Here is a 72,089-nt window from a genome sequence, read left to right as displayed (position 1 = left end):
CACATTTATTTTTCAACATAGTCCCATCCTACATTTACACACTTAGTCCAGCGGTCGTGGAGCACACGAATCCCTTCTTTGTTGAAGTCGGCATCTTGGACCTCCAGTAGTGGTCCACAACGGGAGTGATTGATACGTTCGTGGTGAAAGGTGGAAGGAGATGAGTTATACAGCTCTCGTTACATGCACGTGCAGTGCAACTCTTCCGATTATCCAGAAAGTTTGAAGTTTTTTTAAATTGACTGCTTCTACCCTAGGCCACGAACATATCAATCACCCCTCGTAGGTTTTGTATGTTTTTATTTTTCCCAGGGCAAAAGTGGCCGTACATAAGGTGACTCTGACAGGAAATGATAAAGTAGTGCTGGTGGTAGATTGCAGGGGTGGGTTAGTGAGTGGAGGTGTTGTTCGGCCTTTCTGCTTGGGGAAAGTCACTATTTCTGAGTCTGGTTGTCCTGACGTGGATGCTACATAGCCTCCTCCCTGAGGGGAGTGGGACAAACAGTTCGTGAGCAAGGTGTGTGTGTTCCTTCATGATGTTCCTGGCCCTTTCCCAGCACCTTTCTGAATATATGTCGTTGATGACCGTGACGCATTGGGCAGTTTTGACTGTTGTGAAATCTATCTCGCTCAACCTTTCCTCATTAAACATGCTCCCTAATCGAGGCAGCGTCCTGTAAATCTCTGCACCCTCTGCACATCTTCAGCTGTACAGTGCAATACATAATAATGATAATCAACTATTAAGTTACAAGAAGAAATGTATATAAAATAAAAATTAATACCTCGTGCAAAAGGAGAAAAGAGTTGAGGAACTGTTCTGGGGTTCACTGTCCATACAGAAATCTGATAGTGGAAGGGGAGATATTGTTCCAAAAACACTGAGTGTGTGTCTTTAGGCTCCAGTACCTCCCCCGTGATGACAGCAATCAGAAGGGGTCTGTCCTGGGTGACTGGGCGTCCTGAATGATGGGTGCCACCTTTCTGAGGCATCACCTGCTGAAGATATACTCAATGCTGGGGACACCAATGTCCATGATGGAGCTTGGTGAGTTTCCAACTTTCTGCAGCTTTTCCCAGTCCTGTGCAGTGACCCCTCCGTACTAGATGGTGAGGCAACCCATTAAAATGTTTCCATTTGTGATAGTCTTTGGCATCTGTGTCACTCACAATTTTATACACCTCTGTAAGGTCACCCTGCAGTCTCATTGCAAACTATCAAATGGTGAAAGGCCGTTATGATAGAGTGCATGTGTAGAGGATGTTTCCTAAGGTTGGAGAGTCTAAAACCAGAAGACACAGCTTCAGAATGTAGGGGCGTCCTTTAAGAATGGAGATGAGGAGACATTTCTTCAGCCAGAGGGTGGTGAATCTGTGGAATGTTTTTGCCACAGGCAGCTGTGGAGGTCAAGTCTTCATGTATATTTAAGACAGAGGTTGATAGATTTTTGATTGGTCTGGACATGAATGGATACGGGGAGAAGGCAGGAGATTGGGGCAAAGAGGAAAATTGGATCAGCCAGGTTGAAATAGCAGAGCGGACTCAGTGGGCCATTGAGCTTCTATATGTTATGGTCATATGGTATGTTCAATTGATAATTAAACACCTTCACTGTCCACCATCTGCAAGTTTACTGATCAGCTCACCCACATTCTCATCCAAGTCATTAATGTATTAATCTATATATCAGAACATAAAAGAAATGCGATTGATTGATAATGAGGTGAATATGATTTTAGCAAGATTTCTGTTCAAATTCACATCCACTTGCAGCTTTTTCCATCTTCCCTGTGGAAAATGTTTCTCTTCAGCTCTTCTTAAATGTTTTCCACTCTCACCTCACATCCATAAAAATTACTGACCATGGCACCACTCTCTTCCTCCTATCACAAACAAATGTTTTATCCCCACAAGGATCTCTCTACGTGCTGAGGTGATGTTCTCCCTCATCAACATCACAACTCCCCTCCTCTCTCACCTCCACTTCTGTCACGTCCTTTGCATCTGTAGCACAGTGAGGTGGTTTTGATCTTATTCAATGGGATAGCAGGTGTGAGGGGCTGAACAGCCTCCTCTTGCTGCTATTTCTGATGTTCAGAGCTGTGAACAGACTGAACTGAGGGAGGATAGAAGGGGTCGGGGAATGAATAGAGGTGTAGAACAGGAGGGTGGTCCCAAGTAAACAGACACCTGGCAAGTGAGAGGTTTTAAAACTGAGTTTGGAAGGGTTCCGGATCAGCCTGTCCTTGTTAGAGTGAATGGCGAGACTGGAGGGATGAGGGAACCCTGGCTGACGAGGGCCATTGAGGCTCTGGTCAGGATGGAGTAATGTGTCAGGGGAACGAGGCCGGGGTCCTCAAGGAGGAGAAGGGGTGTAGTAGAACACTAAAAGAGGAAAATCAGATGGTCATAAAGGGGACACGAGATAGCTTTAGCAGGTCAGATAAAGGTGATTCCAAAAATATTCTTTGAGTCTGTGGAAAACAAAAGGGTAACTGGTGATGGAATATGTCCCTTGAAGGATCAGTGTGGTCATCTATGTGTGGAGACACAGCAGATGGGTGAGGTCTGAAACAAGTACTTCTCATCTGTATTTACTATGGAGAAGGTGATGGAAGCTGGGGAATTCAGGGAGGAGAATACGAATGTCCTGAAACATAACAACACTACACAGGAGGCTGGCCAGCTTAAACACACAAAGCTGGATAAATCCCAGGGTCTGACCCAGTGTATCCACTGTCATGGTGGGAATCCAGGGAAGAAATTGCTGGCTCCCTGGCTGTGATATTTCAAACATTGAACACAGAGCAGTACAGCACAGGAACATGCCATTTTGCCCACGCTGTCTATGCTGACCATGATGTCAGCACGTTTGCCTGCAAATGATCCATATCCTCCATTTCCTGTCTATTCAATTCCCTGTTTAAATGTCTGTTAAACATCACGATCGTATCTGCTTCCACCACTCCCCATCCCGGCTGCGCATTCCAGGAAGATATCACTCATTGTGTCGAAACACATGCCTTGAACATCCTGGTTCATCTTTGACCCTCTTACTTTAAAGCTTTACCCTTCACGTAGTGTCCTCAGGGAGATGACACTCACCGAGACTATCTCATAATTAGAAGAATAAGAGGTGGTCTCACTGGCACAGACACAGTCTCACTGGGTATTGACAGGGTAGAGGCAGGAATGATGTTTCCCCTGGATGGGGTGTGGAACCAGGGGCACAGACTGACAATCAGAGCTCGCCTCAGCAGGAGTGAGACGAGGAAAAATTCCTCACCAAGTGTGCGGTGGAATTCTGTATAAAAGATTTCTGGATTTAAAGGGCACAGCGATGATGGGTGCAGGAAATTGGCACCGAGGTCAATGATCAGCCAAGTTCTGAGTGAAGAGTAGAACAGGTGAAAGGGGACGAATGGCCACTTCTTGTCCTGTTTCTTACTTTCATCAAACACAAATCGATCTTTCTGTCTTTTCATTTTTTGTTCTTCTGTCTGTGGGATTACACGGGGAGCGGTAACCAATGCACTCTGTGTAGAGCATCCTCTGTACCCCGTGTTGACTGTATTCACTCCACTGTCTCCAATGCATGTAACAGTATGCAGAGTTTGTTGTATTCATTGTTTTTGTATCCAGTGAGAAACACGTCTGTGTAAGCGCACGGGACACTTTACAGTATTTACACAGCGACTGTACCTAAATACCAGCTGTTGTTGACTACTGTGGCCACAACTGCTGAACGTAGAACATTGAACAATAAAACACAGGAACAGGCCATTTGGCCCACAAATCTGTACTGAACATTGTGCCAATTCAATCTCATCCCATCTGCTTGTACATGGTCCACAACCCTCCATTCCCTGTCTGTTCATGTGTTTGTCTGAATGTGACTGAAATGTTGTTGTTGTATCTGTTTCCACCACCTCCCCTGACAGCACGTTCCAGTCACCGACCATTCTCATCAATCTCCTCTAAACCTCTCCTCTCACCTTATATTTACTCCCGGTATTGACATTCCTACACTGAGAACAAGGAGAGTAATTCTCCACAACTCCTGCTGGACAGTGGGGAGCAGCGAGTGTGTACCTGGTATCTGTTGACGCACTCCGTCCCGACAGGGTGAAGGCAGAATAACTGGAGCAATTCCCCCACCTGCTGGCCGCACAGGGAAATGCACCTTCTCCGGCAGCCTCTCAGATCTGTAAAGGTGAGTCATGGAGGAATTTAAACAAAACTATAACTGGGGATAGAAAGGTCCGCTTCAGGATCAGTGTCTGTGTGTGGAGTCAAGGGTGACTGGCGAGGTCAGATTACGTGCCTGTCCTTAAAGTGAAGATGGGTGTGGAAGGTGGGAAGTTTATTGATTTTTCCAACATCCGCTTTTTCTCCCGTCTGATGTTCTACGCTTTGTAAACCAGTGGTTCATCTTTGTGAATGTCCTGAATTCAGGACTCCGCCAATCCAGCTGATTAATGTGAGAAAGTTCAGTTCATTGCAGTGCCGCCATCACTGTGAGGATGAGGATGATGAACAGCCGGAAGATCCAGGGAGCGGGAAGCGCAGAATCAAATATCGCTATGATGATTGTACGTTCTAGTATCAATTGTTTGGCGACAAACGGGAGGTTTGTTAGTGCTATTGGGGAGGCTTTAATCTAGATTTGCAGGGGGATGGGAACCAGAGTGCCAGAGCTGACAGTGGGACTGGGGTGTAAATAAATGATGTTAAAAGTTCAAGCAAATCCGCTGATAGAAAGGTTGTGAGTGGTGGTAAAATCTTCTGAGGTGTATATATTTCAATGCTAGGAGTATTGCGGGGAAGGCGGATGAGTTGAGGGCGTGGATTGACACGTGGAATTATGACGTTGTAGCAATTAGTGAAACTTGGCTACAGGAGGGGCAGGACTGGCAGCTTAATATTCCAGGGTTCCGATGTTTCAGATGTGATGGAGGCAGAGGAATGAAAGCTGTTGTGTGTGTGTGGGGGGGGGGAGGGGCAGTATTGCTTGTCAGGGAAAATATTACAGCAGTGCTCAGGCAGGACAGATTAGAGGGTTTGTCTACTGAGTCCTTATGGGTGGAGCTGAGAAACAGGAAAGGTATGGCCACATTAGTGGGCTTGTATTATAGATCACCCAGTAGTCAGCGAGAATTGGAGGAGCAAATCTGTTGAGAGATAGCAGGCAACTGCAGGAAACATAAAGTTGTGGTGGTAGAGGATTTTAATTTTCCATACATTGATTGGGACTCCCATACTGTTAGGGGTCCAGATGGTTTAGAGTTTGTAAAATGTGTTCAGGAAAGTTTTCTAAATCAATATATAGAGGGACCAACTAGAGAGGATGCAATATTAGATCTCCTGTTAGGAAACGAGTTAGGACAAGTGACAGAAGTCTGTGTAGGGGAGCACTTTGGTTCCAGTGATCATAACACCATTAGTTTCAACTTGATCATGAACAAGGATAGATCTGGTCCTAGGGTTGAGGTTCTAAACTGGAAGAATATTCAAATTTGAAGAAACGAGAAAGGATCGAAAAAGCGTGGATTGGGACAGGTTGTTCTCTGGCAAAGATGTGATCGATAAGTGGGAAGCTTTCAAAGGAGAAATTTTGAGGGTACAAAGTTTGTATGTTCCTGTCAGGATTAATGGCAAATTGAAAAGGAATAGGGAACCTTGGTCCTCAAGGGATATTGCAACTCTGATTAAGTAGAAGAGAGAGCGGTATGACATGTATAGGAAACAGGAAGTAAATAAGGTGCTTGAGGAGTGTAAAAAGCGCAAGTAAATACTTCAGACGGAAATCATGAGCGCTTAAAGAAGACATGAGATTGCCTTGGCAGTCAAAGTGAAGGATAATCCAAAGAGCTTTTACAGGTATATTAAGAGTAAAATGACTGTAAGGGATAAAATTGGTCCTCTTGAAGATCAGAGTGGTCGCCTATGTGCGGAACGAAAAGAAATGGGGGAGATCTTAAATGGTTTTTTTGCGTCTGTCTTTACTAAGGAAACTAGCATGAAGTCTATGGAATTAAGTGAAACAAGTAATGAAATCATGGAAACTGTACAGATTGAAAAGGAGGAGGTGCTTGCTGTCCTGAGGAAAATTAAAGTGGATGAATCCCCAGGAGCTGACAGGGTATTCCCTCAGACCTTGAAGGAGACTAGTGTTGAAATTGCAGGGGCCCTGGCAGATGTATTTAAAATGTCGGTGTCTACGGGTGAGGTGCCGGAGGATTGGAGAATGGCTCATGTTGTTCCGTTGTTTAAAAAAGGATCGAAAAGTAATCGGGGAAATTATAGGCCGGTAAGTTTGACGTTGGTAGTGGGTAAGTTATTGGAGGGAGTACTAAGAGACTGAATCTGCAAGTATTTGGATAGACAGGGACTTATTAGGGAGAGTCAACATGGCTTTGTGCGTGGTAGGTCATGTTGACCAATCTATTGGAGTTTTTCGAGGAGTTTACCAGGAAAGTGGATGAAGGGAAGGCAGTGGATATTGTCTACAAGGACTTCAGTAAGGCCTTTGACAAGGTCCCGCATGGGAGGTTAGTTAGGAAAATTCAGTCGCTTGGTATACATGGAGAGGTGGTAAATTGGATTAGACATTGACTCGATGGAACAAGCCAGAGAGTGGTGGTAGAGAATTGCTTCTCTGAGTGGAGGCCTGTGACTAGTGGTGTGCCACAGGGATCAGTGCTGGGTCCATTGTTATTTGTCATCTATATCAATGATCTGGATGATAATGTGGTAAATTGGATCAGCTAATTTCCTAATAATACAAAATGGAGGTGTAGTGGACAGTGAGGAAGGTTTTCAAAGCTTGCAGAGGGATTTGGACCAGCTGGAAAAATGGGCTGAAAAATGGCAGATGGAGTTTAATACAGACAAGTGTGAGGTATTGCACTTTGGAAGGATAAACCTGGGTAAATGGTAAGGCTCTGAGGAGTGCAGTAGAACAGAGGGATCTGGGAATACAGATACAAAATTCCCTAAAAGTGGCGTCACAGGTAGATCGGGTCGTAAACAGAGCTTTTGGTACATTGGCCTTTATTAATCAAAGTATTGAGTATAAGAGCTGGAATGTTATGGTGAGGTTACATAAGGCATTGGTGAGGCCGAATCTGGAGTATTGTGTTCAGTTTTGGTCACCAAATTACAGGAAGGATATAAATAAGGTTGAAAGAGTGCAGAGAAGGTTTACAAGGATGTTGCCGGGACTTGAGAAACTCAGTTACAGAGAAAGATTGAATAGGTTAGGACTTTATTCCCTGGAGAGTAGAAGAATGAGGGGAGATTTGATAGAGGTATATAAAATTATGATGGGTATAGATAGAGTGAATGCAAGCAGGCTTTTTCCACTGCAAAAAGGCCTGGTTCTGTACTGTAGTTTTTCTACGGTTTCTATAATTATAAAGTATCGGTGCAGTTTCACGGCGCAAGATCGCCACCTGCTGCTGTGAACCGGTACTGCAGGAACGGCAGGCTCGAAATGCCGCGACTCTGCTGGAGCGAAGTCAATTTATTATCAAAGTGCGCAGACGTCACGATGTATCACCTTGAAATTCATTTCCTTGTCAGCGTTTACAGCGAAATAAGTAAATGCAATAGAATTTTGGGTAATTTGTTTATTATAGATCGACAAATACAATGTGTAAAAGAACAGTTTCTGTAAATAGTCATCGAATCACAGAGCACTACAGCAGAGAAACTGACCCTTCGGCCCATCTAATCTGTGCGCGCTGTTATTCTGCCGAGTCTCACTGACCTGCACCTGGATAATAGTCCACCATACCCTTCCGTTGCATGAACTTACCCAAACTTAGATTTTGAAATCGAACCACTTCCACAGGCAGCTCGTTCCGCACTCGCACCACTCTCTCAGTAAACACTCCAGCTTCCCCTGACATGTTTCACCCTTCACCCTTAACCTGTGAACTGTAGTTGTAGTCCCATCCAAACAGAGTAGAGAACTCTAAATGTATTTACCCGATATATACTGTTCCACTCATAATTGTGTAGATCTCTATCAAATCGGTCCTCGTTCACCTGAGCTCCAGGGAATTGTCCTCACCTATTCAACCTTTCCCAGTGGCTTAGGTCCTCACGTCCTGGCACATCCCTGTAAATTTTCTCTGTAGTCTTTGGATCTTATTGATATGTTTCCTGCAGGTAGGTGACCAAGAGGTCAGAAAATACTCCAAATTAGGCCTCACTAACATCTTATGCAACTTCAACATAACATCCCAACTCCAGAACTCAAAGGGTACTTTGATATATAAAAGGACACTGTGCCAAACATTTCCTTTACAACCCCTGTACCCGAGACGCCACTTTCAGGGAATTCTGCATCCGTATTCCCAGATCCCTCTGTTATACAACTCTCCTCAGTGCACTAACATTCACCCTGTAGGTCCTAGTAACACACACAAAATGCTGGAGGAACTCAGCAGGCCAGGCAGCATCTATGGAAAAGAGTACAGTCGACGTGTCGGGCCTGCTGAGTTCCTGCAGCATTTTGTGTGAGGTGTCTGTGCAACACCTCACTTGTTTCCATTAAATTCCATCTGCCGTTTTCAGTCTATTATTCCAGCTGGACCAGATCTCGCTGTGAGCTTTGATAGTCTTCCTCGCTGTCCACTGTGCCCCGATCTGATGACTCTGCTTACCACACTATCATGCAGATCGTTGATATTGAAGACAGACAACAATGGAACCAGTACCGATCCCTGAGACACATCACTAGTCACAGGTGTCCAGTCAGAGATACAAATAATAAATAAATGCTGGAGTGCTGGAAAGCTGGTGGAATCAGTTCAAAGCTGAGGAGAGTGACGTCATCCACACCGGTTCAGGGGGCATCATTGTAGGGTAAATTTATTGTCAAAGTATAAAAACAGGGGCAAGAATTCATCGTTTACGAAATGTGGGCTTCAACAGCAGGACCAACATTTACTGCCCACCGACTGTCCTTGAAAAGCGCGAAATGAGCGACTCCAGCTGCTACAGTCCGTGTGGAGTCATCCATTTAAATCCATTTCTGAACAACAATGTTAGTTACTGTTTATTAAGGTTAGTATTCTATCAACAGATGAAGTTATTGGACAATTAACGTGAGTATGGATGCAATTGTATCTCCTAACCTCTACACCAAGAAAATTCTCACCGACCAACCATTTTCCTCTCTCTCCCCTCGGAATCCTGGTTTGTGCTTCTCTCCTCTGATCGGTGAAGGTCCTAAATATCAGAATCTGCCCATTCTTCCTCTTCAACTCAATTCAAGTTTAATTGTCATTTAACCACATATGAATACTCATGAACAGCCAAACGAGACGGCGTTACTGCTGGGACAAGGTGTAAAGACACATAGCAACAGTCACACACAGTAAACACACACAAGATCACAATCACGCAAAAAGAGTCCCGAAGCCCACCTACCCCCACCCCTCCCCCCACCCGCCCCCACCCACCGCCATCTGGACGCCGCGGCTTGATGCATACAAGTCAACAAATCCACATCGAATATCGGTAAACTACAACGGCACATAATATGTATGTTTATTTAGTCTAGACACCTCAGCCCAGCGATATGGCAACCAAAAAAAGCTGGAAGAAGGGAAAAGATGCAATACAAGGGCAGACTAAGAAATAATATTAAGCGGAAAAACAAAAGTTTTTGTTTAATTCTATGAAGAGTAAAAGGGAGCTGAGAGTTGATATTGGACCACTGGAAAATGATGCTGGTGAGGTAGTAATGGGGGCAAAGAAATGGCCGATGAACTTAGTGGGTATTGTGCATCAGTCCTCACTGTGGAATCACTAGCAGTGTGCCAGACGTCCGTGAGTGTCAGGGAGCAGGAGTGAGTGCCATTGCTACTACAAAGAAAAAAGAGCTAAACAAACCGAAAGATCTTCAGATGATAAGTCCCCTTGGGCAGATGGACTACATGCCAGAGTTCTGAAAGAGGTTGCTGAAGTGAGAGCAGATGCGTTGGTTATGATCTTTCAAGAATGACTTGATTCTGGCATGCCACACATGAGGCTGCTAACAAGATAAAATCCGACGGCGTTACTGGAAATATACTGACATGGATAGCAGAATGGCTGACAGGCAGGAGGCAGAGAGTGGGAATAAGAGGGGCTTTTTCAGGTTGGCCGTCAGTGAATTGTGGTGTTCCTCGGGGGTGTTACGAACTGTAACGTTTTGAAACAAACCAGCAGCAAGGGATTTTACACTGAGTCCGGTTTTGATGTGAAAACCACTATCTTTATTAGTAACTATTTATAATATAGTAACTTAACTAAGATAAACAAAAGTTAGCAGTGTTATGTGTATATATGTGTGTAAATATAACTCACGAACCATTGAGCTTAGTGGAACAAGGTTTAGAGTCTTGAGATGGTTCAGTAGGAAAGTTCAGTAATCCCCGTGATAAATGATGGGAGAGAGATATTTGTAATCCAAGGTGAAACGCAGAGACAAGGTAAGTACGAAGTATTCCACAGATTCCACGTTGGTAAAACGAGATAACAGTCCCCGCAGATCCTGTCCGTCCTGCCGTTCCAAATCCACATCCGAATGATCACCGAAAGTGACCCGTCACGGGAATATCGTTTTCCAGTGGTTACCACACAACAGACCCAGGCAAGGGCTACGAAAGTGGTCCCACAAGATACCCCCAAACAGTGACAGTCACACATTTGGTATGCACTCCGTGCCGATGTTTAACCCACCCTTGTGGGCACAAGAGAGTTCCAAGCCCCAGCTGTGACAAGCTGAAGCTACCGGCTTCCCCAGTCTCTCTCTCTCTCTCTCTCTCTCTCTCTCTCTCTCTCTGTCTCTGTCTCTCTCTCTCTGTCTCTCTGTCTCTCTCTCTCTGTCTCTCTCTCTCTCTCTCTCTGTCTCTCTCTCTCTCTGTCTCTGTCTCTCTCTCTCCCTCTCTCTCTCTCTATCTCTCTCTCTCTCTCTCTGTTTGTGATTTAAGTTCGCAGCAGCCTGTGACTGACGTCATAGTCCCGCCTCACTCAGGCGCTCTTAAAGTGACAGTCCACAGTAAACGAAACCTGTGGGTTCGTAACAGGGGTCAGTATTGGGACCGCTACTTGTCGCATTGTCAGCGATTTAGATGATAGAATTAATGGCCTTGTGGCAAAATTTACAGACGATACAAAGATAGGTGGAGGGGTAGGTAGTGCTGAGAAAGCAATTCGTTTGCAGCAGGATTTAAGACAAATGGCAGAAAAATGGCAGATGGAATACACTCACAACACGCTGGAGGAACTCAGCAGGTCAGGCAGTAACCGTGGAAAAGATCGGTCGACGTTTCGGGCCGGAACCCTTCGTCAGGACTACAGAGGGAAGGGGTAGAGGCCCTATAAAGGAGGTGGCGGGAGGGTGGGAAGGAGAAGGTGTTGCTTTGATCCCAGCATCTGCAGGTGGAATACAGTGTTGGAAAATGTACGATACTACATTTTGGTAAAAGGAAAAAAAGGTGCAGACTATTATTTAAATGGGGAGAAAATTTAAACATCAGGGGTGCTAACAGACCTAGGAGTCCACGTGCAAGACTACCAGAAGGTTAATTTTACAGGCTGAATCTGTGGTAAAGAATGAAAATGCAATGTGGACATTAATTTCAAGGAGAATAGAATATAAAAACAATGAGTAATGTTGAGCCTTTATAAGACTCTAGTCAGGCTGCACTTGACGTATTGGGCCCCTTATCTCAGAAAGGATGTGTTGTCATTGGAGAGAGTGCAGAGGAGGTTCACCAGGATGATTCCGGGAATGAAGCTGTTAACATATGAGGAGCGTTTTGCAGCTTTAGGCCTGTACTCACTGGGATTTAGAAGAATGCAAGGTGGGGAGGATGGCGGGGTTGGGGGGAATCTCATTGAAACCAACGGAATGTTGAAAGAACGAGATAGAGTGGATGTTGCGAGGATGCTTCCTATGGTGGGGGTATCCAGAACCTGGGGGCACAGCCTCACAATTGGGGGTAACCCTTTAGAATAAATGTAAAGAGGATGTTTTTTTTTTATTTAGCCAGAGTAGTGAATCTATGGAATACTCTGCCAGAGACTGTGTGTGAGGCCAAGTCCGTGGGTATATTTAAGGCGGAAATTAATGGTTTCTTGATCGGTCAGGGCATCAAAGGATATGGGGAGAAGACAGGCGTGTGGGGTTGAGTGAGATCCGGGATCAGTCATGATGGACTGGTCTATCAGACTCGATGGGTTAAATGGCCTAATTCTGCTCCTCTGTCTTGTGGTCTTATGGATATCATCTGTCACCTGGCCTCCGACGCCCGCGAGGCGACATCATGGCTTTGAGCCTCAGTCCTCACCCCAATGCCCGTCTCCTCGTAGACGAATCCGTGGCTTTGAGGCCCAGTTCTCGCATATACAAGCACATATAAGATATCAGTAAAAACACAACCTGACAAATATATATTTATATAGTCCGGACCACTCAGTCAATTTTAAATCTTCAGTCGCCACAAATGCACTACGCGGCGTCAGTAGAGAGTGATGGTTCGAACGACTCCACCCCACCCCCCCGCAGCGGCTGACGGCAAGCGAACCCGCGGCTTGAGGCCCCAGTCCCCTGAGTTTTTTCAAGTCAAGTCAAGTCAAGTCACTTTTTATTGTCATTTCGACCATAACTGCTGGTACAGTACACAGTAAAAATGAGACGTTTTTCAGGAACATGGTGCTACATGAACAATACAAAAACTACACTGAACTATGTAAAACAACACAAAACTACACTCGACTACAGATCTACCCAAGACTGCATAAAGTGCACAAAACAGTGCAGGCATTACAATAAATAATAAACAAGACAATATGCACAGTAGCGGGCAGTAGGTTGGTGTCAGTCCAGGCTCTGGGTATTGAGGAGTCTGATGGCTTGGGGGAAGAAACTGTTACATAGTCTGGTCATGACAGCCTGAATGCTTCGGTCCTCTGTAGAATGTGGTGAGGATTGAGGGTGGGAGATGGACTTTTCTCAGCCTTCGCAGAAAGTAGAGACGCTGCTGGGCTTTCTTTGCTATGGAGCTGGTGTTGAGGGACCAGGTGAGATTCTCCGCCAAGTGAACACCAAGAAATTTGGTGCTCTTAACGCTCTCTACGGAGGAGTCGTCGATGTTCAGCAGAGTGTGGTCCCTCCATGTCCTCCCGAAGTCAACAACCACCTCTTTTGTTTTGTTTAGTTCCGCTAAAAAATCTGCAGTCGGCCACAACAGAGCTTGTCTCTCATCCGTGGTTGGAATATGGGAGGAAACCGGTGCACACAGAGGAACCCCCCCACGGTAACGGGAAGAATACCTTGCAGACAATTGGTAAAGCGATTGCACTACCGCCAGGTTGCAGTGCCCAACTACCATAAATGTTCACACAATAGCAGAACATCAGTTTCCTGTAGGGATTTCTCTCTACGCGAATCCCATTTCCACCGTCACACTGCACAATCTCCCACCTGCAACATTGTGTTCCTAGTCTTCCTGCGGTACCGGTTTCCAGCAGCAGGTGGCGATCCTGCACCGTGAATCTGCACAGATCGTTGGGCTGCTCGCTATCGCCACCGTCTGGTTACAAACGGCAATGCAATGAACTCGCCTCGGCGCTGAACCGATTCCACAAGTCTGGACTCATATCAATGACTCCACAACTCATGCTCTCAGGATTATTTATTTATTCATTTATTATTCTCACAATGAATTGGTTGTTTACCAGTCTTTGTGTGGATTTTCATTCTATTGTGTTTCTGTGTACTTACAGTGAATGCCCGCAAGAAAATAAATCTCAGGTCAGGATAGAATCTGGTGACACAGACAGACTTCGATAATTCTTTTACTTTGAATGTTTGAACATCATGGCTGACCCGACCAGAGAGGGTAATTCATCTTAAAGGTTTCCCAAATTTCCTTGTTAACCGAGTTTTGATTGTGCATTATGTGTTAGTTGATATGTAACCTTGGCTTGTTCTCAACGATCTGACTGACGGGAGACTGCAATAAAAAATGTTTGGCCCAAAGAAATCAAAAGTGTTGCAAGGAAGTATTTGAAAGCTGCTTTATGGAGATGTAATATGGTTGAAATTGGACGTCAGTGAGATAATAGAGGCTGAATTCAGATGGAGAAACAAGGGCCAACGGGATAATAGATCCACAGTTTAATTAGAAGTCATTCAGGATGAAGTAGGAAATTGGATCAACACTTGCTTAGCAGGAGAAGCCGGAGACGGTTCCCTCTCTGGCCGGAGGGCAGCACAAGTGAACACCACAGGGTAGGACAGAAATGAGCAAACACAGGAGGGCAGCACCGCCTCAGCGTCTCCTCCCCTGAGCGACTGCCACAGGCCAGCCCGCAGCCTCGGCCTCGGCCTAGACCTTCCCGTAACCAATGCAATGCAGCTCTCCCGCCATTAGTCTCTCCAATGGATCAGTGAACCGGTGAAGCTTCTGCTGGGATTTGGGAATGAGGATTTAACTGGAGGAGGAACGGGACATAATTAGAGATGGGTAGGAATGGTTAAAGCAGAAGTGAGAGGAAGGTGAGCATTCCACCAACTCCTGTGCCTCCGGTTCACCAGATTGATTCGTGGGATGGCAGGACTTTCATATGAAGAAAGACTGGATGAACTGGGCTTGTACTCGTTGGAATTTAGAAGATTGAGAGGGGATCTGATTGAAACGTATAAAATCCTAAAGGGATTGGACAGGCTAGATGCAGGAAGATTGTTCCCGATGTTGGGGAAGTTCAGAACGAGGGGTCACAGTTTGAGGATAAAGGGGAAGCCTTTTAGGACCGAGATTAGGAAAAACTTCTTCACACAGAGAGTGGTGAATCTGTGGAATTCTCTGCCACAGGAAACTGTTGAGGCCAGTTCATTGGCTATATTTAAGAGGGAGTTAGATATGGCCCTTGTGGCTACGGGGATCAGGGGGTATGGAGGGAAGGCTGGTGCAGGGTTCTGAGTTGGATGATCAGCCATGATCATAATAAATGGCGGTGCAGGCTCGAAGGGCCGAATGGCCTACTCCTGCACCTATTTTCTATGTTTCTATGTTTCTCCACTGCCTACGCACATTTTAATTATATTTGTATTACCTTATTTATGGAAATATGTGTCATTTTATGTTCCGTTATAGACCCACGTGTTGACCTGACAGATTAAATACTGAGAGGATATTTGCCCTGGTGGTGTACGGTGCGGCGGGCAGAGCAACACACTCCTTCCAGGTGAGGTGACACTTCACCTGTGAGTCGGCTGGGGTGATATACTGTGTCCGGTGCTCCCGATGCGGCCTTCTATATATTGGCGAGACCCGACGCAGACTGGGAGATCGCTTTGCTGAACACCTACGTTCTGTCCACCAGAGAAAGCAGGATCTCCCAGTGGCCACACATTTTAATTCCACATCCCATTCCCATTCTGACATGTCTATCCACGGCCTCCTCTACTGTAAAATTGAGGCCACACTCAGGTTGGAGGAACAACACCTTATATTCCGTCTGGGTAGCCTCCAACCTGATGGCATGAACATCGACTTCTCTAACTTCCGCTAATGCCCCACCTCCCCCTCGTACCCCATCTGTTACTTATTTTTATACACACATTCTTTCTCTCACTCTACTTTTTCTCCCTCTGTCCTTCTGACTATACCCCTTGCCCATCCTCTGGGTTTTCACCCCCACCCTTGTCTTTCTCCCCGGACCTCCTGTCCCACGATCCTCTCATATCCCCTTTGCCAATCACCTGTCCAGCTCTTGGCTCCATCCCTCCCCCTCCTGTCTTCTCCTAACTTTTTGGATATCCCCCTCCCCCTCCCACTTTCACATCTCTTACTAACTCGTCCATCAGTTAGTCCTGACGAAGGGTCTCGGCCTGAAACGTCGACTGTACCTCTTCCTAGAGATGCTGCCTGGCCTGCTGTGTTCACCAGCAACTTTGATGTGTGTTGCTTGAATTTCCAGCATCTGCAGAATTCCTGTTGTTTGCACACAAAATGCTGGAGGAATTCAGCAGGTCAGGCAGCATCCATGGTGAGGAATAAAGAGTCGCTGTTTCAGACTGAGATCTGAAGATTTTTTTCAGATTCAGATTGAGATTTATTTATCACATTTACAAGACAACATATAGTGAAATCCATTGTTCGTATTAACAACCAACACAACCCCAGGATGTGCTGGGGACAGTCCGCAAGTGTCACCACACATTCCAGCACCAACATAGCATTTGCATGTTCACAATGTTCAGTAAAGCTACACAGACCACAAAGACAACACTACACAACAAACATCAATAGCAAAACAAGCCCCTTGCTGCTCTCCTATTCACCCTCTCACACGCAAAGTGCTACAACTACGGGACAGGCCACTGGGCCTCCTGTCCAGGAGTTGGTCATCCAGTGGCAACTTCCGGACTTCCCAAAGACCTTTTGGGCTTTGAACTTCAGTATCAACTCTCACACTAATTGATGATGTGCAGCTGATTTGGTGTCATCTGCAAACTCACTAACCAGGCGATCTGCATTCTCACTCTCATCATTAATATATAGGACACGAGTAACAACAGTGACCCGGAACTGATCTCTGTGGTACAGGTTTCACAGGTCACAGGCTTCTAGTCTGAAACACAAACCTCCACTATCACCCTCTGAATCCTCCCAACGAGCTGATCTTAGAACATAGAATGATTTTAGTACGGGGGGCATGGGAGCATGGTGGTTAGTGTTAATGCTTTACAGTGTCAGTGACCTGGGTTAAATTCCTGCCGCTGTCTGTAACGAGTTACAACCATCGACACTCTCCTCAGCACTGAACTCACCATGTCTACGGCCTGCAGCCATTGGGTTCCTGGACCAGTTTCCCTCACTGTCCCTGACCAGACGATGTCTGCCTGTTCACCCTCCCACTTAACAACCCTCAGGACTCAAGCTGAGATTTCCGTGCCCTGGGACCTGGGAGGACACGCACCATCCGGGAATGTTGTTCTTGTGCACGGAACGTCCTTTCTGTTCCCCGAACTAATGAATCCCCATCACCACAGCTCACCATTCCTCCCCTCCTTCCCTTCGGAGTCACAGAGCCAGACTCAGTGCCAGAGACCTGACCGCTGTCACCTTCGACTGGACTGCTTGGTCACCCCTCGCCCCGTCCCCTCCCAGTATCCACAGTGATATCCCTGTTCTTCAGGCAGGTGGCTTCTGGAGTTAGTTCTCTCTCTCTCTCTCTCTCTCTCTCTCTCTCTCTCTCTCTCTCTCTCTCTCTCTCTCTCTCCCCTGCATTGTGCTTCTGTTCCCATCGGTGATCCCAAGCTGTTGAACGCACCAAACATCGGAATCTGCCCATAATCCAATGGGAGGAAATCTACACGGTGACGGGAAGAACGTACAAACTCCTGACAGGCAGTGTCGGGAATCGAACTCTGATCAGTGATCGCAGGTGATATAAAGCGATTCCACCAACCACTTTGCTGCCGTGCCGACCAACCACCATAAATGTTTGCGCTACAGCGGAACATCAGATTCCCGTCGAGATATTTTCCACCTCTTTCCGTAGGGATCGCTCTCCATTCGACTCCCTTTTCCACTCCTCACTCTCCAGTGATCTCCCACCCGGCACTTACTCCTGTGAGTGGGACAAGTCTACACCTCCTCCCTCACCACCATTCAGGGCCCAAATGTGAGGGACACTTCACCTGTGAGTCTGTCAGTCTCATCCAGTGTATCCGGGCGGCCTCCGAGACATCGGTAAAGCCCAACGTAGATGGAGGGACTGCTTCGTACAGCACTCTCACTTCACCAGCTCAAAATGCACGATTTCTCAGAGATCACCTATTTCAGTTTAGCTTCTCATTGCAGAATCTCCTGCGAGATGCTCAAGAAACCAACCCAAAAACAGAAAATATCAGAAATCCACAGGTCGGGCAGGGTTTGAATCAAAAACACTAGAAATTCTGCTGATGCTGGAAATCCAGAGCAACACACACAAAATGCTGGAGGAACTCAGCAGGTCAGGCAGCGCCTATGGAGAAGTGTAAACAGTCGATGTTTCAGGCTGAGACTCTTCATCAGGATAGGAAAGGAAGAGGAAACGTCAGGCTAAGAAGGTGAGGGGAGGGGAGGAAGAAGGACAAAGTGACAGGTGATAGGTGGAGATTTCGGGAGAGATAATTGGTGAGAAATACGAACTCCATGGATTGTGACTGACCGGTTGAATGCTTCCAGCATTTTACCCTCCTCACCCACCCTCTCCATCTGCCCATCATCTTTATCACTGCCACCTCTTCTCCCAGCTTCTGACACATTTCCACACTTCACCTGTCCCGGTGCGGGTGGACTTTAGCACCCGGGGGAGCCGGGGAGCTCCGGACCCGCCGCCCGCGGCTGCTGCTGAATCCGCGGTGTTTCTGTCCCGTTGACGGATGCGGTGAACGAGTTAAAATTAATGGATCGATAATTCTCACATCGTGTTTATTTCACTCTCCGTACATTTATATTTACACTGACTACTCCTGACGCCGGTCCCGGGTCCCGACCCGTTTACAGACCCGGAGCGGAACCGGAGCAGATTCTCAGACACTCGTTTTTATTCCCAGTCCAGAAGAAAGGATAACGTTTCCCCATGAATTTATTCCCAGTGAAGGTGTGGAGATGGGACTTGGTCTCCGCGTTGTAAAATGAAACTGTCCCGGACTGGTAACGGAGATAAACTCCCACCCTCCCAGGGATGGGACCGGCAGGGAGACGGGACTCTGGGGAGGTGTGAACCCACATCTCGTCATTAACCCGCCGGATGATCCAGAATCCGGTCTCCGGACTCGGTGTGACCCATCTCTTCCTCTCCACAGACTCTGCGGCGACTCCCGGGCACCAGCACCGACTCCCCGTCACCTCCACCTCCCAGTAATGTCTCCCCGATGTGAATCCCTCCGATCCCAGCACACAAGCCCAGTGTGTGAACCTCTTCCCGGTGTCAGGGAGATCCCTCCGGGTCCCGGTGTATCTCACACTCTTCCGATCCTCAGACACCTCGAGCCACGGACTCGCCGTTTCCACATCCAGGGTGACAGAGACTGGGGGGAGAAGCAGAGAATTAGAGAGTCCCCGGGGATCGCGGGGAGACTCGGGCAGCGCGGCCCCGGGACCGGACCGGGGGAGAGGCCGCTGGGCCTCAGGCTCAGTCGGGTGGCCGACCGGACCCTTTCATCGGGTTTAAACAAAACACAGCGAATGGACAACCAGCATCTTCCCGAGGTTTCTCCTCCGGGATGGAGAGCGGATTTTTCCCCGAACAACACGCACAAAGTGAATACAGCAGGGACTTAAAGAGACGGTCAGAGAAACTCTTCAGCCCAACTTGCTTTAAAGAACTAGTTGCATTTTCCCATTCTACCTTCACACCTTTCTTATCCAGGTACCTGACAAGATGTATTTTAAAACTGCACCCACCTCTACAGTCTCCTCGGCTTCAGGGAGAAAGTCCCAGCCTGTCCTGCCTCTGCTCTTAACCCAAGCTCTCCAGTCCCAGTCACGTCCTTGTAAACCTGTTTTGCACCCTCTCCAGTTGAATGACATCCCTCCTGTAGCAAGGTAACCAGAACAGTACACACTGCTCCAAACGTGGCAGCACCAAGGTCTTGTAACAGGAAGTCCCAGCTCCTGTACTCAGTATTCTGACCGATAAAGAAAACCACTCACCCCGTCTCTCTCTGATTCTCATGGAGAGAAAATACAGAAAACTGAGGTGCAAAGGGACTTAGATGTCCTTGTAAAGTAAGGATGTAATGTGACTGAGGAGGGGTGAAGGATGAGACGAGTCTGAGGTGACTGTGGACTGAGGAGGGGTGAAGGATGATGAGCAGGTTGCCCCAGGTAGGGCGGGGTAAGGATGTGAGCTGGAGCTGGGAGACATTGGGAAGTGAATGATAGACAAAGACAGACACAGAGACAAAACGGTGAGTGGAAGATGGAGTGAAGTTTTGGGGGAGGGTGGGGAGTGTGAGCTGATAATGGGAACCATTGGGGGAGAGATGAATGACAGATAGAACCAGAACCAGGTGGGGGAGGGGTGGAAAGCCTGTGGCTGAACTGTGTGTTTCGGGGCAACTAGAAAGTGTTGGGGGATGAAGATGGGTTGTGAGGGTCTCTTTGCCTCTTTCTGTAACCCCAACCCCCTCAGACACTCATTAGGATAGGGGATGAAATTACAGGGACCCTGGCAGATTTATTTGCTTCACGTTTAGCCACAGCTGATGTCCCAGATGATTGGATAGCGGCTGAGGTTGTCCATTTAATTAATAGGGCTGGAAGATGACACTGGGGAACTCCAGGACACTGAGGCTAACATCAGTGGTTGGAAAGTTTCTGAGAGACGGGATAGAGCAGCATCCGGAAAGGTGAGGATGACATTGTGCTCGCAAAATCACATCTCACAAATTTGACTGAGATTCTTGAAGAGGTGACAGAAAGGATTGACCAGGACAGGGTGATTGACATTGTCCACATGAACTTCACCAAGGCCGTTGACATCGATGGTAGACCACACTCGGAGTACTGTGTGCATTCCTGGTTGCCGGACTGTGGGATGGATGTCATTACACTGGACAGGAAGATTCAGGAGGATGTTACCAGGACTGCAGGGCTTGGTTTAAAATGAGAGACTGGATAAACTGGGGCTATTTCCCTGGAGTTTGGGGGTGACCCCTTGTCAAGGTATATAAAATTATGAGGGGGCAAAGGTAAGGTGCCATTTTTTTCCCAGAATAAGGTGTCCAAAACTGGAGGGTGTAGATTTAAGGTGAGAGGGGAATGATTTATAAGGGATCTTTGTCCCCCTTCCCACAAACCCACTCCCCTCACAGCCCCTCATCACCCACACACTCCACTCTCTGTCCTGATGCAGGGTTTCCATCATTAATGATAAATTTATTGACATACAGAGGGGAATCGGCCCTTCCAGCCCTTCGAACCACACCACCCAGAAATCCCCTGATTTGATCCTAGACGCATCATGGGACAATTTACAATGACCTACCGACCGTTACATCTCTGGACTGTGGGAGGAAACCAGAGCACACGGAGGAAACCCACACGGTGCCAGGGAGAAAGTACAAACTCCGTGCAGGCAGCGGTGGGAATTGAACTCTTGTCACCTGTACTGTGAAGCGTTGTGCTAACCACTACGCTACCGAGCCACTGCACCTGGAGATACAGGAGATGGGAGAGGCCCTCAGTGTGTTCTTAGAGACATGGGTATGGAAGATAATGAGTAATGAATAGACCAATAGGACCATAAGATATAAGAGCAGATTTAGGCCATTCAGCCCATCGAATATTCCATCATGGCTTATCCCAGATTCCACTCAAACCCACTATATCTGCCTTCTGTCCATAAACGGACCAATCAGAAAACTATCAGTTTTCACTTTAAATATACCTACGGTCTTGGTCTTCACAGCTGTCTTTGGCAGAGCATTGAACAGATTCACTACTTTCTGGTTAAATAAATCCCTCCTTACTCTGTTCTAATGGGTCTCCCCTCAATGTTGAGTCTGTGCCTCTAGTTCTGGACACCCACACTATAGGAAACATCCTCTCGACCTCCACTTTATCTGATTCTTTCAATATTCAGTAGGTTTCATGATATCTCCCCGCACTCTTCTAAATTCCAGTGAGTACAGACACAAAGCTGCCAAACATTCTTTATATGTTAACCCCTTCATTCCTGGAATGATCCTCGTGAACCTCTTCTGGACTCTCTCCAACGACAACACATCCTTTCTGAGATATTGGGTCAAAACTGTGGACAGTACTCCAAATGCAGCTTGACGTGTGTCTTATAAAGACTCAGCATTATCTCATTGTTTTTATATTCGAATCCCTTTGAAATGAATGCCAACATTGCATTTGCCATTTTTAGCACAATTGTATTTTCACAATAAAATTACTTTGACCTTTGAATCATCCCTGATCGTGTCTCCTTCCAATCAGCTTTGGCCAGTTACTGTCTCATGCCTCCGTAATTCCCTTTACCCCACTGTCATGCTGACAGATCTGACTGTATCTCCTCCCTGTTCATCTGCAGGGTGAATTCTCCCATGTTATGATCACGATCTACTCAGGGTTCCTTTACCTTAAGCTCCCTCATCAAATTCAGTTCATTATACAACACTCAGTCCAGAACCCCGATCTCCTTGTATGCTCATGCACAAGCTGCTCTAAAAAGCCACCCTACAAATTCCATTTCTCAGGCTTCAGCTCAACCAGATTTTGCCAACCCACCTGCATATTGCAATTCCCCATAGTTATCAGAACAGTGCCTTTATTACATGCGTTTTCTATCTCCCATTGTAACGTATATCCCATGTCCTCGCTACTGTTCGGAAGAATGCATCTAACTCCCAACAGGGTGTTTTCACCTTTGCAGGCTCGTAGCTCTTCCCACAAGAATCTAAACCTTCCAATCCTATGTCACCTCTTTCTGAGGATTTGATTTCAATTTTTACCAACAGAGCCAATGCACCCACTCTGCCTGCCTGCTGGTCCCTTCGATACCCTGTGTATCCTTGGATGTTAAGATCACAAGACAAAGGGGCAGAAGTAGACCATTCGGCCCATCAAGTCTGCTCCGCCACTCCACCATGAGCTAAACTATTCTCCCATCTCGTTCCAATTTCCGATTTTTCCCCATATCTCTTGATAGCCTGACTAATTCGATACCTATCAATCTCCTCCGTAAACACCCTCAATGATCGGGCCTCCACAGCTGGATGTAGCAACGAATTCCATAAATACACAACTATCTGGCTAAAAAAATTTCTTCTCTTCTCTGTTTCAAATGGGTACCCTGTAATTCTAGGACTGTGGCCTCCTGTCCTGGACTCACCCACCAGGGGAAACCACCTTTCCAGATCTACTCTGTGCTCCCAACTATGATCTTCTTTCAGCCACTATTCAGTGATGCCCATGATGTCATACCTACCGGTCTCTAATTGTGCTACAAGATCATCTACCTTATTCTGTGTACCTCGTGCATTCAAATATAGCACCTTCAGTCCTGTATTGGTTACTCTTTTAGACTTTGCCCCCTGTTGACTGCAACTCATCCCACCGACTGCATTTCAGTCCCATCATCTGTCTGTTCTTCCTCACCGTCCCACTACACAATGCATCAACTTGTATATCAACTGCCCCATCCTCAGCCCTATCACTCCGGTCCTCATCCCCTTCCAAATTAGGGATTTTCCCCAGAGAGGGTGTGTGAGGAACAAGACTGCAAAGGTTTAAGATCAGAGCCGGTGGATTTAAAAGGGACATCAGAAATATTTTCTTCACACAAAGGGTGGTGCCTATTTAGAATACCCTGCTAGAAATAGAACATCAAACATAGAACATAGAATAGTACAGCACAGTACAGGCCCTTCGGCCCACAAAGTTGTGCCGACCCTCAAACCCTGCTTCCCATATAAGCCCCTGCCTTAGATTCCTCCATATACCTGTCTAGTAGTCTCTTAAACTTCACTAGTGTATCTGCCTCCACCACTGACTCAGGCAGTGCATTCCACGCACCAACCACTCTCTGAGTAAAACACCTTCCTCTAATAACCCCCTTCAACTTCCCACCCCTTACCTTAAAGCCATGTCCTCTTGTATTGAGCAGTGGTGCCCTGGGGAAGAGGCACTGGCTATTCACTCTATCTATTCCTCTTATTATCTTGTACACCTCTATCATGTCTCCTCTCATCCTCCTTCTCTCCAAAGAGTAAAGCCCTAGCTCCCTTAATCTCTGATCATAATGCATACTTTCTAAACCAGGTATCCTGGTAAATCTCCTCTGTACCCTTTCCAATGCTTCCACATCCTTCCTATAGTGAGGCGACCAGAACTGGACACAATACTCCAAGTGTGGCCTAACCAGAGTTTTATAGAGCTGCATCATTACATCGCGACTCTTAAACTCTATCCCTCGACTTATGAAAGCTAACACCCCAGAAGCTTTCTTAACTACCCTATCCACCTGTGAGGCAACTTTCAGGGATCTGTGGACATGTACCCCGAGATCCCTCTGCTCCTCCACACTACCAAGTATCCTGCCATTTACTTTGTACTCTGCCTTGGAGTTTGTCCTTCCAAAGTGTACCACCTCACACTTCTCCGGGTTGAACTCCATCTGCCACTTCTCAGCCCACTTCTGCATCCTATCAATGTCTCTCTGCAATCTTTGACAATCCTCTACACTACCTACAACACCACCAACCATTGTGTCATCTGCAAACTTGCCAACCCCCACTTCTACCCCCACATCCAGGTCGTTAATAAAAATCACAAAAAGTAGAGGTCCCAGAACAGATCCTTGTGGGACACCACTAGTCACAATCCTCCAATCTGAATGTACTCCCTCCACCACCACCCGCTGCCTTCTGCAGGCAACATTTGAAAGAATCTACAGTAGGTAGTACATGGATTGAAGAGTTTTATGGGGCTATGGATCAAACGTGAGCAGATGGCACCAGCTCACTGGGCAACACAGTCAGCATGGACATTTGGGCCAAATGTATGACAACCTGACTCGAACAGGTCACCCTAAGGATCAATGTAGTCATTGATAAAAGGAGATGGGGGAGGTTTTAAATCAATATTTCGCAGGCAGAGGGCATGGAAACTATGGAATTAAGGAACATGAACAGTGGCGTCTTGGAACATACCACAGTGCAAAAGTGAAGGTGCTGGAAGTATCAGAGGTTAATGAGCCCCAGAACGTGATCTGCTCTGTCTGAGTACCTTGAGACTAGGGAACAAATTCAGGGCCCTGGTGGATATATTTGCTTCACATTTCACCACAGGTGAGCTGCTGGAAGGCAGGAGGGTGGCTCAGGTGTTGTCTTGAGTTAAGAGGGACTGGAAGGTCAAGCCAGGGAACTCCAGGCCACTGAGTCTAATATCAGTGGTGGGGCAATTACTGGAATGGAGACTGAGAGACAGATTTACCAGCATTTGGAAAGGCAGGGACTGACTCAGGATATTCAACTCTGTTTTATGCCTGGGAAATAGTGACTCATAAATTTAACTATTTTTCTTTGGTGAAGTGACAGAAAGGACTGCTGAGAATAGGGTGATAGACATTGTCCACGTGAACTTTAGCAGGGACTTTGACAAGCTTCCATGAGAAAGGATCGAAGAGAAGGTTTGATCACTTGGGATCCAGGGTGAGCTATCTAATTGGATGTAAAATTGACTGGTAGCAGGAGACAGAGGGTGATGGTGGAGAGCTGCTGTCCAGACTGGAGCACTGTGACCAGTCGTGTACCGTGGAGATCGGTTCAGGGTCCACTGTTCATTGGTACTAACGATTTGGAAGATAATATAGATGGCATGGATGTAAGTTTGTAGATGATGGCAAAATTGGTCATATAGTGAACAATGAAGGTGTTTATTTAGATTACTACAGGATCACTGAAACATTTTTGATTATTGATAATGTTATTTATACTTCTCATTATTTATAATTATAGTATAGACAAGATGGGCCGAAGGGCCCGATTCCCTGTTTATATCTCAATGGCTCAAATGAGATATCAACAGAGGATGTGGGGGTGTTGCTGCCTTTGGTATTGCAGCTTTTCACTGAATGTCCTGTTTCTCAACTCGAAAAAAGAGCCACCCGAGGGGAGGGAACGAGGATCTGACAACCGCAGAAACACTGGGAATTCAATGTAGGGAGGTGCCGGCTTCTGAAATGATCAAATCTCAGAGCAGTCAGATTTGTGGAGAGAGGAGAAATAAAGTGAACTAAAGCTGTAACTGCAGCCTCAGTGAACAACCACAGAATATTCACCGTTTACTAGCCACAAATGTGTGTTGAAATCCCTGTGAATAAACATCGGCGAAACCCATTCCCAGATCATCTTCCTGAGGAATCTCTCCCTGGAGCCTGGCTGTGTTGATGAATTCCATGGAAAGTTATAAACTTCTAACAAGGCTCGACAGGCTGGATGCAGGGAGGATGTTTCCCTTGGCCGATGAGTCTGGAACCAGAGCTCACAGACTCTGAATAAGGGAAATGTCAATTCGCATTGAGAAGAGGAGAACTTTCTTCTCGCAGAGGGTTGTGAATCTTTGGAGCTCTCTATCCTGGTGGCTCTGGAATCTCAGTCACTGGGTTCATTCACAACCGGAATCTTGCCGGTCACACACACAAAATGCCAGAGGAACTTGAGTCACGCACGGTTTACGGAGGGAAATGAAAGAGTTGACACTTCAGGCTGAGACCATTCACCCGGACTGGAAAGGAAGGCAACATAATGGAGAATAAGAATAAGATGCAGAATAAGAAATAGGAGAGGGGGATGAGCAAGAGTTGTCGGGTGAGAGGTGAGTCCAGGTGAGGGAGAAGGCAGATGGATGTCGGGACGGGGAATGATCTGCCAGTTGTTCTGTGTATGTATGTGAGGGAACTTTGCCAGGCTGGGAATGATGTGTGAGCTTCTCCCGAGATGAAATCTTGACCGAGGTCAATGCTGGGAGGTGTGTCCGGGCTCAGTCTGACAATGCTTCAATGTGGGGGTTGATAATAGTGAGACTCGCGAGTCCAGCAGGGGGCAGACCTGAGTCAGTCAGAGTCTGCAGTCACGGACAGGTCAGACAGGCTGAGTGAAGCAGATTTCCTTCTCTGAAGGACTCGTACGTATTTTCATGACAATCCCACTCACAGGACAGATACCAGCTTTGATTACCTGGTGACGTCTTGGCATGTTTGTACAGTGTGAATTGGTTCAGGATACAGTGCATAATCTAACAGTCCCGTGTATTGGGTGTAGTGTGCCCCATTGTTGGTGTGTTCAGGGGTCGGACATCTCCAGCTGACCATGTGACAGTGATGTCTTCACCCAGAGTTACAGACAGTCTTTGCGAGTAAGTATTGCTTAAAATTGTTCACAAACATTGAGAAAGGAAACTGTAAATGTTTACCTCGCTTAATTGTATCAGACATTTCTCTCAACGTTGTGTTCAACAAAAAGGGCTGATCGAATTTTTGGACAGGTAGGGCACCCTGTGTCACTGACAGCAGATGTTCATCATCACTAATCCTGTAAATATTACACAGCTGGTTATAAACTGAGCATCAGTGATATTTGAACTATTTTACAAATCCATACAGTATTTCAGTAAAAACTATGTCCTACCTCCTCTTCCGACGAGCTTCCTCCTGAAATAAATAAAAAGTAGATCTCAATTCACTGACTGTGTGCATCCTGACAGCAGGAATTTGAGCCAAGTTATTGAAATTTCCCACTTCTCAGCTCACACAAGGAGAAAGGGGATACTGCAACAAGGGACACAGAACCCACGAGAAAGTACAAGGAATGTTTCTGATAATTATCCCATAACTGTGAGGATGGAACTGATGGGAAAGACTGGACAGGCTGTCCATTTTTATTGGGATATCATGTCAGGGAGGATCAGATGCCGAAATTTAAGATTAGTGGTGGATTGGATTGGGTGTGGGTACAGAACGTATCTCTGCTTGAAATGTAGTGAAGGGAATGTGGAACTCACTGCCACAGGAGTGGTTGAAGTGGAACAGCAGAGATAGAATGTAATGGGGAAGCTGGATAAACATATACAGACTCCAGTCCAACTCTGCATGCTGTTCAGAAGAGTGACAGTGAATTAGTGTGTGTGAGAGAAAGAGCTTTGGTTGGTTTGGCGTGCAGCATTCTTTTGTTACATTTTAAATTATGGACATGACTGCTTCTATAACTTGTGTTTGGTCACCTTACAGTGGCCACAAAGGAATTTTTTTTCTAGCCTATCCCTTGTTTTGAGAGGCCATTTTTTTTCGTCTTTGCATAAGCCGTTTGCTAGCGCCCGCGGTAATAGAGGCACTTCGCGTGTTTTACAAAGAGAGAAAGCAAACCAATAATTAGAATAGTGACGAAGTGTTGTCGGACCAACAAGGTGGGACTTACAGTTCCTTCGCGGTATAGCTTACCGATTTTGGCTCAAGAAGCTTCTGTGAGGAAGCACAGTTGAGTATTGGGTAAAGCTTTTGTAGTGGTTGAATAAAAAGTCACCAGACTACAACTAATTAAATCAAGTAGGGATGATGCAGGATCAGATGGTGTGCTGCAGCTGCATGATGTGGGAGCTGGTGGGCCCCATTGTGGTTCCTGGTGACCACATCTGCAGCAAGCGTTGGTGCTCCAGGAACTCAGGCTCAAAGCTGCTGACCTGGAATCTGAGCTTCAAACACTGAGGCACATCAGGGAGGGGGAGAGTTACCTGGATTCTCTGTTTCGGGAGGTGGGCACACCCATTAGATTAGCTGCCTCAATTTCAGTCTGTGGTCCGGGACAAGAGGGTCTGACTGTGGGTGAGGTGGGTAGTGGGGTCCAAGAGAGTACTGGAGGAGCCTCAGCTCTTGAGTCTCAGGTCTGAGATTCTTGCTCCCTGTGTGGATGAGAGTGGAGGCTGTAGGAAGGATGAGCAACCTAACTGTGACACCGTGATTCAGGGAGCCATTCGAGGGGATGGTGGGAGAGAAGAGAAATGTATTGGTAATTGGGGATGGTATAGTCAGGGGAATAGACAGAGTTCTCTGTCGCAGGGATAGAGTGTCCCGAAGGTTGTGTTGTCTCCCTGGTGGCCGGGTTCCAGACATCTTATCTGACCTGCAGAGGAGTTTGCATTGGGAGGGGAAAGATCCAGTTGTCATGGTCCGTCTGGATACCAACAACATTGGAAGAATGAGGAAGGAGGTTCTACTGAGGGAATTTGAGCAGCAAGGGACTGAATTAAAAAGCAGAAACAAAAAGGCGGTCTTCTCTGGATTACTACCTGAGCCACGTGCAAATTGGCTCAGGGTTAAGAAGGTTGAGAGAGTTCAATGTGTGACACCACGACTGGTGTGGGAGAAGTGTGTTTGAATTCATAGGAAACTGGCACCCGTATTGGGGAAGAGGGAGCTGTTCTAATGGGACGGGCTCCATCTGAACCGTGATGGGACCCGAATCCTGGTGAATGGCATAATGAGGGCTGTGGATAGGACTCTAAACTAAATAGATGGGGAGTGGGTTCAACAGATTGGAGACGTCTGGATAAAGTAAAAGAGAAAAGCATGGATAGAGATATAGGAAAAACAGAAGTGACAAAAGAGAAAGTAAGGGTGGAGTGCGGAAAAGACAAGTGCAAAAGACACAAAGATCACTAGATTGTAAGGGCACTTTACCTGAATGCCCGTAGTATTCATAACAAGGTCAGTCAAGTTGTGGTACCAGTCAGTATAAAGGGGTTTGATTTAGTGGCCATTACAGAAACATGGTTGCATGGTGGAGAGGTTTGGGAATTAAATATCCAAGGATATCAGGTGATACGGAAGGATGGGCAGGAAGCTAAAGGAGGTGCAGTAACACTCTTAATTAAGGATGAGATCCGGGTGATAGTGAAAGACGATATTAGATCTAAGGAGCAGAACGTAGCGATTAGGAATAGTAAAGGGAGAAAAATCACTGGTGGGAGTTGTCTATTAGCCACTGAATAATAACATTACAGTGGCACAGGCAATAAACAGAGAAATATCTGAGGCATGAGCAGTTATCGTGGGTACTTTAACTGGGTGAATCAAGTTGGTGGAGGCATTCTTGAGGAGGGCTTCATAGAATCATATGTGATAACTTTCTTGAATAGCATGCCACTGAACCTGGAAGGGAATGTGGTAACTTCGATCGGGTCTTGTGCAATGAGACAGGAAATATTAGGGATCTTGTAGTTAAGGATTCTCTTGGAAAGAGTGATCATGGTATGACTGGGTTTCTCATACAAATGGAGAGTACAATGATTTGATCTAAAACCAGTGTATTATGCCTAAACAAGGGAGACTACAAAGGGATGAGGGAAGAGCTGGATGTGGTAGACTGGGAACACAGGCTATATGGTGGGACGGTTCAGGAACAGTGGAAGACTTTCAAAGAGATTTTTAATGGTGCTCAACAGAAGTATATTCCAGTTAAAAACAAGGACAGTAAGGGTGGGGAGAGCCATCAATAACTAAGGAACTAAAGGAAGGCATCAAACTGAAAGCTCGTGCCTACAAAGTCGCCAAGAGTAGTGGGAAACTGGAAAATTCTGAAAACTTTAAAAAGTAACAAAGAACCAACAAGTGAACGATAAAGAAAGGTAAGATAGATTATGAAAATAAACAGGCACAAAATATAAAAATGGATAGTAAAAGATTTTATCATTTTATAAAGCGGAAAAGGGTGGCCAAGGGGAACGTAGGTCCCTTGTAGGACGAGAAAGGGGAATTGATATTCCGTAATGAGGAAATGGCCGAGGTTTTGAATGGCTATTTTGTTTCGGTCTTTGGGGTGGAGGACACATCTAACATGCCAAAGAGAAAGTATATGACTGCGATAAGAGGTGAGGACCTCAACACAATAGCGATCACTAAAGGGGTAGCGCTGAGCAAACATGTGAGCCTAAAGATCGGTAGGTCCTGGAATACATCCCAGGATACTGAAAGAAATGGCAAAGGCTTCGGTGATAATTTACTAAATCTCTCAAGATTCTGGGCAGGTCTCGGAGGATTGGAAGACGGTGAAAGTCACGCCACTGTTCAACAAAGGATGTAGGCAAAAGGCAGGCAACTATACGCCAGTTAGTTTCATGTCTGTAGCTGGGAAAATGCTTGAAGCTCTCATTAAAAAAAAATTGTGGGGCATCTGGAAAGAAATGGATCTACCGGACAGAGCAGCATGGATTCAGCAAAGACAGCTCCTGTGTGACAAACTTACTGGAGTTCGTTGAGGATATAATGAGCGCAGTGGATAGAATACAGATAGAAGTTATTTACTGAGACTTCCAAAAGGCATTTGATAAGGTGCCACATAAAAGACTTATCCATAAGATAAGGATGCATAGAGTTGGGGTGATGTATTAACATGGCTAGAGGATTAGTTAACCAACAGAAAGCAGAGAGTTGGGATACATGGGTGTTCCCATGGTTGGCGATCAGTGGTGAGTGATGTGCTGCAGGGGTCAGTACTGGGTCTGCAACTGTTCACCATATACACCCACAAACTGGAAGACAGAATCAGTGTATTTAATTTTGCTGATGACAGTAAATTGAGCAGAGGTTACGAAGAGTCTGCAGAGAGATATAGATAGGTTAAGTGAATGGGCAAGGGCCTGGCAGCTGGAGTACAATGTTGGTAAGTGTGAGGTCATCTCCTTTGGAAGGAAAAGTGGAAGATCAGCTTATTATTAAAATGGTGAAGGTTTTTAGCATGCTGCTGTGCAGAGGGACTTGGGAGTGTTTGTGCATGAGTCGCAAGAAGATTGGTTTGCAGGAGCAGCAGGCTGTCAAGAAGGCAAATGGGATGTTGGCCTTCATTGCCAGAGAAATTGAATTTCAGAGCAGAGAGGTTATGCTGCAACTGTACAGGATAATGGTGAGGCCACATCTGGAGTACTGTCTGCATTTCTGATCTCCTCACTTGAGGAAGGATATACTGGCTTTGGAGGTGGTGATGAGGAGGTTCAGCAGGTTGATTCCAGAGATGAGGGGGTTAGATATGAGGAGAGATTGAGTCACCTGGGACTGTATCGTTGTAATTCAGAAGGATGAGAGGAGATCTTATAGAAACATAAAATCATGAAAGAGATAGAGGCAGGAAAGTTCTTTCCACTGGTAAGTGAGACTAGAACTAGGGGGCACTACCTCAAGATTCAGGGGAGTAAATTTAGGACAGAGATGAGGAGGAACTGTTTTTCCCAGAGGGAGGTGAGATTGTGGAATTCTCTGCCCAATGAAACAGTGGAGGCCACCTCAGTAAATATAATTAAGACAAGGTTGGATAATTTTTTGCATAGTTGTGGAATTAAGGGTTATGGGGAAAAGGCAGGTAGGTGGAGATAAGTCCATGGTCAGATTAGCCATGATCCTATTGAATGGAGGAGCAGGCTCGATGGTCCAGATGGCCGACTCCTGCTCCTAATTCTTATGTTCTTATGGAGTTCTGGGCACTGTTGCTGGGTGTGGTGATAGGTGGAAGGTTGCTTCTGAAGTGGGAAATTGATATGAGGAGAAGGGTTGAAAGACCTGTCTATGATGTAAAATGGGATATAATCTGATGAAGAATATATCTGGAAAAGAAAGGTCTCTAAAACAATGCACCTGTTACAAGCTGATATACAGTGCCTGTAAAAAGTGTTCACCCTCCTTGGAAGTTTTCATTTTTCATTGTTTTAGAAATTGAATCACAGTGGAATTAATTTGGCTTGTTTGACACTGATCAAAAGAATAAGATTCTTTCTTGTCAAAGTGAAATCAGATCTCTACAAAGTGATCTAAATTAATTGCAAATATAAAACACAAAATAATTGATTGCATTAGAATTCACCTCCTTAAATATGACACACCAAATTATCACTAGGGCAGCCAATTGGTTTTAGAAGTCACCTGATTAGTTAAATGGAGATCTGTTTCCGGAGACCTGTGTGCAGTCAAAATGTTTCAATTGATTGTAGTAAAAATACACCTGTATCTGGAAGGTCCAACTGCTGGAGAGTCAGTATCCTGGCAAAAACTACACCAAGAAGTCTAAAGAACACTCCAAGCAACTCCGCCAAAAGGTTATTGAAAAGCACAAGTCAGGAGATGGACACAAGAAAATTTCTAAGTCACTGAATTATGTCGATCATGAAGAAATGGAAACAATATGGCACAGCTGTAAATATGCCTGGAACAGGACGTCAACTGAATTACTCTGCAAGAAGGGGACTAGTCAGAGAGGCCACCAAGAAACCTATGACAACTCTGGAGGAGTTACAAGCCTCAATGGCTGAGAGAGGAGAGACTACGAAAACAACAACTGCTCACCAATCACAGTTTTATGGGACAGTGGCAAAAAGATAGCCATTGTTAAAAAAAGTGAACATGAAATCTTGGCAAGAGTTTCCAGAAGGCATGTGGGAGACTCTGAAGTCAGCTGGAAGAAGGTTCTATGGTCTGATGAAACCAAAATGGAGCTTTTTGACCATCAGACTAAACGCTATTTTAGGCGCAAGGGAAGCACCGCACATAATCAAAAACACACCCTACCGTGAAGCATGGTGGCGGCTCCATAATGCTGTGGGGATGCTTCACCGCAACAGGCCCTGGAAGGCTTGTACGGCAGAGGAAAAGTGAATGTAGCAAAATACAGGGAAATCCTGGAGGAAAACCTGATGCAATCTGCAAGAGAAATGCGACTTGGGAAAAGATTTATTTTCCAGACAATGACCCCAAGCATAAAGCCAAATCTACACAGGAATGGCTTAAAAACAACAAGGTTAATGTCCTGGAATGGCCAAGTCAGAGTCCAGACCGCAATCCCTTTGAGAATTTGTGGCTGGACTTGAAAAGTGCTGTTCACTCACGATCCCCATACATTCTAACTGATCTTGTGCATCTTTGTGAAGAAGAATGGGGAAAAGTTATAGTGTCCAGATGTTTAAAGCTGAAAGGGAGCTATCCACACAGAATCAAGGCTGTAATTACCGACAAAGATGCATCTACTAAATACTGACTTCATTGGGCGGGTGGCGGGGGGGTGAATTCTTATGCAATCAGTTACTTTCTGTTTTATATTTCTAATTAAATTAGACTAATGCAGAGATCTGCTTTTACTTTGAGACAATAAAACATGAAAAACATGAAAACTTTCAAGCTGGGGGAGGGGGTGGTGGTGAATACTTTTCATAGGCGCTGTCGATATTTAATCCTCGGGGTCAATATCACAAATGACCTGACTTGGTCCAACCAAGCATAGACCACTGTCAAGAAGGCCCTCCAGCGCCTTTACCTCATGAGAAAACTGAAGAAATTTGGCCTATTCCCTAAAACGCACACAAATTTTTATAGATGCATCGGAGAAAGCATTCTTCTAGGGTGCATCACAACCTGGTATGGAAGTTGTCCTGTCCAAGACCGGAAGGAGCTGCAGAAGATCATGAACACAGCGAAGCACATCACACAAACCAATCTTCCGTCCTTGGACTCACTTTACACCGCACGCTGTCAGAGCAGTGCTGCTAGGATAATCAAGGACACGACCCACCCAGCCAACAGACTTTTTGTCCCTCTTCCCTCCGGGAGAAGGCTCAGGAGCTTGAAGACTTGTATGGCCAGATTTGGGAACAGCTTCTTTCTAACTGTGATAAGACTGCTGAACGGATCCTGACCTGGATCTGGGCCGTCCCCTCCAAATATCCGGACCTGCATCTTGTTTTTTTTTTTTGCACTACCTTACTTTCCATTTTTCTATTTTCGATCTATAATTTATAAATTAAATTTTTAATATTACCTATTGATTTGTAATCCAGGGAGCAGGAAGCCCAGAATCAAATATTGCTATGATGATTGTACATTCTAGTAGCAATTGTTTAGCGACCATAGAGTATAAAGTATGTGCAATTCAATCTCAATTCCCACTGGGAGACAGAGAGACCACGGAACCACCACACCAGACACACTCACAGCCTATGACTGTAACTGGATGTTACTCTGATCTCAGGGAATATTATACGTGGAAATGACAGAAACGATCACCAGCTCAGTGCTCTGATCAGAGTAACTCATTCCCGAGAAGGTTGCAGACTGTCCTGTGACGTACAGATGTTGTGGGAGGCCGGTTTGGGGAACACAACAGTCCTGAACAGTCAAAACACCTGTCCGGTTTAAATCTGTTTACAATGATAGTATCTGTAAATACCACATTGAGTTAAAATACATCATTTTGAGACTCTGCACTTTTACAGAACCAAACTGAAATCTCTCACCATGAGAAATGTGATATGTTCTTGTTGGGCCATCTGTTCCTGTAACTTGGAGATTTCCTCCTGGATAGAATTTAAATTCTCTTGAATCTCTCGAAGATTTATCTCCATTGGATTTAGAATCCTCGCCTCTTCTTTCCTGAGATCTCGGAGTAAGCGCTGCTCTTTCTCGGTGATAATCTGGTGCAGTTCAGCAAACTGGGAAGTGATGTGGGACTGAACGCTGTTTGACTGTTTCTGTTAATGAAAGGAGAAGCTAGCTTATTATTTGGCTGTAAAGTATTTCCCTATCACCTGGAAGGAGGCCATTCAGCCTGTTGACTCTATGCTGATTCTCAGAAATTCAATCCCTGAAACCGATTCTTCCTCACTGACCCATTACCTCTCACCTGATTCACAGTCCACCCGCCTTCACAGGTTTAATTACAGAAGCGAATGATACATTCAACCTAGATTTCTTGATAATGCCGGCCCACTGTGATCTCAAGGAGAACATGCAAACTCCACGCAAACAGCACCAGAGGTCAGAATCGAACCCAGGTTACTGGAGCTGCTGTACTCTGTTCGGCATTAAAAAGGTCAAAACTACACAACAAAATTGGAAATTCTGCTCAAGAAATCCTCACCCGAACTCCGGAAATCTTCTCTTTCTGTTGCCGCTCCATTTCCTTGAGCTCGGATTTCTTTTCTGTGAGAGAGTCTAAGGCAGATTTTACCCGGTCCTGGAAGGCAGAGAGTGAAGGAATTAGACAATAAAGGTGCATTGCCGATTCGGGCCAGTTTATTCCCATAAACACCAGGGGTGAGAAAATAAATATGTCATGAAAAATACATCAGGTGATCAAAATCGATTTGTTTTTACCTTATAGACTTCAACAGCTTCTTCAATCGGCAGGAAGCGGTGCTCTCTGTGTTCCCGCGCGTCTCTACAGACCAGACAGAGCAGTTTCTTGTCCGTCTCACAAAACAGCTTCAATTCTTCCTCATGTTTCTCGCAGTGAAGTTTACTTTCCTTCTCTTTCGGATCCAGGTTTAGTTTTCGAGCTTTCTCAGACAGATTTGCTAAGGCCCGATTGACCCTGAGGGTGCGGTCTGCAAACTCCTCTCTGCATTCTGGGCAGGAGTTTCTCTCCGCCTTTTCCCAGCACCGTGTGATGCAGGAGCGACAGAAGTTGTGCCCACACTCCAGTGACACCGGATCGGTGAAGAAATCCAGGCAGATGGGACAAATTACCTCCTCGGTTAAACTCTCGACCTGTCGTTTCGAAGCCATGTTAACTCCGGCACTTCCTGGTTCAGGATCCTTTCACTTTCGGGGAGCTGCTGAACGCCTGCAGTACCGCGATTGTCCACTAGGCGCGCTGCAGTCTCACGGAATGAACATTATGTTGTTGTGTGCGAAACCCCTTTTACTGGCCGTGGCTGGAGCCCCTCTCTAACAGCCACCGGAACAAGCGGTGAGAAAATCACCTTTGCCACACTCTGTATGTCTAGAGTAGATATGACTTAGTCCCGCTAAATCCGTGAGGCTGGGAGTATAGGTCCTTTCTCCTTGAAGTCATTCAACTCCATAAACAACATTGTGCAACTGGACGGCATCCTCAGCCAGCTTCTCTCCTGTCTTCTCCCAGGCCTCACTAAAAAGACGTCGACCCACACCAGTGTCCACACATAAACCTCTTCGTCCGATCTTCTCTAGAACCTTCTCCCAATTCCACCATCCTTATTGGCGACGCAACATTCCTAAGTTGAACATCAAAGCCCCTTAACTTAGCTCAAACCCAAACAAGCCAGAAAGCAGAACAGACTGCTCATATAGAACTGCTGAAATGAAATGCCTACAGACAGCAGTAAAGATTGGAACCAGGGTGTTATACGTAAGCTCAGTGGGAAGGAAACACTGCCGTTTCCACCTCGGGGTGGGATCAGAATCACATTGAACAGGTCGGAAAGTTGGCCATGGACTGCCCAAGCCTGGCTGTAAGATGAGGTCATGGGGCTAACCACCCCATCCTGTAAAAACACAGTGTGACAGGAACGCCAACTGAATCTCCAGAGGCCTCATCCCTGAGATAGGAAGGACCTTCCCCTGGAAGACGATTGAAGTTGTGTGGTGAAGGGAAAAGCCACAGGGCTGATCAACCTTCGGCCCAGGACTGAGGCCTCTGGGGAGCTGCTGTCGGCGGCTGGTGCCCCAGTAGGTGTGATGGGATTAAGATGAACATGAAGGGCCGTTCTACGGCTGGACCAAAATCGGCAAGCTCTGAGAAAAGAGGCACAAGAAATGGAGATCTTTCATCTGGACAGTCTCAACCCAAAATGTCGATTGTCCATTCCCCCAACAGATGCTGTCTGACCCGTTCATTTCCTCCAGCAGCTGGTTTTTTTAAAAAAAAATTCTCGTGGTCTAAAGAGAGTCAGACTGTGGTATAAAACGGTGGTTAAGTAAACATTTAAATTAGTGTTAAATTAGTTCATGCTACGAAACTGGGATGAGAGGAGTTTATTGTGTTGTGGGGTGACGGGTGATGGCCTGTGGCTGCAGAAAAAAAGCGCTGGACTGGATATTATATGTCACAGGGTGGAAAACATTCAATGTTTCAGTGAAGTTCTGCTTTCCTCTGCCCTTCAAGTGAAGAATCTTCCTGACTTCAGCCATGTCTGTCCTGGTTCCAATGGGAGGCCTGGTCTCCCTCATTCTGGACACAGACCACAAGTTGCATTCTTTTTATCGAAATAAACTTCATTCACAATTTAAAAATATTATCAAGAATAATCCGTGCAATGCCTTTACCCAATGAATTTACATTCACAGTAAATCCAATACTTAGAGTTCTTTTACATTCATTAAAACTGATCAGACTGTTGTCGCTCATGTGGCCCCTGGGGTGGTTCAGTACTACAATAATAGAGAGACTTCCTCACCCAACCCGGCCTCTCCCTGTCGAGTAGCAGAGGAACCCTATCCCTTCAATGTGTCCCTCAGCATGTACACCTGCAGCCTGGAACGTGCCAGTCAGCTACACTCCTCCACAGCAGGGGTTCCCATCCCTTTTTATACCATGGACCAATACCATTAATGCGGGGTCAGTGGACCCCAGGTTAGGAACCCCTGTCTGTGGACACTCCGTTTTCCTGTGTGTCCTGGGAACAACCTGAAGATCAGTGTCACTCAGCTGCCGTGGTATGGTCTCTTGCATCATTCTCCACATCTTCTTCACAGGCCCACAGTCCGCAGAGAGCTGAGAGACCATCTCATCTCTGCTGCATCAACCCCGGGGCAGCGCGCTGAGGGAGTGATGCTCCGGGTGTGCAGCAAGGATCAGACTGGCAGGGCTCCTCTCCCTGCCAGCCAGGCCAGGTCTTGGTGACTGATGGTGAGATCTGCTGATGGTTTGGACTGTCTGCTCAGGGAACCACCACACTAGGTACATCCAATCGTTGTCCTGCAGTAACTGCAGGACATTTCACGCAGACCACTGCCTGACAGACCCGTGGTCAAAGGTGCTGGTCTGAATGAATTTGACCCATTTCATTAACACAAGGTTCACATCGAGAGTGTGATGAACCTACAAAAGGAAGTGGAATCGGCCCAGTACATCACAGGGAGAGCCCTCTCAACCACTGAGCATGTCCACATGAAACGCTGTCAGAGGAAAGCAGCATCGAGCATCAGAGATCCTCACCACCCAGGCCATGCTCTCTTCTTGCTGCTGCGATCAGGCAGAAGGTACAAGAGCCTCAGGACTCACAGCATCAGGTTCAAGAACAGTTACTGGCCCTCAAAGATCAGGATCTTCAACAATAGGGGATAACTACACACACTTGCCCATCCATTGAGATGGTCCCCCAACCAGTGTCACGCACTTTAAAGACACTTTACCTTGTCATTTCACCTTCTCTGTCTTTATTTATTTATTTGTATTTACATTTGTACAGTTTGTTGTTTTCTGCACACTGGTTGATCTTTCATTGATCCTGTTACAGTTACTATTGTATTGATTTTCTCGGTATGGCCGCAGGAAAATAAATCCCAGGATTGTATCTGGTGACATTTTGGTTATAGTCTCATGCGACCATGGATTTGCGCATTGAAAGGTTTCCAGGGCGCAGGCCGAGGGAAGGTTGTGTGGATGACCGGCAGTTGCCCATGCTGCAAGTCTCCATGAGACCGATGTTGTCCAAGGGAAAGGCATTAGGACCCATACAGCTTGGCACCAGTCGTTTCGCAGAGCAATGTGTGGATTAGTGCCTTGCTCAAGGACACAACACGCTGCCTCAGCCAAGGCTTGAACTGGCGACCTTCAGATCGCTAGGCAAACGCCTTAACCACTTGGCCACGTGCCAACACTTGGCATGAAATGGCGTTTAAGGTGAAAGGATAATGTAAGGGGTAAGTTTTTGTTTACACAGAGAGTGGTGGGCTCCTGGGGCAGTGGTAGAGGCAGACACATTAGAGACTTTTCAGAGTTTAGATAAGCACTTGAATGTGAGGAGAATGGAAGGATATGGACATTGTGTAGGCAGAAGGGATTAGTTTAGTTGGTCATTTGATGACTAATTTAATTGGTTTGGCACAGATTTGTGGTCCGAAGGGGCTGTTCCTGTGCTGTTCCACGCTGACGAAGGGACGGATGTAGGTTTGCTATTGCTTCTTGGACCGAGTTACAGAGAGCGACACTCAGCAAGTCAGGTAGCATCCGCAGAGAGGAATAAACAGTCGACGTTTCGGGCCAGAACTGGGAAGGAAGCGGGCAGAAGGCCAGAATCAGAGGGTGGGTGAGGGGGAGAGAAGTACCAGCTGGCAGGTAACAGGTGAGGCCAGGTGACAGGTGAGACCAGGTGAGGGGGAGTGTGAGTAGGAAGGGGAGGGGTGGAATGAAGAAAGATGATTGATGGAAGAGGTAGAGGGCTGGAGAAGATAGGAAAGAGTGGACTAGAGGAGAAAGGGAAGGAGGCAAGGAACCAGAGGGAGGGGATGAGAAGGGGTGCGAGGGAAACTAGAAGGGAGAATGGCAAGAAGGAGAGGAGGGATAAATTACTGGACGTAGGAGAAAGCAGTGTTCACGTTATCGGTTTGGAGGCCACCCAGATGTCGGTATGTTAGCCACCAGAGGTGTTTCTCCTCCCACTGGAGCCTGGCTTCGTTGCCGTAGCAGAGTAGGCCGTGCACCAGCAGGTCGGAATGAGGGAAGTCTGATTGAAATGGGTTAAGCTTCGAGGTCACAGAATGACAGAGAAAACAGAGTGTGGTGTTACGGCCACAGGGCAGTCAAAGTGCAAAGGTCACAATGAGGTAGATCACACAGAGGCAGCACAACCCGCGGCGTTTGGGGGCTGTTGAGGGCCATCACTGGGTCAGAGAGTCCTACACCACAGAAATAGGCCTTTTGGTCTGTAGTGAACTGTCAGTCCGCCTCGTCCCACCGACCAGCACCTGGACCATCGCCCTCCATACCCCGACCATCCATGTGCTCATCCAGACTTTCCTAAAATGTCCAAACCAAACCTGCATCCACTGGCAGCTCGTTCCACACTCTCACCACCCTCTGTCCCCTCCGCTTCACCTTTCGCCCTTTAACCCATGACCTCCAGTTCGAGTCTCACCCAACCTCAGTGGAAAAAGCTTGCTTGTACTTACCCCATCAAGAACCCTCGTGATTTTCTATACCACTATCAATTTCCTACGCTCAAAGGAATAAATTCCGAGTCTATTTACCTCCCACTATAACTCAGGTCCTCAAGTCCCAGCAACATCCCTGCAAGTTTCCCTGTACTCTTTCAATCTTACTGAAAATTTTCTGTCGGTTCACCTTCTCCTGAAGGGCCTTGGTACAGTCCCCCAGTGTGTGAAGGGCTGAATGGTGTTGTCAGTGCTGATGGAGTTGGTTGGTCACTGATAATTGAAGTCACCACCACACCCCCCAATCTACCAGCACCAGCAGAACCTCTGTGAAGCCAGGTAGAGCAAGATCACAAATTGATAGAAACATAGAAAACCTACAGCACAATACAGGCACACAAAGTTGTGCCGAACATGTCCCTGCCTTAGAAATTACTCGGCTTACCCATAGCCCTCTATTTTTCGAAGCTCCATGTACCTATCCAAAAGTCTTTTAAAAGACCCTACTGTATCCGCCTCCACCACCATTGCCGGCAGCCCATTCCACGTACTCAGCACTCTCTGAGTAAAAAACTTACCCCTGACATCTCCGCTGTACCTTCTTCCAAGCACCTTAAAACTATGCCCTCTCGTGTTAGCCATTTCAGCCCTGGGAAAAAGCCTCTGACTATCCACACAATCAATGCTTCTCATCATCTTATACACCTCTACAAGGTCACCTCTCATCCTCCGTCGCTCCAAGGGGAAAAGGCCGAGTTTACTCAATCAATTCTCATAAGGCATGCTCCCCAATCCTGGCAACATCCTTGTAAATCTCCTCTGCACCCTTTCTATGGTTTCCACATCCTTCCTGTAGTGAGGCGACCAGAACTGAGCACAGTACTCCAACACACGTCAAAGTTGCTGGTGAACGCAGCAGGCCAGGCAGCATCTCTGGGAAGAGGTCTGTGCAATCAAGTCAATCAAGATTTGAATAGATCAGCAGAAAGCCGTTAATTAGACAATCAAGATTTGAATAGCTCAGACTCAACAGAAAGCAGCTGATTGGGCAATCGAGGTCAGGTGACCAAACATTTTGAAAAGCTCAAACAGATAAATAGAGGGGTAGCTCAAGCGAAGCGGCCAGTGCGTGAGTGGGCCAGTGAAGGAGTGGAGTGTTGAGACTTTGAGTCGAGAGGCTTTGACGAGAAGAGGCGGAGGACAAGCTAGCTCGCAGTTAGCTTTTACAATGTCCCCTGAGACGGTGATGCGCCTCTCATGTGAGATGTGGCAGTCTTGGGGGAACGCCCCTCCCCAGCAGAGTCACATCTGCCAGAAGTGCATACGGCTGGGCGATCTGGAAAACCGTGTAAGGAATCTGGAGCAGCAGCTGGATGACCTTCGGCTCATAAGGGAGAATGAGGCAGTTATGGATGAGAGCTACAAGGAGGTAGTCACATCTAGGCTGTCGGAAGCAGGTCGTTGGGTGACAGTCAGAGGGGGGAGAGCAAAGGTGAGCAGACAGGTAGTGCAGAGCACCCCTGTAGCCATTCCCCTGAATAATAAGTTTACCGTTCTGGATACTGTTGTCGGGGACGACCGACCAGGTGTGAGCCACGGTGGCAGGGCCTCAGGCACTGAGTCTGACCCTGTGGTGCAGAGGGGTGAGACGGAGAAGAGGAGAGCTATCGTCATTGGAGACTCTATAGTCAAGGGAGCAGACAGGAGATTTTGTGGACGTCAAAAGGACACCCGCATGGTTTGTTGCCTCCCGGGTGCCAGGGTCCGGGATGTCTCTGACCGGGTGCACGACATCCTGGTACGAGAGGAAAAGCAACCGGAAGTCGTGATACATGTTGGTACCAACGACATAGGCAGGAAGAGGGATGTGGTCCTGAAGTGTGAGTTTCGGGAACTGGGCAGAAGGCTGAAGAACAGGACCTCAAGGGTGGCGTTCTCAGGATTGCTGCCAGTGCTACGTGACAGTGATGGTAAGAATTGGAGGAGATGGCAGTTGAATGCGTGGCTGAGGAGTTGGTGCAGGGAGCAGGGTTTTAGATTTTTAGATCATTGGGTTCTCTTCTGGGGAAGGTGGGACCTGTACAGATTGGATGGGTTGCACCTGAACTTGAGGGGGAGCAATATCCTTGCAGGTAGGTTTGCTAGCATGGTTCGGGAGGTTTTAAACTAATTTGCGAGGGGGATGGGACCCAGAGCGATAGAGCAGTGAAAGAAGTGCATGGAGTAAAGTCAGATCTAACATTCAGAGAGGCTTTGAGGAAAGAGAAGCAGAATAAACGGTGTAAAGACAGTAAGGTAGAAGGGCTGAAATGTGTGTACCTCAATGCAAGAAGCATCAGGAAGGTGATGAACTGAGAGCTTGGATACATACATGGAATTATGATGTAGTGGCCATTACAGAGACTTGGCTGGCACCAGGACAGGAATGGATTCTCAATATTCCTGGATTTCAGTGCTTTAAAAGGGATAGAGAGGGCGGAAAAAGGGGAGGAGAGTTGGCATTACTGGTCAGGGATACTATTACAGCTACAGAAAGGGTGGGTAATATAGCAGGATCCTCTTTTGAGTCAATATGGGTGGAAGTCAGGAACAGGAAGGGAACAGTTACTCTACTGGGGGTATTCTATAGGCCCCCTGGTAGCAGCAGAGATACAGAGGAGCAGATTGGGAGGCAGATTTTGGAAAGGTGCAAAAATAACAGGGTTGTTATCATGGGTGACTTTAACTTCCCTAATATTGATTGGCACCTGATTAATTCCAAGGGTTTAGATGGGGCAGAATTTGTTAAGTGTGTCCAGGATGCATTCCTGTCACAGTATGTAGACAGGCCGACCGGGGGAATGCCACACTAGATCTAGTATTACGTAATGAACCGGGTTAGGTCACAGACCTCTCAGTGGGTGAGCATCTGGGGGACAGTGACCACCGCTCCCTGGCCTTTATAATTATCATGGAAAAGGATAGAATCAAAGAGGACAGGAAAATTTTTGATTGGGGAAAGGCGAATTATGAGGCTATAAGGCTAGAACTTGCGGGTGTGAATTGGGATGATGTTTTTGCAGGGAAATGTACTATGGACATGTGGTCGATGTTTTGAGATCTCTTGCCGGATGTTAGGGATAAATTTGTCCCGGTGAGGAAGATAAAGAATGGTAGGGTGAAGGAACCATGGGTGACAAGTGAGGTGGAAAATCTGGTCAGCAGAAAGAAGGCAGCATACATGAGGTTTAGGAAGCAAGAATCAGCTGGGTCTATTGAGGAATATAGGGAAGCAAGAAAGGAGCTTAAGAAGGGGCTGAGAAGAGCAAGAAGGGGACATGAGAAGGCCTTGGCGAGTAGGGTAAAGGAAAACCCCAAGACATTCTTCAATTATGTGAAGAAAAAAAGGATCACAGGAGTGAAGGTAGGACTGATTAGAGATAAAGGTGGGAAGATGTGCCTGGAGGTTGTGGAAGTGAGCGAGGTCCTCAATGAATACTTCTCTTCAGTATTCACCAATGAGAGGGAACTTGATGATGGTGAGGACAATATGAGTGAGGTTGATGTTCTGGAGCATGCTGATAATAAGGGAGAGGAGGTGTTGGAGTTGTTAAAATACATTAGGACAGATAAGTCCCCGGGCCCTGACAGAATATTCCCCAGGCTGCTCCACGAGGCGAGAGAAGAGATTGCTGAGCCTCTGGCTAGGATCTTTATGTCCTCGTTGTCCACGGGAATGGTACCGGAGGATTGGAGGGAGGCGAATGTTGTTCCACTGTTCAAAAAAGGAAGTAGGGATAGTCCAGGTAATTATAGACCAGTGAGCCTTACGTCTGTGGTGGGAAAGCTGTTGGAAAAGATTCTTAGAGATAGGATCTATAGGCATTTAGAGAATCATAGTCTGATCAGGGACAGTCAGCATGGCTTTGTGAAGGGCAGAGGATTGGAGGATTGTGACTGGTGGTGTCCCACAAGGATCTGTTCTGGGACCTCTACTTTTTGTGATTTTTATTAACGACCTGGATGTTGGGGTAGAAGGGTGGGTTGGCAAGTTTGCAGACGACACAAAGATTGGGGTGTTGTATATAGTGTGGAGGATTTTCAAAGATTGCAGAGAGACATTGATAGGATGCAGAAGTGGGCTGAGAAGTGGCAGATGGAGTTCAACCCGGAGAAGTGTGAGGTGGTACACTTTGGAAGGACAAACTCCAAGGCAGAGTACAAAATAAATGGCAGGATACTTGGTAGTGTGGAGGAGCAGAGGGATCTCGGGGTACATGTCCACAGATCCCTGAAAGTTGGCTCACAGGTGGATAGGGTAGTTAAGAAAGCTTATGGGGTGTTAGCTTTCACAAGTCGAGGGATAGAGTTTAAGAGTCGCGATGTAATGATGCAGCTCTATAAAACTCTGGTTAGGCCACACTTGGAGTATTGTGTCCAGTTCTGGTCAGCTCACTATAGGAAGGATGTGGAAGCATTGGAGAGGGTACAGAGGAGATTTACCAGGATGCTGCCTGGTTTAGAAAGTATGCATTATGATCGGAGATGAAGGGAGCTAGGGCTTTACTCTTTGGAGAGAAGGGGGATGAGAGGAGACATGATGGAGGTGTACAAGATAATAAGAGGAATAGATAGGGTGGATAGCCAGCACCTCTTCCCCAGGGCACCACTGCTCAATGCAAGAGGACATGGCTTTAAGGTAAGGGGTGGGAAGTTCAAGGGAGATATTAGAGGAAGGTTTTTTACTCAGAGAGTGGTTGGTGCGTGGAATGCACTGCCTGAGTCAGTGGTGGAGGCAGATACACTAGTGAAGTTTAAGAGACTACTAGACAGGTATATGGAGGAATCTAAGGTGGGGGCGTATATGGGAGGCAGGGTTTGAGGGTCGGCACAACATTGTGGGCCGAAGGGCCTGTACTGTGCTGTACTATTCTATGTTAGATGTTCTATGTTCTATGTACAGTCGACGTTTCAGGCCGAGACCCTTCGTCAGGACTAACTCAAGGAAGAGCTAGTAAGAGATTTGAAAGTGGGATGGGGAGGGGGAGATCCAAAATGATGGGAGAAGGTAGGAGGGGGAGGGAATGGAGCCGAGAGCTGGACAGGTGATTGGCAAGAGGGATACGAGAGGAACATGGGACAGGAGGCCCGGGGAGAAGGAAGAGGGAAATGTCACTGTAGTTGAGGCTCGAACTAGCGACCATTCAGATCACTGGACCCGACGCCTTAACACTTGGCCGTGCGCAACACTCTGAAGATAAAATGTACTTTGAGCTTCTGAGTTTCGGAGAACATCGTTCTCAGCCACACTCACAGCCAATCAGCGAGCACTGCTGGGAGAAGCCGGCTCTCATTGGCTGCGGTCAGCCCTGCCGAGTGTCAGTGGGCGGGGCGCAGAACGCTCGGGCCGGAAGGCGGTCCGGTGTTTGGAACCGGGAGCGACTGGACCGGTGGCGAGGCCGGAGATCGGGAGTCGCTCCTCGGGCAAAGGTGCGACACCGGCCGGGGTTTTCAATCCTACCGACTGCGGAGATGAAGAAACTGCGGGGATTGCATGAGATGGTTCAGCTACACGGAGGGTGCCCGGCCTTTCTCCCCGGGGGATCGGGGACTGTTGTCTGCAGCTGCCCCCGAAACCCGCTTCCTGCTGCTGGGAGACCGGAGCTGCGCCGCAGCGGCTACTGATGGGTCTCCGGTGCTCTGGCCTCTCTCCTGTGCAATCCGACAGACTGAGGGCAAGGGTGAACGAGACACAAAGCTAAATTCGTGTTTTAGAAAATAAAAAATAGGAGCAGGCATGGCCATTCGGCCCCTTGCGATAGCTCAGCCCTTCACTCGGAGCATGGCTGATCTTTGACCTCAGTGCCTCTTTTCTCCAAACTTCCCATCCTCGCTGAGCCCCTGAATTTACCTTTTGAATTTAGAAACCTCGTGGAAAAACTTCTAAGGATTCACCGCACTCAAGGTGAGAAAATTTCTCTTCATCTCAGTCCTGCTGAGGTGATCTCTTGTTTTGAGTCTCTGACCCCTAGTTCCACACCCACAGGGGGAACATCACTCCTGCCTCTAACCTGTCAATATTCTGTGAGACTGTGTCTGTGCCAGTGAGACCACTTCTTATTTCTCTAATTCTGAGACAGTCTCAGTCAGTATAATCTCTTTGAGGACACGAACTCACCCCCAAATCAATCTGGGAAACTTTTTCATTCCCTTCATCCTACAGGCTGACTCTGGGAGGGAGACCAGACCTGTGCACAGTGTTCCATGTCCGGTCTCACCTGGACCCCAAATAACTTCAGAGGAGAACTGTATTCTTGTATTCAAACTTTCCTTCCCAGTTAATGCTGTCTGTTTAATGTAGAACTCAAACAGTGAACAGATACAACCCCCTCAGACATGAATTGGAAGGGCAGGTGTTGCAACAGTGAGAGCTTCAGGCCGACAGCCACAGAGTACGCAGAGAGACACAAAGCGGGGTATGTGGGAGCCTGAGCCCAGCTGTGTGGTTTGTGTATCAGAATCAGGATTAATATTTCCAGCATATGTGGTGAAATTTGTTGTTTGGTGGCAGCAGTACATTGCAATACATAGTAATAAAAATATAAATTACAATAGCATTAAAATAAATTTTAAAGGTCGTGCAGAAAGTGAGGGAAAATACTGAGGAAGTGTTCATGGGTTCATTCTCCATTCAGAAATCTGATGGCGGAGTGGACGAAGCTGTTTCTGAAATGCTGAGTGTGTCTCAAAACCATAAGACAGAGGAGCAGTCGGCCATTCGGCCCATCGAGTCTGCTCCACCCTCAATTATAGGCTGATCCAATTCTTCCTGTCGTCCCCACTCCCCTGCCTTCTCCCCATACCCTTTGATGTCCTGGCTAATCAAGAACCTATCTATCTCTGCCTTAAATACACCCAATGACTTGGCCTCCACAGCCACTCATGGCAACAAACTCCACAGATTTACCACCCTCTGACTAAAGTAATTTCTCCGCATCTCTGTTCAAAATTGACGTCCTTCAATCCTGAAGTCGTGTCCTCTTGTCCGAGACGCCCCTATCACGGGAAGTAACTTTGTTATATCTAATCTGTTCGGGTCTTTTAAAATTTGGAATGGATCTATGAGATACCCCCGCCCCCCCCCCCCGCCCCCATTCTCCTGAACGACAGAGAACACCGGCCAGGAGCTGCCAGATGTTCCTCATACGATAACCCTTTCATTCCTACAAACATTCTCATGAATCTTCTCTGAACCCTCTCCGATGTTAGTAATACACACAAAATGCTGGTGGAACGGAGCAGGCCAGACAGCATCCATAGGAAGAGGTACAGGCGACGTTACAGGCCGAGACCCTTCGTCAGCACGTACTGAAAGAAGAGATAGTGAGAGATTTGAAAGGGGGAAGGGGAGATCCAAAATGATAGGAGAAGACAGGAGGGAGAGGAATAGAGCTAAGAGCTGGAAGGTTGATTGGCAAAAGGGATAGAAGGCTGGAGAAGGGTGTGGATCATGGGACGGGAGGCCAAGGGAGAAAGAAAGGGGGAGGGGAGTGCCAGAGGAAGATGGAGAGCAGGCAAGGAGTAATTGTAAGGTTGTCAGAGGGAGAAAAGGGAGAAAGAAAGGGGAAAAAATAAATAATAAATAAATTAATGAGGAATGGGGGTAAGAACGGGAGGAGGGGCATTAACAGAAGTTAGAGAAGTCAATGTTCATGCCATGAGGTTGGAAGCTATCCAGACGGAATATAAGGTGTTGTTCCTCCAGCCTGAGTGTAGTTTCATCTTGACAGTAGAGGAGGCCATGGACAGACATATCAGAATGGGAATGGGACGTGGAATTAAACTGTGTGGCCAACGCTCTGTCCGCCGGAGAAAGCAGGATCTCCCAGTGGCCACACATTTTAATTCCATGTCCCATTCCCATTCTGATATGTCTATCCACGGCCTCCTCTACTGTCAAGATGAAACTACACTCAGGCTGGAGGAACAACATCTTATATTCCGTCTGGGTAGCCTCCAACCTGATGGAATGAACACTGATGTCTCTAACTTACGTTAATGCACCTCCTCACGTTCTTACCCCGACAGTTATTTGTTTATTTTTTATTTATTTCTATTTATATTATTTTCCTTTTTTTCTCTGTCTGCCCCTCTCACAATCACTCCTTTACTGCTCTTCATCTTCCTCTGGCGCTCCCGTCCCCCTTTCTTTCTCCCTGGGCCTCCCGTCCCATGATCCTCTCTTTTCTCCAGCCTGGTATCCCTTTTGCCAATGAACTTTCCAGCTCTTAGCTCCATCCCTCCCCTTCCTGTCTTCTCCTATCATTTCGGATTTCATCCCCCCCTGCCACTTTCAAATCTCTTACTAGCTCTTCTTTCAGTTAGTCCTGGCGAAGGGTCTCGGCCCGAAACGTCGACTGTACCTCTTCCGAGAGATGCTACCTGGCCTGCTGCGTTCACCAGCAACTTTGACGTGTGTTGCTTGAATTTCCAGCATCTGTGATTTCCTTGTGCCAATGTTATTGTATCCTTTCTAAATTAAGGAGCTCAAAACTGCACACATAATCTAAATGTAGTCTCACGAGTGTCTTAGAAACACTGTAACATAGAAAACCTACAACGTAATACAGACCCTTCGGCTCACAAAGCTGTGCCGAACATGTCCTTACCTTAGAACTTCCGAGGCTTACCCACAGCTCTCTATTTTCTGAAGATCCATATACCCAACCAGGAGTCTCTTAAAGGACCCGATCGTTTTCGCCTCTACCACCGCCGCCGGCAGCCATTCCACTCACTCACCACTCTCTGCGTGACATCTCCTCTGTACCTATTTCCAAGCACCTTAAAAGTATGCCCTATCGTGCTAGCCATTTCAACCCTGGGAAAAAGTCTCTGACTATCCACATGATCAATGCCTCTCCTTATCTTGTACTCCTCTATCAGGTCACGTCTCATCCTCCGTCGCTCCGAGTTCACTCAACCTATTGTGATAAAGCATGCTCCCCAATCCGGGAAACATCCTTGTAAATCTCCTCTGCATCCTTTCTACAGTTTCCACATCCTTCCTGCAGCGAGGCGACCAAAATTATGGACAGTACACCAAGTGGGGTCTGACCAGGGTCCTATATAGCTGCAACAATGCACCGTATGCCTTCTTAACCACAGAGTCAACCTGCGTAGCAGCCTTGAGTGTCCTATGGACTCGGACCCCAAGATCCCTCTGATTCTCCACACTGCCAAGAGTCTTACTATTATGCCTATATTCTGCCATCATATTTGACCTACCAAAATGAACCGCCTCATACTTACCTGGGTTGAACTCCATCTGCCACTTCTCAACCCAGTTTTGCATCCTATCGATCTCCCGATGTAAACTCTGATAGCTGTCCTCACTATCCACTACACCTCAAATCTTTGCGTCATCAGCAAATTTACGAACCGATCCCTCCACTTCTTCATCCAGGTCATTTAAGGCTGGAATGATATTTTGTAATTTTCCGGTCCTCAGGAACCATTCCAGAATATAGTGAATTCTGAATCATCATTACTAATGCCTCCACATTCTCTTCAGCTATCTCTATCAGAATCCTGGGATTTAGTCCATCTGGTGCAGGTGACTTATCCACCTTCAGACCTTTCAGTTTCACCCTCCTTCTCCTTAGAAATAGCAATGATACTTATTTCTGCCCCCTGATATCCTTAAGCTTCCAGTATACCACAGGGTCTTCCACAGTGAAGAGAAATGAAAAATACAGATTCAGTTCATCCACTATTTCCGTGTCTCCCATTACCACCTCTCCAGTGTCATTTTCCAATGATGCAAATGTACTCTTGCCTCTTTTTACTCCTGATATTTCCAAAAAAATTTTAGTATCCACTTTCATATTGTTGGCTAGCATACCTTCATATTTCATCTTTTCGCTCCTTATTGCTTTACAGTTGCTTTTTCAGTTGTTTTAAAATTTTCCCAATTCTCTAACTTACCACCAATGTTCGCTCTGTTTTACACTCTCTCTTTTACTTTTAGTTGGCTTTAACTTCCCTTGTCAGCCATGGTTGAGTCATCCTGCCTTTAGAATAGTTCTTTTCTTTGGAATGTATCTATCCTGTGCCTTCCAAATTGCTCCCAGAAACTCCATCTGCTGTTATCCCTGCTCGTGTACCTTTCCAATCAAATTTGGCCAGCTCCTCTCTCAGGCCTCTGTAATTGTCTTTACACCACTGTAATACTGATATATCAGACTTTCACCTCTCCCCGTTAAATTGCAGGGTGAATTATATCAGATTATGATCACAGTCTCCAAAGAATTCCTTTACCTCAAGCTCCCGAATCAAATCAAGCTCATTATAGAACACCCAATCTAAGAATAGCAGATTCCCCGGTGGTCTCAACCACAAGCTGTTCTTCAAAAAATATATCTGGTGTCATTCTACAAATACTCTCAGAATTCCGAAACCATTCCTCTGACATCTTCCCTGAACTTTCCTTCAGTCACCTTAAATGGATGTCCACTGGTATTGGCCACTTTTACCCTGGGAAAAATAAAATCATCGAAAACCTACGAGGGGTGATTGATATGGCCTAAGGTAGAAGGAGCCAATTTTAGAAAACCTAGCACATTTATTTTTCAACATAGTCCCATCCTACATTTACACACTTAGTCCAGCGGTCGTGGAGCACACGAATCCCTTCTTTGTTGAAGTCGGCATCTTGGACCTCCAGTAGTGGTCCACAGCAGGGGTGATTGATACGTTCGTGGTGAAAGGTGGAAGGAGATGAGTTATACAGCTCTCGTTACATGCACGTGCAGTTCAACTCTTCTGATTATCCAGAAAGTTTGAAGTTTTTTAAAATTGACTGCTTCTACCTTAGGCCACGAACATATCAATCACCCCTCGTAGGTTTTCTATGTTTTTATTTTTCCCAGGGCAAAAGTGGCCGTACATAAGGTGACTCTGACAGGAAATGATAAAGTAGTGCTGGTGGTAGATTGCAGGGGAGGGTTAGTGAGTGGAGGTGTTGTTCGGTCTTTCTGCTTGGGGAAAGTCACTGTTTCTGAGTCTGGTTGTCCTGACGTGGATGCTACATAGCCTCCTCCCTGAGGGGAGTGGGACAAACAGTTCGTGAGCAAGGTGTGTGTGTTCCTTCATGATGTTCCTGGCCCTTTTCCAGCACCTTTCTGAATATACGTCGTTGATGGCCGTTACGCATTGGGAAGTTTTAACTGTTGTGAAATCTATCTCGCTCAACCTTTCCTCATTAAACATGCTCCCCAATCGAGGCAGCGTCCTGTAAATCTCTGCACCCTCTGCACGTCTTCAGCTGTACAGTGCAATACATAATAATGATAATAAACTATTAAGTTACAAGAAGAAATGTATATAAAATAAAAATTAGTACCTAGTGCCAAAGGAGAAAAGAGCTGAGGAAGTGTTCTGGGGTTCACTGTCCGTACAGAAATCTGATGGTGGAAGGGGAGATATTATTCCAAAACCACTGAGTGTGTGTCTTTAGGCTGCAGTACCTCCCCCGTGATGACTGCAATCAGAAGGGGTCTGTCCTGGGTGACTGGGGGTCCTGAATGATGGGTGCCACCTTTCTGATGCATCACCTGCTGAAGATATACTCGATGCTGGGGACACCAATGTCCATGATGGAGCTTGGTGAGTTTCCAACTTTCTGCAGCTTTTCCCAGTCCTGCGCAGTGACCCCTCCGTACTAGATGGTGAGGCAACCCATTAAAATGTTTCCATTTGTGATAGTCTTTGGCATCTGTGTCACTCACAATTTTATACACCTCTGTAAGGTCACCCTGCAGTCTCATTGCAAACTATCGAATGGTGAAAGGCCGTTATGATAGAGTGCAAGTGCAGAGGATGTTTCCTATGGTTGGAGAGTCTAAAACCAGAAGACGCAGCCTCAGAATGTAGGGGCGTCCTTTAAGAATGGAGATGAGGAGACATTTCTGCAGCCAGAGGGTGGTGAATCTGTGGAATGTTTTTGCCACAGGCAGCTGTGGAGGTCAAGTCTTTATGTATATTTAAGACAGAGGTTGATAGATTTTTGATTGGTCTGGACATGAAGGGACACGGGGAGAAGGCAGGAGATTGGGGCAAAGAGGAAAATTGGATCAGCCAGGTTGAAATAGCAGAGCAGACTCAGTGGGCCATTGAGTTTCTATATGTTATGGTCATATGGTATGTTCAATTGATAATTAAACACCTTCACTGTCCACCATCTGCAAGTTTACTGATCAGCTCACCCACATTCTCATTCAAATCATTAATGTATTAATCTATATATCAGAACATAAAAGAAATGTGATTGATTGTTTGATAATGAGGTGAATATGATTTCAGCAAGATTTCTGTTCAAATTCACATCCACTTGCAGCTTTTTCCATCTTCCCTGTGGAAAACGTTTCTCTTCAGATCTTCTTAACTGTTTTCCACTCTCACCTCACATCCATAAAAATTACCGACCATGGCACCACCCTCTGCCTCCTATCACAAACAAATGTTTCATCCCCACAAGGATCTCTCTAAGTGCTGTGATGATGTTCTCCCTCATCAACATCACAACTCCCCTCCTCTCTCACCTCCACTTCTGTCACGTCCTTTGCATCTGTAGCTCAGTGAGGTGGTTTCTATCTTATTCAATGGGATAGCAGGTGTGAGGGGCTGAACAGCCTCCTCTTGCTGCTATTTCTGATGTTCAGAGCAGTGAACAGACTGAACTGAGGGAGGATAGAAGGGGTCGGGGAATGAATAGAGGTGTACAACAGGAGGGTGGTCACAAGTAAACAGACATCTGGCAAGTGAGCGGTTTTAAAACTGAGTTTGGAAGGATTCCGGATCAGCCTGTCCTTGTTAGAGTGAATGGTGAGACTGGAGGGATGAGGGAACCCTTTCTGACGAGGGTCATTGAGGCTCTGGTCAGGATAGAGTCGTGTGTCAGGGGAACGAGGCCGGGGTCCTCAAGGAGGAGAAGGGGTGTAGTAGAACACTAAAAGGGGAAAATCAGATGGTCATAAAGGGGAAACAACAGGAATTCTGCAGATGCTGGAAATTCAAGCAACACACATCAAAGTTGCTGGTGAACGCAGCAGGCCAAGCAGCATCTATAGGAAGAGGTACAGTCGACGTTTCAGGCCGAGACCCTTCGTCAGGACTAACTGAAGGAAGAGTGAGTAAGGGATTTGAAAGTTGGTGGGGGAGGGGGAGATCCAAAATGATAGGAGAAGACAGGCGGGGGAGGGATAGAGCCGAGAGCTGGACAGGTGATAGGCAAAAGGGGATACGAGAGGATCATGGGACAGGAGGTCCGGGAAAAAAGACAAGGGGGGCGGGGTTCACCCAGAGGATGGGCAAGAGGTATATTCAGAGGGACAGAGGGAGAAAAAGGAGAGTGAGAGAAAGAATGTGTGCATAAAAATGAGTAACAGATGGGGTACGAGGGGCAGGTGGGGCCTTAGCGGAAGTTAGAGAAGTCGATGTTCATGCCATCAGGTTGGAGGCTACCCAGACGGAATATAAGGTGTTGTTCCTCCAACCTGAGTGTGGCTTCATCTCCACAGTAGAGGAGGCCGTGGACAGACATGTCAGAATGGGAATGGGATGTGGAATTAAAAGGTGTGGCCACTAGGAGATCCTGCTTTCTCTGGCGGACAGAGCGTAGATGTTCAGCAAAGCGGTCTCCCAGTCTGCGTCGGGTCTCGCCAATATATAGAAGGCCGCATCAGGAGCACCGGACACAGTATATCACCCCAGCAACATGTACGCTCTGTCCGCCAGAGAAAACAGGATCTCCCAGTGGCAACACATTTTAATTCCACATCCCATTCCCATTCTGACATGTCTGTCCACGGCCTCCTCTACTGTGGAGATGAAGCCACATTCAGGTTGGAGGAACAACACCTTATATTCCGTCTGGGTAGCCTCCAACCTGATGGCATGAACATCGACTTCTCTAACTTCCGCTAGGTCCCCACCTCCCTCTCGTACCCCATCTGTTACTCATTTTTATGCACACATTCTTTCTTTCACTCTCCTTTTTCTCCCTCTGTCCCTCTGAATATACTTCTTGCCCATCCTCTGGGTCAACCCCCCCCCCCGTGTCTTTCTTCCCGGACCTCCTGTCCCATGATCCTCTCGTATCCCCTTTTGCCTATCACCTGTCCAGTTCTTGGCTCTATCCCTCCCCCTCCTGTCTTCTCCTATCATTTTGGCTCTCCCCCTCCCCCTCCAACTTTCAAATCCCTTACTCACTCTTCCTTCAGTTAGTCCTGACGAAGGGTCTCGGCCTGAAACGTCGACTGCACCTCTTCCTATAGATGCTGCATGGCCTGCTGTGTTCACCAGCAACTTTGATGTATGTTGCTTGTCATAAAGGGGACACCTGATAGCTTTAGCAGGTCAGATAAAGGTAATTCCAAAAATATTCTTTGAGTCTGTGGAAAACAAAAGGGTAACTGGTGATGGAATATGTCCCTTGAAGGATCAGTGTGGTCATCTATGTGTGGAGACACAGCAGATGGGTGAGGTCTGAAACAAATACTTCTCATCTGTATTTACTATGGAGAAGGTGATGGAAGCTGGGGAATTCAGGGAGGAGAATACGAATGTCCTGAAACATAACAACACTACACAGGAGGCTGGCCAGCTTAAACACACAAAGCTGGATAAATCCCAGGGTCTGACCCAGTGTATCCACTGTCATGGTGGGAATCCAGGGACGAAATTGCTGACTCCCTGGCTGTGATATTTCAAACACTGAACACAGAGCAGTACAGCACAGGAACATGCCATTCTGCCCACGCTGTCTATGCTGACCATGATGTCAGCATGTTTGCCAGCAAATGATCCATATCCTCCATTCCCTGTCTGTTCAATTCCCTGTTTAAATGTCTGTTAAACATCACGATCGTATCTGATTCCACCACTCCCCATCCCGGCCGCACATTCCAGGAAGATATCACTCATTGTGTCGAAACACATGCCTTGAACATCCTGGTTCAACTTTGACCCTCTTACTTTAAAGCTTTACCCTTCACGTCGTGTCCTCGGGGATATTACACTGACTGAGACTGTCTCATAATTAGAAGAATAAGAGGTGGTCTCACTGTCACAGACACAGTCTCACTGGGTATTGACAGGGTAGAGGCAGGAATGATGTTTCCCCTGGATGGGGTGTGGAACCAGGGGTCACAGACTCACAATAAGAGGTCGCCTCAGCAGCACAGAGATGAGGGAAAATTCCTCACCCAGTGTGCGGTGTACCTTTGGAATTCTCGACAAAAGATTTCTGGATCTAAAGGGCACAGCGATGATGGGATGGTGCAGGAAATTGGCACTGAAGTCAATGATCAGCAAAGTTCTGATTGAAGAGTAGAACAGATGAAAGGGGACGAATGGCCACTTCTTGTCCTGTTTCTTACTTTCATGAAACACAAATCGATCTTTGTGTCTATTAATTTTTAGGTCTTCTGTCTGTTGGATTACACAGGGGAGCGGTAACCCGTGCACTCTGTGTAGAGCATCCTCTGTACCCCGTGTTGACTGTATTCACTCCACTGTCCCCAATGCATGTAACAGTATGCAGAGTTTGTTGTATTCATTGTTTTTGTATCCAGTGAGAAACACGTCTGTGTAAGCGCCAGGGACACTTTACTGCATTTACACAGCGACTGTACCTAAATACCAGTTGTTGTTGTTGACTGCTGCGTCCACAACTGCTGAACATAGAACATTGAACAATAAAACACAGGAACAGGCCATTCGGCCCACAAATCTGTGCTGAACATTGTGCCAATTCAATCTCATCCCATCTGCTTGTACATGGTCCACAACCCTCCATTCCCTGTCTGTTCATGTGTCTGTCTGAATATCAGACAGTCTGTCTGTCTGTTGCATATGCTTCCACCACCTCCCCTGGCAGCACGTTCCGGGCACCGACCATTCTCTGTGTGCCTCATCAATCTCCTCTAAACCCGTCCTCTCACCTTATATTTACTCCCGGTATTGACATTCCTACACTGAGAACAAGGAGAGTAATTCTCCACAACTCCTGCTGGACAGTGGGGAGCAGCGAGTGTGTACCTGGCATCTGTTGACGCACTCCGTTCCGACAGGGTGAAGGCAGAATAACTGGAGCAATTCCCCCACCTGCTGGCCGCACAGGGAAATGCATCTTCTCCGGCAGTCTCTCAGATTTGTAAAGGTGAGTGGTGGAGGATTTTAGAATCGTATTAGGAACAGAACTATAACTCGGGATAGAAAGGTCCGCTTCAGGATCAGTGTCTGTGTGTGGAGCCAAGGGTGATTGGCGAGGTCAGATTACGTGCCTGTCCTTAAAGTGAAGATGGGTGTGGAAGGTGGGAAGTTTATTGATTTTTCCAACATCCGCTTTTTCTCCCGTCTGATGTTCTACGCTTTGTAAACCCGTGGTTCATCTTTGTGAATGTCCTGAATTCAGAACTCCCCCAATCCAGCTGCTTAATGTGAGAAAGTTCAGTTCATTGCAGTGCCGCGATCAATGTGAGGATGAGGATGATGAACATGCGGAAGATCCAGGGAGCGGGAAGCGCAGAATCAAATATCGCTATGATGATTGTACGTTCTAGTATCAATTGTTTGGCGACAAACGGGAGGTTTGTTAGTGCTATTGGGGAGGCTTTAATCTAGATTTGCAGGGGGATGGGAACCAGAGTGCCAGAGCTGACAGTGGGGCTGGGGTGTAAATAAATGATGTTAAAAGTTCAAGCAAAGCCACAAATAGAAAGGTTGTGAGTGGTGGTAAAATATTCTGAGGTGTATATATTTCAATGCTAGGAGTATTGCGGGGAAGGCGGATGAGTTCAGGACGTGGATTGACACGTGGAATTATGACGTTATAGCAATTAGTGAAACTTGGCTACAGGAGGGGCAGGACTGGCAGCTTAATATTCCGGGGTTCTGATGTTTCAGATGTGATGGAGGCAGAGGAATGAAAGCTGTTGTGGGCGGGGGGGCAGTATTGCTTGTCAGGGAAAATATTACAGCAGTGCTCAGGCAGGACAGATTAGAGGGCTTGTCTACTGAGTCCTTATGGGTGCAGCTGAGAAACAGGAAAGGTATGGCCACATTAGTGGGCTTGTATTACAGACCACCCAGTCGTCAGCGAGAATTGGAGGAGCAAATCTGCAGAGAGATAGCAGGCAACTGCAGGAAACATAAAGTTGTGGTGGTAGAGGATTTTAATTTTCCATACATTGATTGGGACTCCCATACTGTTAGGGGTCTAGATGGTTTAGAGTTTGTAAAATGTGTTCAGGAAAGTTTTCTAAATCAATATATAGAGGGACCAACTGGAGAGGATGCAATATTAGATCTCCTATTAGGAAACGAGTTAGGACAAGTGACAGAAGTCTGTGTAGGGGAGCACTTTGGTTCCAGTGATCATAACACCATTAGTTTCAACTTGATCATGGACAAGGATAGATCTGGTCCTAGGGTTGAGGTTCTAAACTGGAAGAATATTCAAATTTGAAGAAATGAGAAAGGATCGAAAAAGCGTGGATTGGGACAGGTTGTTCTCTGGCAAAGATGTGATCGGTAAGTGGGAAGCTTTCAAAGGAGAAATTTTCAGGGAGCAAAGTTTGTATGTTCCTGTCAGGATTAAAGGCGAATTGAAAAGGAATAGGAAACCTTGGTCCTCAAGGGATATTGCAACTCTGATAAAGTAGAAGAGAGAGTGGTATGACATGTATAGGAAACAGGAAGTAAATAAGGTGCTTGAGGAGTGTAAAAAGCGCAAGTAAATACTTCAGACGGAAATCATGAGCGCTTAAAGAAGACATGAGATTGCCTTGGCAGTCAAAGTGAAGGATAATCCAAAGAGCTTTTACAGGTATAAGGGATAAAATTGGTCCTCTTGAAGATCAGAGTGGTCGCCTATGTGCGGAACGAAAAGAAATGGGGGAGATCTTAAATGGTTTTTTTGCGTCTGTCTTTACTAAGGAAACTAGCATGAAGTCTATGGAATTAAGGGAAACAAGTAATGAAATCATGGAAACTGTACAGATTGAAAAGGAGGAGGTGCTTTCTGTCTTGAGGAAAATTAAAGTGGATGAATCCCCAGGAGCTGACAGGGTATTCCCTCGGACCTTGAAGGAGACTAGTGTTGAAATTGCAGGGGCCCTGGCAGATGTATTTAAAATGTCGGTGTCTACGGGTGAGGTGCCGGAGGATTGGAGAATGGCTCATGTTGTTCCGTTGTTTAAAAAAGGATCGAAAAGTAATCGGGGAAATTATAGGCCGGTAAGTTTGACGCTGGTAGTGGGTAAGTTATTGGAGGGAGTACTAAGAGACAGAATCTGCAAGTATTTGGATAGACAGGGACTTATTAGCGAGAGTCAATATGGCTTTGTGCGTGGTAGGTCATGTTGACCAATCTATTGGAGTTTTTCGAGGAGTTTACCAGGAAAGTGGATGAAGGGAAGGCAGTGGATATTGTCTACATGGACTTCAGTAAGTCCTTTGACAAGGTCCCGCATGGGAGGTTACTTAGGAAAATTCAGTCGCTGGTATACATGGAGAGGTGGTAAATTGGATTAGACATTGGCTCGATGGAAGAAGCCAGAGAGTGGTGGTAGAGAATTGCTTCTCTGAGTGGAGGCCTGTGACTAGTGGTGTGCCACAGGGATCAGTGCTGGCTCCATTGTTATTTGTCATCTATATCAATGATCTGGATGATAATGTGGTAAATTGGATCAGCGAATTTGCTAATGATACAAAGATTGGAGGTGTAGTGGACAGTGAGGAAGGTTTTCAAAGCTTGCAGAGGGATTTGGACCAGCTGGAAAAATGGGCTGAAAAATGGCAGATGGAGTTTAATACAGACAAGTGTGAGGTATTGCACTTTGGAAGGATAAACCAGGGTAAATGGTAAGGCTCTGAGGAGTGCAGTAGAACAGAGGGATCTGGGAATACAGATACAAAATTCCCTAAAAGTGGCGTCACAGGTAGATCGGGTCGTAAAGAGAGCTTTTGGTACATTGCCCTTTATTAATCAAAGTATTGAGTATAAGAGCTGGAATGTTATAGTGAGGTTACATAAGGCATTGGTGAGGCCGAATCTGGAGTATTGTGTTCAGTTTTGGTCACCAAATTACAGGAAGGATATAAAGAAGGTTGAAAGAGTGCAGAGAAGGTTTACAAGGATGTTGCCAGGACATGAGAAACTCAGTTACAGAGAAAGGTTGAATAGGTTAGGACTTTATTCCCTGGAGCGTAGAAGAATGAGGGGAGATTTGATAGAGGTATATAAACTTATGATGGGTATAGATAGAGTGAATGCAAGCAGGCTTTTTCCACTGAAAAAGGCCTGTTTCTGTGCTGTAGTTTTTCTACGGTTTCTATAATTATAAAGTATCGGTGCAGATTCACGGCGCAGGACCGCCACCTGCTGCTGTGAACCGGTACTGCAGGAACGGCAGGCTCGAAATGCCGCGACTCTGCTGGATCGAAGTCAATTTATTATCAAAGTGCGCAGACGTCACGATGTATCACCTTGAAATTCATTTCCTTGTCAGCGTTTACAGCGAAATAAGTAAATACAACAGAATTTTGGGTAATTTGTTTATTATAGATAGACAAATACAATGTGTAAAAGAACAGTTTATGTAAATAGTCATCGAATCACAGAGTACTACAGCAGAGAAACTGACCCTTCGGCCCATCTAGTCTGTGCGCGCTGTTATTCTGCCGAGTCTCACTGACCTGCACCTGGATAATAGTCCACCATACCCTTCCGTTGCATGAATTTACCCAAACCTCGATTTTGAAATCGAACCACTTCCACAGGCAGCTCGTTCCGGACTCGCACCACACTCTCAGTAAACACTCCAGCTTCCCCTGACATGTTTCACCCTTCACCCTTAACCTGTGAACTGTAGTTGTAGTCCCATCCAAACAGAGTAGAGAACTCTGCATGTATTTACCCGATATATACTGTTCCACTCATAATTGTGTAGATCTCTATCAAATCGGTCCTCGTTCACCTGAGCTCCAGGGAATTGTCCTCACCTATTCAACCTTTCCCAGTGGCTTAGGTCCTCACGTCCTGGCACATCCCTGTAAATTTTCTATGTAGTCTTTGGATCTTATTGATATGTTTCCTGCAGGTAGGTGACCAAGAGGTCAGAAAATACTCCAAATTAAGCCTCACTAACATCTTATGCAACTTCAACATAACATCCCAACTCCAGAACTCAAAGGGTACTTTGATATATAAAAGGACACTGTGCCAAACATTTCCTTTACAGCCCCTGTACCCGAGACGCCACTTTCAGGGAATTCTGCATCCGTATTCCCAGAACCCTCTGTTATACAACTCTCCTCAGTGCACTAACATTCACCCTGTAAGTACTAGTGACACACACAAAATGCTGGAGGAACTCAGCAGGCCAGGCAGCATCTATGGAAAAGAGTACAGTCGACGTGTCGGGCCTGCTGAGTTCCTGCAGCATTTTGTGTGAGGTGTCTGTGCAACACCTCACTTGTTTCCATTAAATTCCATCTGCCGTTTTCAGTCTATTTTTTCCAGCTGGACCAGATCTCGCTGTAAGCTTTGATAGTCTTCCTCGCTGTCCACTGTGCCCCGATCTGATGACTCTGGTTACCACACTATCATGCAGATCGTTGATATTGAAGACAGACAACAATGGACCCAGCACCGATCCCAGGGACACATCACTAGTCACAGGCGTCCAGTCAGAGATACAAATAATAAATAAACGCTGGAGTGTTGGAAAGCTGGTGGAATCAGTTCAGAGCTGAGGAGAGTGACATCATCCACACCGGTTCAGGGGTCATCATTGTAGGGTAAATTTATTGTCAAAGTATAAAAACAGGGGCAAAAATTCATTGTTTACGAAATGTGGGCGTCAACAGCAGGACCAACATTTACTGCCCACCGACTGTCCTTGAAAAGTGCGAAATGAGCGTCTCCAGCTGCTACAGTCCGTGTAGAGTCATCCATTTAAATCCATTTCTTAACAATAATGTTAGTTACTGTTTATTAAGGTTAGTATTCTATCAACAGATGAAGTTATTGGACAATTAACGCGCGTATGGATGCAATTGTATCTCCTAACCTCTGCACCAAGAAAATTCTCACCGACCAACCATTTTCCTCTCTCTCCCCTCGGAATCCTGGTTTGTGCTTCTCTCCCCTGATCGGTGAAGGTCCTAAATATCAGAATCTGTCCATTCTTCCTCTTCAACTAAATTCAAGTTTAATTGTCATTTAACCACATATGAATACTCATGAACAGCCAAACGAGACGGCGTTACTGCTGGGACAAGGTGTAAAGACACATAGCAACAGTCACACACAGTAAACACACACAAGATCACAATCACGCAAAAAGAGTCCCGAAGCCCACCTCCCCCCACACCCCCCCCACCCGCCCCCACCCACCGCCATCTGGACGCCGCGGCTTGATGCATACAAGTCAACAAATCCACATCGAATATCGGTAAACTACAACGGCACATAATATGTATGTTTATTTAGTCTAGACACCTCAGCCCAGCGATATGGCAACCAAAAAAAGCTGGAAGAAGGGAAAAGATGCAATACAAGGGCAGACTAACAAATAATATTAAGCGGGAAAACAAAAGGTTTTTTTTAATTCTATGAAGAGTAAAAGGGAGCTGAGAGTTGATATTGAACCACTGGAACATGATGCTGGTGAGGCAGCAATGGGGGCAAAGAAATGGCAGATGAACTTAGTGGGTATTGTGCATCAGTCCTCACTGTGGAATCACCAGCAGTGTGCCAGAGGTCCGTGAGTGTCAGGGAGCAGGAGTGAGTGCCATTGCTACTACAAAGGAAAAAGAGCTAAACAAACCGAAAGATCTTAAGATGATAAGTCCCCTTGGCCAGATGGACTGCATGCCAGAGTTCTGAAAGAGGTTGCTGAAGTGAGAGCAGATGCGTTGGTTATGATCTTTCAAGAATCACTTGATTCTGGCATGCCACACATGAGGCTGCTAACAAGATAAAATCCGATGGCGTTACTGGAAATATACTGACATGGATAGCAGAATGGCTGACAGGCAGGAGGCAGAGACTGGGAATAAGAGGGGCTTTTTCAGGTTGGCTGTCAGTGAATTGTGGTGTTCCTCGGGGGTGTTACGAACTGTAACGTTTTGAAACAAACCAGCAGCAAGAGATTTTACAGAGTTTGGTTTTGATGTGAAAACCACTATCTTTATTAGTAACTACTTATAATATAGTAACAACCAAGATAAACAAAAGTTAACAGTGTTATGTGTATATATGTGTGTAAATATAACTCACGAACCATTGAGCTTGGGGGAACAAGGTTTAGAGTCTTGAGACGGTACAGTAGGAAAGTTCAGTAATCCCCGAGATAAATGATGGGAGAGAGATATTTGTAATCCAAAGTGAAACGTAGAAAAAAATTAAGCACGAAGTATTCTACAGATTCCACGATGGTAAAACGAGATATGTCGCCGTAGATCTTGTCCGTGGTGCCGTTCCAAATCCACATCCGAATGATCACCGAAAGTGACCCGTCACGGGAATATCGTCTTCCAGTGGTTACCACACAACAGACCCAGGCAAGGGCTACGAAAGACAGGTGTTTCACACATCGTTTCACACATCCAAGGTGAAACGCAGAGACAAGGTAAGTACGAAGTATTCCACAGATTCCACGTTGGTAAAACGAGATAACAGTCCCCGCAGATTCAACAGACCCAGGCAAGGGCTACCAAAGTGGTCCCACAAGATACCCCCAAACAGTGACAGTCACACATTCGTTATGCACTCCGTGCCGATGTTTAACCCACCCTTGTGGGCACAAGAGAGTTCCAAGCCCCAGCTGTGACAAGCTGAAGCTACCGGCTTCCCCAGTCTCTCTCTCTCTCTCTCTCTCTCTCTCTCTCTGTCTCTCTCTCTCTCTCTCTCTCTCTCTCTCTGTCTCTCTGTCTCTCTCTCTCTCTCTCACTCTCTCTGTCTCTCTCTCTAGTTCTGTCTCTCTCTCTCTCTCTCTCGCTCTGTCTCTCTCTCTCTGTCTCTCTCTCTGTCTCTCTCTCTGTCTCTCTCTCTCTCTCTGTTTATGAGTTTAAGTTCGCAGCAGCCTGTGACTGACGTCATAGTCCTGCCTCACTCAGGCGCTCTTAAAGTGACAGTCCACAGTAAACGAAACCTGTTGGTTCGTAACAGGGGTCAGTATTGGGGCCGCGACGTTTCACATTGTCAGCGATTTAGATAATAGAATTGATGGCTTTGTGACAAAATTTACAAATGATACAAAGATAGGTAGAGGGGTATGTAGTGTTGAGAAAGCAATGCGATTGCAGCAGGACTTAAGACAAATGGGCAAAAAAATGGCAGTTGGAATACAGTGTTGGAAAATGTATGATAATACATTTTGATAAAAGGAAAATAGGTGCAGACTATTATCTAAATGGGGAGAAAATTTAAACATCAGAGGTGCAAACAGACTTTGGAGTCCTCGTGTAAAACTACCAGAAGGTTAATTTTACAGGCTGAATCTGTGGTAAAGAAGGCAAATGCAATGTAGACATTAATTTCAAGAGAATAGAATATATATAAAAAAAAACAAGGAGTAATGCTGAGCCTTTTTAAGACTCTAGTCAGGCTGCACTTGACGTATTGGGCCCCTTGTCTCAGAAAGGATGAGTTGTCATTGAAGAGAGTCCAGAGGAGGTTCACCAGGATGATTCCGGGAATGAAGCTGTTAACATATGAGGAACGTTTGGCAGCTTTAGGCCTGAACTCACTGGGATTTAGAAGAATGCAAGGTGGCGGCGCGGGGTGGGGGTGGAATCTCGTTGAAGCCTACGGAATGTTGAAAGGACTAAATCGGGTGGATGTTGCGAGGACGTTTCCTGTGGTGGGGGTATCCAGAACTAGGGGACACAGCCTCACAATTGGGGGGAACCCTTTAGAATAAATGCAAAGAGGATGTTTTTTTATTTAGCCAGAGTAGCCAATCTGTGGAATACTCTGCGAGAGACTGTGGGTGAGGCCAAGTCCGTGGGGATATTTAAGGCGGAAATTAATGGTTTCTTGATCGGTCAGAGCATCAAAGGATATGGGGAGAAGACAGGTGTGTGGGGTTGAGTGAGATCCGGGATCAGTCATGATGGACTGGTCTATCAGACTCGATGGGTTAAATGGCCTAATTCTGCTCCCCTGTCTTATGGTCTTATGCATATCATCTGTCACCTGGCCTCAGCCTTCGCCCCGATGCCCGACTCCTGCTGGACGAATCCGTGGCTTTGAGGCCCAGTTCTCGCATATGCAAGCACATATAAAATATCAGTAAAAACACAAGCAGACAAATATATGTTTATATAGTCTAGCTTCCTCAGTCCATTTTAAATCTTCAGTCACCACAAATGCGCTGCGCCGGCCCCGGTAGAGAGCGATGGTTCGAACACCTCCCCTCCAGCGGCTGAAAGCAATCGACCCCACAGCTTGAGGCCCCAGTCCCCTGAGAGCCGCTAAAAAAATCTGCAGTCGGCCACAACAGAGCTTGTCTCTCATCCGTGGTTGGAATATGGGAGGATCCCGGTGCACACAGAGGAACTCCCCACGGTAACGGGAAGAATAGCTTACAGACAACGCGGGAATTGAACTCCGATCAATAATCGCCGGCTCTGTAAAGTGATTGCACTACCACCAGGTTGCCGCGCCCAACTACCATAAATGTTCAAACAATCTACGCGAATCCCTTTTCCACCGTCACTCTGCACTTTCTCTGACCTGCAACATTTTGTTCCGACTCTTCCTGCAGTACCGGTGTCCGGCAGCAGGTGGCGATCCTGCACCGTGAATCTGCACAGATCTTCAGGCCGCTCACCATCGCCACCAACAACAGGAATTCTGCAGATGCTGGAAATTCAAGCAACACACATCAAAGTTGCTGGTGAACGCAGCAGGCCAGGCAGCATCTCTAGGAAGAGGTACAGTCGAAGTTTCAGGCCGAGACATCGCCACCGTCTGGTTACAAACGGCAATGGAATGAACTCACCTCGGCGCTGAACTGATTCCACACCTCTGGACTCACTTTCATTGACTCCACACCTCATGCTCTCAGGATTATTTATTTATTTGTTTATTATTTTCACGATGCAAGGAGATGATCGTCGATTTCAGACGGTCTCAGCCTGAGCACACACTCCTCAGCATCAGCGGCTCCACAGTGGAGAGAGTGGAAAACATCAAGTTCCTCGGGGTGCAGATCTCGGACAATCTCACCTGGTCCAGGAACACCACTGGGAATGTGAAACGGGCCCAGCAGGGATTGCACTTTCTGAGGAAGCTTAAACAAGCATCACTCCCCACCAACATCTTAACTACATTCTACAGAGGCGTGGTTGAGAGAGTGCTCACCTTTTGCATCACAACCTGGTACTCCAGCTACAGTGCTGTCGACAAAAAAGCCTTGCAGAGGGTGGTTAGGGGAGCAGAGAAGGTTATTGGGGTCTCCTTACCTTCTGTCCAAGTCCTCTTTCAGAGTCAATGCCTCCAGAAGACACGGTACATCATTAAAGACCCCTCACACCCTCTCCATGAACTGTTTGTTCTTCTGCCATCAGGGAAATGTTACAGGAGCATCAAAACTAAAACCACAAGGCTACTAAACAGCTTCGTCCCACAGGCAGTCAGACTGCTAAATAGCTGCTCTACCTGACTCTGCTTTATTTAGTGTTGCGTTTGTTATAGAAACATAGAAACATAGAAAATAGGTGCAGGAGTAGGCCATTCGGCCCTTCGAGCCTGCACCGCCATTTATTATGATCATGGCTGATCATCCAACTCAGAACCCCGCCCCAGCCTTCCCTCCATACCCCCTGACCCCTGTAGCCACAATGGCCATATCTAACTTCCTTTTAAACATAGCTAATGAACTGGCCTCAACAGTTTGCTGTGGCAGAGAATTCCACAGATTCACCACTCTCTGTGTGAAGAAGTTTTTCCTAATCTCGGTCCTAAAAGGCTTCCCCTCTATCCTCAAACTGTGACCCCTCGTTCTGGACCTCCCCAACATCGGGAACAATCTTCCCGCATCTAGCCTGTCCAATCCCTTTAGGATCTTATACGTTTCAATCAGATCCCCCCTCAATCTTCTAAATTCCAACGAGTAGAAGCCCAGTTCATCCAGTCTTTCTTCATATGAAAGACCTGCCATCCCAGGAATCAATCTGGTGAACCTTCTTTGTACTCCCTCTATGGCAAAGATGTCTTTCCTCAGATTAGGGGACCAAAACTGCACACAATACTCCAGGTGTGGTCTCACCAAGGCCTTGTACAACTGCAGTAGTACCTCCCTGCTCCTGTACTCGAATCCTCTCGCTATAAATGCCAGCATACCGTTCGCCTTTTTCACCGCCTGCTGTACCTGCATGCCCACTTTCAATGACTGGTGTATAATGACACCCAGGTCTCGTTGCACCTCTCCTTTTCCTAATCGGCCACCATTCAAATAATAATCTGTTTTCCTATTTTTGCCACCAAAGTGGATAACTTCACATTTATCCACATTAAATTGCATCTGCCATGAGTTTGCCCACTCACCCAACCTATCCAAGTCACCCTGCATCCTCTTAGCATCCTCCTCACTGCTAACACTGCCACCCAGCTTCGTGTCATCCGCAAACTTGGAGATGCTGCATTTAATTCCCTCATCCAAGTCATTAATATATATTGTAAACAACTGGGGTCCCAGCACTGAGCCTTGCGGTACCCCACTAGTCACCGCCTGCCATTCTGAAAAGGTCCCGTTTATTCCCACTCTTTGCTTCCTGTCTGCTAACCAATTCTCCACCCACACCAATACCTTACCCCCAATACCGTGTGCTTTAAGTTTGCACACTAATCTCCTGTGTGGGACCTTGTCAAAAGCCTTTTGAAAATCCAAATATACCACATCCACTGGTTCTCCCCTATCCACTCTACTAGTTACATCCTCAAAAAATTCTATGAGATTCGTCAGACATGATTGCACTGCTCCTGGGAAACGCTGTCTCATTCTGTCCTGCAGAGCTGATGTACGGTTAGAATGACAATAAAGTTTTTTGAATCTTGAATCTTGAATCTTCTTTACCAGTCTTTGCGTGGATTTTGATTCTATTGTGTTTCTGTGTACTTACAGTGAACGTCCGCAAAAAAATAAATCTCAGGTCAGGATAGAATTTGGTGACACAGACAGACTTTGATAATAAATTTACTATGAATGTTCGAACTTTATGGCTGAACCGACCAGAGAGGGTGATTCATCTTGCAGGTTTCCAAATCTCCTTGTTGGCGGAGTTTTATTTGTGCATTATGTGTTACTTGATGTGTAACCTTTGCTTGTTCTCAACGCTCTGACTGACGAGAGACTGCAATGAAAAACGTTTGGCCCAAAGAAATTATACGTGTTACAAGGAAGTATTTGAAAGCTGCTTTATAGAGATGGAATATGGTAGAAATAAGACGTCAGTGAGATAACGGAGGCTGAATTCAGATGGAGAAACAAGGGCCAACGGGATAATGAGATCCACAGTTTAATTAGAAGGCATTCAGGATGAAGTAAGAAATTGGATCAACACTGGCTTAGCAGCAGAAGCCAGAGATGGTTCCCTCTCTGGCCGGAGGACAGCACAAGTGAACACCACAGGGTAGGACAGCAATGAGCGAACACAGGAGGGCAGCACCGCCTCAGCGTCTCCTCCCCTGAGCGACTGCCACAGGCCAGCCCGCAGCCTCGGCCTCGGCCTAGACCTTCCCGTAACCAATGCAATGCAGCTCTCCCGCCATCAGTCTCTCCAATGGAGCAGTGAACCGGTGAAGCTTCTGCTGGGATTTGGGAATGAGGATTTAACTGGAGGAGGAACGGGACATAATTAGAGATGGGTAGGAATAGTTAAAGCAGAAGTGAGAGGAAGGTGAGCATTCCACCAACTCCTGTGCCTCCAGGTCCACTGGGCGCTTCTCCACTGCCTACGCACATTTTAATTATATTGTATTACCTTATTTATGGTAATATGTGACGTTTTATGTTCCATGTGTGATACATGCTTTGTGGGTGCATGTGGTCTGGAGAAATGTTGTGTCACTTGGTTCCATTTATGTACAGTCGGATGACAATAAGCTTGAATTTGAGAGAAAATCTTTGTTGAAATATTTTAGACGCTGTGTTGGCCTGACAGGTTAAATACTAAGAGGATATTTTCTCCGGTGGTGTATGGTTGGGGGTGGGGTCGGGGTTTTGGAATAGCAGTTAGATCAGAATCATCAGAAATTCTGCTGATGCTGGAAATCCAGAGCAATAGATACAAAATGCTGGAGGAACTCAGCAGGTCAGGCAGCATCCACGGAGAGGAATAAAGAGTCAACGTTTCAGACTGAGATCTGAAGATTTTTTTCAGATTCAGATTGAGATTTATTTATCACATGTACAAGACAACATACAGTGAAATGCATTGTTCGTGTTAATAACCAACACAACCCCAGGGTGTGCTGGGGGCAGCCGGAAAGTGTCACCACACATTCCAGCTCCAACATAGTATTTGCATGTCCACAATGTTCAGTAAAGCCACACAGACCACAAAGATAACACTACACAACAAACATCAATAGGAAAACAAGCCCCTTGCTGCTCTCCCATTCACCCTCTCACACGCAAAGTCCTACAACAACGGGACAGGCCACTGGGCCTCCTGTCCAGGAGTTGGCCATCCAGTGGCAACTTCCAGACTTCCCAAAGACCTTTTGGGCTTTGAACTTCAGTATCAACTCTCACACTAACTGATGATGTGCAGCTGATTTGGTGTCATCTGCAAACTCACTAACCAGGCGATCTGCATTCTCAATCTCATCATTAATATATAGGACACGAGTAACAACAGTGACCCGGAACTGATCCCTGTGGTACAGGTTTCACAGGTCACAGGCTTCTAGTCTGAAACACAAACCTCCACTATCACCATCTGAATCCTCCCAACGAGCTGATTTTACAACATAGAATGATTTTAGTACGGGGGGCATGGGAGCATGGTGGTTAGTGTTTGGGGGTTTGTATGCAACTCCCATCAGGGTCTCCTTACTCTGGCCGTTCCTCAGCTCCGTCCACACAGATTCAACACCATCCTACAACATGTCACCTCCTTCTAATGATTTGATGTCAGTTTTTATTACCAACAGGGTGACCCCACCCCCTCTGCCTTCCTGTCTGTCCAATATGTATCCTTAGACATTCAGCTCCGAGTTATAATCTTCTTTCAGCCGTGATTCAGTGATACGAACAACATTATTCCTGCTAATCTGTAACTGTGCTACAAGTTCATCTACTTTATTCTGTATACTGCCCACATTCTAATGTAACAAAACAGACAGGACCTCCCAGTTACTTCAGTTGTGAGTCTGTTGGGGTCATCTATTGCATCCAGTGCTCCCGGTGCGGCCTCCTCTACATCGGTGAAACCCAACGCAGATTGGGGGACCGCTTCGTCGAGCACCTCTGCTCCGTCCGCCAAAACAGACAGGATCTCCCAGTAGCCACCTACTTCAACTCTGCTTCACACTCCCATTCAGATATGTCCATACATGGCTTCCTCTACTGCCATGATGAGGCTAAACTCAGATTGGAGGAGCAAAACCTCACATCCCGTCTAGGTAGTCTCCAGCTCCATGGTATGAACATAGAATTCTCCAACTTCTGGTAATTCCCTCCCTCTCCCTACCCCTATCCCTATGTCACTCTGTCCCCTCCCCCAGCTGCCTACCACCTCCCTCTTGGTTCCACCTCATACTATCCATTGTGTTTTCCCCTATTCCTTCTTCACCTTTCCTGCCTATCACCTCCCTGCTTCCCTTCCACACCCCTTTATCTTTTCCCTTACTGGTTTTTCACCTGGAACCTACCAGCCTTCTCCTTCCCACCCTCCCCCCACCTTCTTTATAGGGCCTCTCCCCCTTCCCTCTTCAGTCCTGACGAAGGGTTCCGGCCCGAAACATCGACCGATCTTTTCCACGGATGCTGCCAGACCTGCTGAGTTCCTCCAGCGTGTTGTGAGTGTTGCTTTGACCCCAGCATCCGCAGATTATTTTGAGTTTCTAATAACACTTTCCATCCTGTATCCTTTTCAATTTTCTCTGCCTTTTACATGACAAGTCATCCAGTTGATTTTAGTTTTGCCTTATCAACAGCCTCTGCTCACTACACATTGCCTCTGTTTGTAAACCAGCGACCTCATCTTCAGCACTGTCATCTGCCTTTCCTCCGACACTTCTTGCATTGAAATAGAGACAACTCAGCGCACTGGATGCACAGTGCTGAACCTCTCATTCCCAACTTTGAGCTCTTCCCAACATCTGCCTCCACAACCTCTCCACTCCCTGTTCTGGCACTCGGTTCCCATTCCCCTGCAACTCTAGTTTAAACCCCACTGTACGGCATTAACAAACCTTCCTGCCAGGATATTACTCCCCCTCCAGTTGAGGTACAAACCCTCCCTTCTGTACAGGTCCCACATTCCCTGGAAGAGAGCCCCATGATCCAAAAATCTATACCCTCCTTATTACAGCGACTTCTTAGCCACGTATTAACCTGCATAATCTTCCTAGTTCTGGCCTGATGAGCACGTGGCCTGTGTAGCAATACTGAGATCACAACACTGGAGGTCCTGCCCTTTAACTCATCAGCTAACTCCCCGCGCAGAGGCTCATCACTCGTAAATAATACTATTGTTGTCTGCATGATTTGTTCTCTCTCTCTCTCTCTGCACATTGGGTGTTCAATGTCTTTTTCTAAAATGTGTTCTGTTGTGTTTCTTGTCTGTGGCTGCCTGTAAGGAGACAAACCTCATGGTTCCATATGGTATACTTACTTTGATAATAAATGTACTTTAAACGTTGAAATCTGAAGGCCTCCTTCCTACACCAGCTCCTTGGCCAGGCGTGAAACTGTCTGATCTTTCTACTTCTGGCCTCTCCAGCAGGTGGTATGGGTGACAATCCTGGGATCAGAACCCTGGGTCCTGTCCTTTAACTCAGCACCGAAAGCCCTGAACTCACTTCGCAGTAACTCGTCACTCTTCCTACCTGTGTCATTGGTAGCTACACGGACCACGATGTCTGGCTCAGAGATCACCTATTTCAGTTTCTCCTTGCAGAATCTCCTCCGAGATGCTCAAGAAACATCCCAAAAACAGAAAAAGTTAGAAATCCGCAGGTCGGGCAGGGTTTGAATCAAAAACACCAGAAACTCTGCTGATGCTGGAAATCCAGAGCAACACACACAAAATGCTGGAGGAACTCAGCAGGTCAGGCAGCGTCTATGGAGACGTGTAAACAGTCGATGTTTCAGGCTGAGACCCTTCATCAGGACAGGAAAGGAAGGGGAGACGTCAGGATAAGAAGGTGAGGGGAGGGGAGGAAGAAGGACAAAGCGACAGGTGATAGGTGGAGATTTCGGGAGAGATAATTGGTGTGAAATACGAACTCCATGGATTGTGACTGACCGGCTGAATGCTTCCGGCATTTTACCCTCCTCACCCACCCTCTCCATCTGCCCATCATCTTTGTCACTGCCACCTCTCACCTCCCAGCTTCTGACACATTTCCACA

The 72,089-nt window shown here is 46.5% G+C and overlaps 1 protein-coding gene across 1 annotated transcript; it reads right to left on the bottom strand.

Moving 5' to 3' along the window:
* Window positions 1-18,482: 18,482 nt before the first annotated feature.
* LOC134346506 (zinc-binding protein A33-like) lies at window positions 18,483-36,130 on the bottom strand. The gene is made up of 6 exons (XM_063047891.1): window positions 35,696-36,130; window positions 35,460-35,555; window positions 34,837-35,070; window positions 27,201-27,223; window positions 26,986-27,104; window positions 18,483-19,091 (listed from the first exon to the last, which is right to left on the bottom strand). The coding sequence occupies exons 1-6, from the start codon at window positions 36,104-36,106 to the stop codon at window positions 18,559-18,561; spliced, it is 1,416 nt and encodes a 471-aa protein (XP_062903961.1). The 5' UTR covers window positions 36,107-36,130; the 3' UTR covers window positions 18,483-18,558.
* Between the last annotated feature and the right edge of the window lie 35,959 nt (window positions 36,131-72,089).

This window comes from Mobula hypostoma, chromosome 5, assembly GCF_963921235.1.
Source record: "Mobula hypostoma chromosome 5, sMobHyp1.1, whole genome shotgun sequence".
NCBI lineage: Eukaryota > Metazoa > Chordata > Chondrichthyes > Myliobatiformes > Myliobatidae > Mobula > Mobula hypostoma.
This window is presented reverse-complemented; position numbering and strand designations above follow the sequence as displayed.

Excerpts from the sequence above, each read along its gene's own strand:
- LOC134346506 (XM_063047891.1), bottom strand. The coding sequence starts at position 36,106 with ATGGCTTCGAAACGACAGGTCGAGAGTTTAACCGAGGAGGTAATTTGT. Across the intron at positions 27,224-34,836 it reads AACATATCACATTTCTCATG|GAGGAAGCTCGTCGGAAGAG; the intron begins GTGAGAGATTTC and ends TATTTATTTCAG. Across the intron at positions 27,105-27,200 it reads GAAGCTCGTCGGAAGAGGAG|GATTAGTGATGATGAACATC; the intron begins GTAGGACATAGT and ends TAATATTTACAG.